This window comes from Eutrigla gurnardus, assembly GCF_963514095.1.
Source record: "Eutrigla gurnardus genome assembly, chromosome: 10".
NCBI classification, from domain to species: domain Eukaryota; kingdom Metazoa; phylum Chordata; class Actinopteri; order Perciformes; family Triglidae; genus Eutrigla; species Eutrigla gurnardus.
This window is the reverse complement of record NC_139924.1, coordinates 26770480-26842568: the sequence shown is the minus strand read 5'-3', so window position 1 is coordinate 26842568 and position 72089 is coordinate 26770480. Positions and strand designations below refer to the sequence as shown.

General features: G+C 41.6%; 3 protein-coding genes across 10 annotated transcripts; 2 read left to right on the top strand and 1 right to left on the bottom strand.

Annotated features, from left to right (window-relative positions):
• Nucleotides 1-1867: 1867 nt before the first annotated feature.
• hnf1ba (HNF1 homeobox Ba) lies at nt 1868-17151 on the top strand. Its single transcript, XM_084018682.1, has 10 exons — nt 1868-2532; nt 4157-4356; nt 4554-4824; nt 4909-5132; nt 10157-10311; nt 11786-11912; nt 12008-12178; nt 13127-13245; nt 13598-13639; nt 16283-17151. The coding sequence occupies exons 1-10, from the start codon at nt 2153-2155 to the stop codon at nt 16301-16303; spliced, it is 1710 nt and encodes a 569-aa protein (XP_083874808.1). The 5' UTR covers nt 1868-2152; the 3' UTR covers nt 16304-17151.
• A 9187-nt stretch (nt 17152-26338) lies between these two features.
• synrg (synergin, gamma) lies at nt 26339-59089 on the top strand. 8 transcript variants are annotated; one of them, XM_084019397.1, is made up of 24 exons: nt 26339-26391; nt 30660-30700; nt 31575-31708; nt 32230-32357; nt 32815-32920; nt 33027-33138; nt 33887-34267; nt 34944-35222; nt 36449-36526; nt 36666-36862; nt 38989-39252; nt 39336-39469; nt 41411-41535; nt 41932-41994; nt 43346-44311; nt 48750-49301; nt 50371-50534; nt 50658-50711; nt 50921-51017; nt 51306-51454; nt 52084-52194; nt 52312-52350; nt 56237-56269; nt 58140-59089. In XM_084019397.1, the coding sequence occupies exons 1-24, from the start codon at nt 26357-26359 to the stop codon at nt 58269-58271; spliced, it is 4374 nt and encodes a 1457-aa protein (XP_083875523.1). In that variant the 5' UTR covers nt 26339-26356; the 3' UTR covers nt 58272-59089. The 8 variants fall into 8 exon arrangements, with proteins under 8 accessions (XP_083875523.1, XP_083875522.1, XP_083875528.1 ...); XM_084019396.1 differs by having other exon boundaries at nt 36446-36526; XM_084019402.1 differs by lacking the exon at nt 34944-35222.
• A 6852-nt stretch (nt 59090-65941) lies between these two features.
• dusp14 (dual specificity phosphatase 14) lies at nt 65942-71704 on the bottom strand. Its single transcript, XM_084019898.1, has 2 exons — nt 71502-71704; nt 65942-67644 (listed from the first exon to the last, which is right to left on the bottom strand). Exon 2 carries the CDS (start codon nt 67556-67558, stop codon nt 66926-66928), a length of 633 nt encoding a protein of 210 aa, XP_083876024.1. The 5' UTR covers nt 67559-67644; nt 71502-71704; the 3' UTR covers nt 65942-66925.
• Nucleotides 71705-72089: the final 385 nt, after the last annotated feature.

The following is a 72089-nucleotide window of genomic DNA, read 5'->3' as shown; positions in this document are numbered from 1 at the left end:
TTTCACACATTCTGACTTTCAATCGACACTTTAGTGGCATTTCAACTTTTTAAGATATTGAAATTTTCCTTGAAGCTCGGTGAAAACATTTTTACATTGGTGTGTGTTGGACGGAATGTTCGGAGCTAAGAGTCGAGAGAGTTTAAAATCGTATTCAAACATTTTTGTTTAACCTGCTCTCATTCCTTCACTTTTCACTCCTCATACACGTTTTCAGGTCGAAATGTGGAGAAAGTCGTGCTCTTTCATACGACGTCACCGTGGAAACAAACGCACCGACACATTTGGCGACAGGAGCCTGAAAGTAAGTACTTTGCGTCACGATTGAAGGTAATGGCGAAGCTAAGCTAAGTTTGATTTATGACGGATCGGGTTTCTGTTTGCCCCAAATCTGACGTCATGGTTACAATATTATCGGTGCTATTGGTCCATGTCTTTAGATAGTTTGTTAGATACACCGTAATTTTATGATTTATAGTTAATTTTATCGTTGACCCTCTGGCAGAGCGCCACAGAGAGGTCCCTAGACTCCACTTTGACAACTATAGAAATAAAGTTTTTTTTTTTTTTGCAGTGTAGATATTTCAAAGGTAAATGCAATTAATTTAACAATACACAAAAGTAATAAAGGTCTTTATATTCCATCCACAAGCATGAAATGGAGCTTGACAGTGTTTTATATGAGGTGATTGGATGGTAACGCCTTGTTTAATGCCATTTAATGTTGTTTATTTCATCTTTTACATCAGGCTGTAGAGTCCACACTGATTGAAATGTGCAACATATCCTGATTTTGTTTTCATTATTTCTACAGTGTCTTAAAATATAAAAAAAACAAGATCATTTCAAACTTTTTTTGTGGTTTTTATATTGAAATAGCTTCTTTGAAACAGCAGCAGGTTTGCAGATTCAATAAATAACTTTACAACAGCTTCAGATATACTTTAAATCACCAAGAACAACAAAAAATCACCATTTGAATTCACTTTGGTGTGCTTTCTAAATATTCCCATATTCAAACTACACGTAGCAAAACATCCCATTTAATGTTTGCAACTAAATGTGTTGAATAAAATCCAACGTGTGAGTTTGTTTCAGATGCAGCTTTGGACTAAAAGGAGTATAAAAAAACACCTTTATTATTGTGTTTAATGGCAGAACAATCCCACAATGCAGGTGAAAAGGTGAAAAGGTCCCCAATAACCTCACTGTTGCTCTCATTGGTGGATAAGGTTTTGTTTAACTTAACTTTGTTAAGTGAATTGAAGGTTTATGGGTCTTTTTTTCTAAATTTACAAAGTGAGATAAAACTGAGGTTTCATTTAGTAATTTAAGAAAACCCACATAGTTAAAACATGCAGATAAGAGACAATCGAGGTAATTTACAACTTTTAAAGGGAACATTTCCTCCCACGTTTCCACAGCAAACTCTACAAAGTTAAAACGCAATAGTATTATTATAATTCTGAACAGTGTGATTGAGAGATACTAATATGAGGCTGCTTCTTCTCGCTGTATTAAAATGTAAATTCACCAACATTTCCCAGTGATGTGACGCTATTAGGCCTCATTACAGGAAGCTGAATTAATGACAAAAGCTCATTAACACCTATGCGATTATCCCATTAATGAGAATACTTAAATAATAAGGAAAACAATAGAGTTATATGCGCGGAGAGGCCTTATAATAAAAGTAGAATTAATAATAAAAAGGGATCCAGCGGTGAGAAATATGTGCTCGCCTTTCTTTTTAAAAGTCTTTATGGCAATACAACAGGGGTCCAAAGTCCATGAAAGTTTTGCTGATAAGGGGAGCCAATAAAAGCCGCAGTGCAGCAGTGTAAACACATGTGTGCGCAGAGCGCAGAGCAGGCCTTATTCAGTTGATTTACATAAGGCTCCCCATCAGACCGGCCCACTCATTACCACGTTTTATATCCCCCCGCGCTCCAGAGAGCATCATGACAAAGTAGCTCCATCCTCTCCCTGAAACGGGGAAGTGAAGCCGCGGCGGAGCAGGTGTCACCACAACTTACCGAACAAGCGCCGGAGCCGAGGAGCAAGATTTATCGTTCCTTTTTTTTTTTTCTTTTTTTTTTTTTTACTTTCTTTTTTGTTTTTAACACACAACACCTTAAATGCTGCGTCTTTAATGTTCTCTAAAATGGTATCCAAGCTGACATCCCTGCAGCAGGAGCTCCTCAGCGCCCTGCTGGACTCGGGAGTCACCAAAGACGTGCTGATCCAGGCCCTGGATGATATGGACCCGGGCCCGCCGGGCTTTGGAGTAAAACTGGAGAGTCTGCCGCTGTCGCCCAACCCTCCGCAGGGCGGCAAGATGAGCGCCGCGGACGCAGACTCCAAGCCCGTCTTCCACACGCTCACCAACGGACACAGCAAGGGCAAGCTGTCCGGGGACGAGGGCTCCGAGGACGGGGACGATTACGACACGCCGCCGATCCTGAAGGAGCTCCAGTCGCTGAACACGGAGGAGGCCGCGGAGCAGCGGGCGGAGGTGGACCGCATGTTGGCGTGAGTTTTATATAACTTTTTAAACATATAATTACATGTATTTAAGTGTAACATTTATTTAAAATTAAAGTTAGGTCACAGTATGAGAGGAAGTGTTAATATTATTCTGCTTATTGCGCTTATTTTTGTGAAACAAATACATTTATTTACATTTTTATGTAACAAGGCGTTTTTCTTCTTTTGTTTACAATTTTAAAATAACCCGCCGCGCTTCTGTTTTCACCTTCTAGTTACTAATTATCCACGAGGGTTATTATTTCTTTACCTTTGCAGAAAATATCAGCTAAACTTAGATCTATTTATTATTAACTATAAGCCAATACTCCGCCTCTCACCGATAAAAACACACAACACACACAGAAGCGACGTGTAGAGAAAGTAAATTACTTCAGCCTGATAATTTAGCTTTAAATAAATAAGTATGATTAATAATAAGTTTCATGCCAATACGATAATGCATTCTTAATAATATTAAATGTAAATATGTATACGAGACCTATTTTGTCCCCTATATAATCATGTGTCAGTAAACACATCATGCGATTTTTTTTTTAATTATTAAACATCCTAATTGGACCTCCAATCTCTTAATTCCACTCGATTCACTGCAAAACTAATATTTGAGGCCCTGCGAAGTGGGACCGGAAGAATATCAAAACTAAAGCACGTGTAGTTAAGTTATTATTAATTTTATTCTATAAATCATCAACTGAAAGATACACAGTGGCGTGTGATTAGAGTGAATGGAGATCTGGTTATTCATTGTCAAAAGTTATAAACTAACATCTCCCACTTAACCCGCAGACTTAGACGCAGGCCTCCACATTCTCCAAAACAAACAGACGTGTGTGGATTTGCTATAATTACCGATGTCAGTGTGTCTGGCTAATCTCGGATCCCTTTTCCCTCCCGAGAATTTTTTTTTTCTCCTTTATTTCACTTTAATACCGCTGCAGAAATATGAATAGCGTCAATACAGTAAATCCAATTTTTAATTTAATGCTAAATAATAGGGAATCAACGTTGACGTGGATACACTAAATGTCATTTCTTGTAAACAGACTATATAATTATATAATCCTGTCCACAAATTATTAATTTATATTTGAATTGTTAATTTATATATTACTGATATTTTCCAACTGCTATTTTAAAGTCTGACAAATACCTGAAGATTATTACTGAATATTTAAACTTTTTATTTGTTTAGATTTATATTATTCATGCTTAATTTTAAATAAATGTGCTTCCAGGCTGAAATCATGCGTTTAGGCAACAAATACTAAGTCCAAGTTTCCCAACCGGCCTGAATCCACTTGGAGTAACCTTTGAAAATATTTACAGCCTATTGAGCGGGTCGACTGTGTAGGGGACTTACCCTTTAAACTTGAGGCCCTGCAAAGCTAAAAGGAACAAGTTCATGTGTGTTTGATTAACATATTTCCATATGTTGCATATATGAATAAACCCATTTTAATATCAACCCATCTAACCAAATCTTCACCCACTTGCATGAAGCATTTCATCAGGTATTTGCATTCATTTCATGGCATGAAAGGTGTTTTTTTGTGCTCTTCTGAAAGCTGTACGTACGTTGAATGGAGTGTTTTTTCTGAAACCCTAGAGAGGATCCGTGGCGTGCTGCCCGCATGATCAAAGGTTACATGCAGCAGCACAACATCCCCCAACGGGAGGTGGTGGATGTCACGGGGCTGAACCAGTCTCACCTCTCCCAGCACCTCAACAAGGGCACGCCCATGAAAACGCAGAAGAGAGCGGCCCTCTACACCTGGTACGTCCGGAAACAGCGGGAAATTCTGCGACGTAAGTTAATATTTGAGTTTCTCACAGCCTGTAATGTGTAGTTGGCAGCAGTGGCACGATGCTTTATTTGGGTTTCTAACCTGTGGTGGGGATATAAGGTAGAGTGAAACAGTTGGCATCTAAAGGAAATAAATAGTATATATAGATAGAAATCACCACTGTCTTGTTTAAAAATGCATTTTCTTCTTGTTTCGCAGAGTTCAACCAGGCGGTGCTCTGCTCCGGAAGCAACATGTCGGACAAGGGCAATCAGGATCCGGTGTTTTTCTTCCCAGAGTTCAACCCGTCCGGTCAGGGCATGGGTCAGCCCGGCGAAGACGTCGCCGGCAGCGAGCCGTCCTGCAAGAAAATGAGACGTAACCGCTTCAAATGGGGGCCGGCGTCCCAGCAGATCCTGTACCAGGCCTACGAGCGGCAGAAGAACCCCAGCAAGGAGGAGCGGGAAGCTTTGGTGGAAGAGTGCAACAGGTGAGATCAACACGACACCTTTTTCCTTCTATATAGAGAATCTATATATGACTCAAACGGGTTTTCAACCGCTTTTCCCTGCAGAGCCGAGTGTCTGCAGAGAGGCGTGTCCCCCTCCAAAGCTCAGGGCCTCGGATCCAACCTGGTCACCGAGGTGCGGGTCTACAACTGGTTCGCCAACCGCCGTAAAGAGGAAGCCTTCAGGCAGAAGCTGGCGATGGACGCCATCACCGTACCGCCGCACAGCATGAACCCGCTGCTGTCGCACAGCTCGCCACATCATCCCCAGACCAGCGTTTCACCTCCAAGTAAGACGCCAGCATTTGAGAAAACTTTGATGCCTACATTACCCACAATGCACTTCCCAAGACTTGAATGTGTGCGATTGATCGCCGTGTTGAAAAAATATATGGTTCCCCTGAATTTGGAGATAATAGCGTTAATAATAGCGCATGATTTCGTTTTCTTTTGGTGTAAAAAAAAAAATACGAGGCTCAGTTTGATGTGATCAGAGAGGCAGAGAGAGGGAGGGGGGGGGCAAGTGATCAATGAGCGTGAGTGAGTGAGCTGAGCAAATGCCATTGTTATTCTGATCTTTGAAAACACACTGAGAACAATCCGCATTGTACCTGCAATCTCCACTCCAAAGTCAGCATGGAGAAGCATGACACAAAGGGCAGCAATCCTGTGACAGGCCAGGGTCGGGCCAGGGTCAGGGAGGGGGGCGGGGTTAAAGGGGGTGGGGTGAGGGGGGGGCATCCAGGTTACCTCCACGTAACGCCCGTCATTTCCACATTTCCTCCTCCCCATGCAGGTTGCTAATGACTCTGCATCGGAGAAACGAGGAAACGCCATGCGCTGTTCTCCCACCATTTCACCCTGACCTGATGTTTGCATTCGCAGTAATTAGTATTGACCGAGTCTACCTGGCGTGTATACGACGTAAAAAAAAAACAAAGCAGCAAGAGCATTATCCTCTGTGCCATCACTCACCCGCCATAAAAACCTGTGATTTAAGAGAGCCCCCCGCTCGGAGCTCCATTGTTGTCCTCTCGTGTTCGAACACGAGGGCCGAGCTTTGAAGGGGGAAACAAAATGTTTGCCTGCTCTTTTACCTTTGGTGATTGTCTGTTTGCTTGAGGTTTTTTTTCGTTTCGTTGTCGCTTAGAACACCTGACCAGGCATTGACCTCGGGTTGCCAAGCCAGAGGGGTCAGCGATAAGGCTGCAGCGGGGAAAAGGGGGTCAAAAACACTTAAAAAAAAGCCTTCAGCTGGCTGCTTACAAGGTGTCCTGCTGGTGTCCTGCCAACAGCATCAGCTGTTTTTCAGTGTCACCCCCTGGCCCGGACAATAATATCCCAGCGGGGCGTCTCATTGCGTTGCCAGGGCACGGCCTGTATTATGCATGCTTAATGAACAATTAAAATCCTCTGCTACTACATCTCCCAGGCCTTTGATAAGGGGCTCCTCCGACTTCTCCTCTCTATACTCTCCCTCAGCAGGAGGTGCCATTGTCTGTGGTGTATTAGAAGACTGCAGTGACTGTAGCCTAGGTTCATTTATCTCTGCTGGGCCTTGAGGAGGACTGGTTTTAAAGCCCCCCCTTCATCTTTATGGGCGCTGGTATAGTGGCTGTGGCCGGGTGCAGACTTGGAGCAGCAGGAGCTGTCCACCGGGGTTTAGGCTCTTTTCTGGCCAGACAGGACTGATGACCCCTTCTTCGCCTACAGAGAAAGCTAGTCCCCCCCCCCCCCTCCTGTCGCCAACTTCAGTCATACGAGAGAGAGAGAGGTCACTGCCGGGTCAGATCAAAGATACTCCTTCTTGCTTTGGGAATTTTTATTGATTCTGTTTCAGTTCGTTGATCAGTCGGTCACAACTGGATAGACAGTCAAACAGTGTGACGTGCAGTTTACTTTCAGAAATGAAACCGATAACAGGAGGCGTTTGTGTGTGTGCACGCACCTGTGTTTTCATGTATTTACCTTCTGGTAACGTTGACTGAGCCCAAAGGGACACGCCGGGTTTTTAAAGCGTTTTTTTTTTTACTTCTTTGATGCTTTAATCAACGCTGACAAGTTAGTTGATGTCGTTAATATGCCGACGATATGGTGATTTACAACTGTGTGATTACTTGCAAAAGTAATGGAAAGAAAACGTTGTTTGCAGTAGTGAAAAGTAACAAGTACAGTAGTAGTAGTAGTACAGTTACACAAGTACTCGAGTATTTCCATTGTCGGTTATTTTTCCTCCTGTTTTGAAAAAAGTTTAAAGAAATCTTAAGTTTAAAGATGCATGCTTTACATTTTGTATTACCTTGTCATCTGCAAATAGATACTAAAAGAGCATAAAAGCGTATGTATATACTGTGTATATATATACTTGATAATGAGGTATTACAAAATGTAAACCATACTTTTGTTTAATTTTTATGTCTTTATACATATTTTTGGCAATGAGGAAAATCTCAGGCAGATAATAATAATACAAAAAAAGTGTTTACATAAAAAAAATACAATGCATTCTTAAGGATGAAACCATTGTTTCCCAAACGTTTTGCTTTACAAAAGTTACTGTCTAGCTTTAAAACAACAGGAAGATACTTTAATACTTAGTACACTTTTGTACTTTTCTTGCATAGTAACCTTTACTTGTGTCGGACTACTTTTATATCAGTACTTCTTCTGCCGTCGGTAATTTGGCAGTCGAAGTCACCATAAAATCGTTCTTCTAGCAGACTCAGCAGTTCCTGATCAGACACAGTAGTGGGGGGGTGGGGGGGTTGTCGGGTAGTCCGTAGGTTGTGTTGCCTTCCGCCTCCTCAGGCTAGCTTCAAACAAGACCCACACAGAAAAGACGACGGCCCTTGCTCTGCACTTTCCACTGCGCTGTGAATCCCATGAGGCCACAAAGAGGAGAGGCTGGCTGCGTCCTGCAGAGACCCAGGAGGTCTGTCATATGCAGGGGCACTACAATGAGCACTGCCTGGGGTTGGGGAGGCCGTGCTTTGATATGACATGGGTCACACAGGGAGCTAGAGCCTTTTAAACCTGCTGAAGACCCTTGCTACCACTCCCCTTCTGAGGTTCTCGCCCTCCCCCCTCCTGCTCTCGAAAAAAAAGGACGCCAATGTTGCTGGCAGAGCAAATCTTTAGATTGACAGGAAGCTGAATGTCTTGAACTTTTTTTGAGTCTGCAGAATCATAAGCATGCCTCTAAAAAACCCAGATTCTCCTCGTCTAGATCGCACAAGTCCTACTTTACTGCAAACCCGAAGAAACCTGAATAGCATCCCCCCTCCTCCGTCTGACACTTTAAGAGGTCGCCCAGCGCCCGAGATAACTGCCTTTTTATGAGTCCTCCTCTATTGTGTGGCAATGGGGGTCATGAGTCCAATGGAGTGCTTTATTGTTCGGCGGCGGTGTTTACAAGGCACGCCGGAGTGTTGTGGGGCTGCTAGTATGTTGCCGAAGACAATATGAAGTCTGTGGGCTGAACAAAATGGAGGACAGGTACTTTGGAGAGGATGAAATACGGCTTTGGAACGTCTAAATGGAATGGTGCCGGGATGGCTCAGCGGTAGAGTTGGCGAGTCCTCACCGCAGAGACCGCGGGTTTGAATCCGACTGGTGGCCGTTTTCTGCAATGTCGTCCCCATCTCTCCCCGCCTTTCACTCTCACACTCTCTAAAAGGCAAAAATGGCCCAAAAAGTACTTAAAAAAAGGTATGGTGCAACATTAAGAGTTTCCAAACAAGTCAGAAACATGATTTCAGGATCATTTAAAAAGTATCCGAAGCATATCTTACATATCTGTACACACATCCTGTAGAAACAGGAAATCAATACGCCTATCCCTCGCTTTTTATCTCCAAATGGCCGTATATCAATGCTTCCTGTCATGTCTGACTGACTTGGTCGGGGCTGTCACACCCGGGTCAGGGACGCAGGGCCGGAGCAAAAAATGGGAGATCTGAGTGCAAACAGAGTCTGTCTCTACACTGTCACTGAGGGGGGACGCCCTCTCTCTCTCTCTCTCTCTCTGTCTGCGAGGCTGTGAGACCACAGAGGATAAGAATGTGTTTGACATCGCTTGTAATTGTGTAATGTTTACTCGGTTGGTATCAGAGGGGGGCCTGCATCAGCAAACAGGCGTTTGATTGTCGGTTGTGGTGAAAACATTCCTCTGGGCCTCCGGCCGCGGAGACAACGACGAGTCTAGACGCCGGATTAAGTGATGGCACGAAAACGAGAGGATTTCATTTTCATTCAAATGGCCAAGATGTAAAAAAAAACACACTTAAGGAGAATTTTATACTCCATCAGCCTTATTTTCTAGAATATTTTCCAATATTTACAAAATACACTTCTCTGATAATTTTATTTAGGCTGACAAAAGTACATTTATCATATATTTCACACACAAAACATCACAAATGTACTTATAACTTATGTTGTGATGCCTATAGGTTGACAATCGCTGGATTAAACTACCGAACTGTATATAAAGTCGTTAAAATTACCTCCAGTTCATGCAGCTACTACTGAGTATTACTGATGTGACAATATAACATATAATAATATAAACACTAATTCTTCTGCAGAATGGGTGCTTTTAAATCTACTTTAACCCATAAGACTGATTTCTCCTTAAAGGGAAACAATTTGTATTAATAATTGAATTAATTATGTTCAACAAGATATATATATATATCTTGTTGATATATATTCAATACAATTAATTTAATCAGCTAAATTATTTGAGCAGCTCATTATTGTGTTTCATATTGTTATAAAAGACAATATTCTCATACTTATAACTTATTTTATATAAATTTGTCATGTTATATGACATGTTATTTAAGCGTTAGAATTGTTAAATCAGTTGAAACTCACCCTTAGTGACAGAAAACAAGCCTTTTGAAACGAACTGTTAAATGTGCATGAGTGAAAGTCGAGGATGAGGCTGGAGAAGGACGTTTCCAGGACACTTAAATACATTTACTCGTTAAAGGCTTTGCTAATTAACAGGAAAAGATCTGAGTTGCTCGTTGTGACAACATTTACGCTGATGTAACTGAGAGCAGCAGCGTTTGTGTGCTGATCTCAGATCTGTTGTGAGTGGACGCGGTGAATGGCCTTGGCTGAGCGACGCAGATAGCAGCGGACGGGGTCACCGTGTTTGTTTGCTCTGTCCTCCGCCGTCTGAGGCAAAGAGCAGGTTGATGGCGGCGACAGCGGCGTTTTCTCAGCTCGCCATGAGGCCTCCGCCGCTATCTCTCTGCCCTACATAACGGGGAGATACTAACCCCTCTCTCTCTCAAACTCTCAGTGCGTTACAGCCAAGGCCCCGGTGAGGTCACCTCCTCCACGACCATCAGTCACCACGGCAGCAACGCCATGGTGACCAGCCAGTCGGTGCTCCAGCAGGTGTCTCCGGGGGGATTGGACCACAGCCACAGTCTGCTGTCACCTGACGCCAAGATGGTGAGTGAACACACCTGGGCCCTCAGATTAGATAAGAGCCCCCCCTCCTATGCGTTTTAGCATAAACGTACAAAAGCAGGGTTTCCTGGACCTCCACAGGTGAGAATCCAACAATTATCACATTGTTTGGGGGGGTTCGCAGGCCACGCAGCCTTCACCGGAGCGCCGCGTACCAGGCGTGTTCGCCGCTCAGCCAATAAACCTGACAAAGAAGCATTCTGCTCTTATTGATTAAATGCCTCGCAAAGAGGAGCCACAGGTGGAGCACTGCTTGTTCTGCCAGAGAAATGACGCCAACATTTGATTATACACCCGCTGTGTGTGTGTGTTTTTTTTTTGTATGTGTCTACTTCAGAGTTTCTCCCTTCTGCCCTAGTCCAATATTTGATCAGTGACAAGGAAACCTGCTCGTTATTCTATTTATTTATTTTTTTGGCCCCCATGGTGTTTGAGAGCTCGTGGTGGAACAATACTTCATCACAGAGATCTTCAACAAGGACCCCCAGAGTTATAACAGGGGGGATCCCAAATACATGATTTACACAACCTACATTAAGCTAATATAAATCCGCCTGTTTGTTTAATGAGAAATCTTGATGTAGAAATTCCAAAATAGACTGAAAATCTCTCGACAGGTATTATTTTAATGGCTTATACATACATCATTACAAAGTACTGCTATACATAAAACTATAGGCTGCACTACACATTATTATTGTCCGGTTTAATAAGCAAATTAATTAATCCTTGGCCTGAAAAACGTAGAAGACCTCTGCTTTATCATATTTCTACGGACCAAAATTTAGATTGCTGTACGAGCCTAAACTCTATTTTTAAACTACACGTGTTTGTTTGAGAATTCGTGAGAAGTTCGCCAACTTCCCCTGTGGTACGAAAACACTTCTGCCTTTTCGGCGCTGCTTTACGTGAAACGACCAGCGCGGGCGTGATGATGAGCAGCAGCAGGTCCGAGCTGACAGTTTCTTATCTGCAGATGTGTGTTTGGCTGGTTTGTCCTCTGTGAGGCAGCTGGCAGAAGTCAAATAGTCGCAGCCTCCCTCCCGACTGGAAGTGGGAGGATCCAGGCGGCCATTACTGTAAATGCATGTTGTTGTTTTTTTTCTTTCCTCGTCCAAATATGCACGTAATCATTCATACAAACACCGTCACAGTGCTACGCAAACTCACATACAGTCTCCTGCTGACAGTTTTTATTTTTTTCTTCCCCCCTTCTTCACCTTTTGTCTCTTATCAGTATTTGCTTGCGTGCCGCGTATATAAGTGGAGTTACACAAGTGCAGCGTCGTACAAAAGAATCTGCACTGAGTCAACATTTATGCCTGTGTGTGTTTAGCAGCCAAACATCTGTTTTCACTTTGAAAAGTGCATTTATATCAGTTTACACACGTAACTTTGCGTGTTGCATTCTGTCATAACATCTAAATGTATTGCTTTTTTTTCCCACCACCACCAGATTTCCGGTTCAGGTGGAGGTCTTCCTCCGGTCAGCACGCTCACCAACATCCACAGTTCCCATCACAGCCATCAGCAGACGCAGAACCTCATCATGCCTCTAACTGGAGTCATGGCTATAGCACAGAGTGAGTCCTCTTATATATACACTATTTAAAAGTGCTATTTTTTTTTACGTTGTTTTGGTTTTTGACGTGCCTTTTTTCGTTGTTGTCCAAAATAGGTTTAAACACTTCACAATCTCAGTCGGTGCCGGTGATCAACAGCCTGGCGGCGCTGCAGCCGGTGCAGTTCTCCCAGCAGCTCCACAGCCCCCACCAGCAGAGCCTGATGCAGCAGTCGCCCAGCCACATGAGCCAGCAGCCCTTCATGGCTTCAGTCACGCACTCGCACAGTCAGTAACACTCATTTCTACTCGCAGCTTCCAGCAAAACGTGTGCAAGACATTTATATTGGGGGGGGCTCTTGAAGTTCTCACTCATCTGCATGTCAGATTTACTCTTTCGCAGCCAGTTTGAGTCATTCTCTGATTGCACAGGTTAAAAATAAAGTATATATTTAGTGTATTTCAAATATATTTAGCTTTATTGCAGCTATTCAAAGAAAAACAAAGAAATATACTATCCGGTAATATATTGAAAACATACTAACATCATCATTTTAATTATTACGTATTTATTTTATTCATTTATTTTATTATTGTATTTCATAATACTTTTAACACACTTTAAAATAATTCTACTTTACTACAATTTCTATTGTACTTATGTCAACTTTGTTGTCAAATATATTTTTGGTATATTTCTTTTATATACTGTATATATATATATATATATATATATATATATATATATATATATATATATATATATATGTAAAAATGCACTTGTAAAAATGCACTTGAAGCATATTTTAAAAAGTCATTAATTAATTGGAAAAAGCTAGAAAAGCTAGAGCATTACTTAAACATGGTATGTTACTTATATATTACTTAAAGTTGTTCCGTTGTAGCACATAAACATAGACAACACACATACTGCATAGTGGAGTAGACGTTGTCATGGTGACGTCACCCATTGGTTTTTATGGACTCTGGCTTGGTTTGGCAAGTGACCATATTTAGCAACTTTACTGGATCTGGATCCAATTGATTGATTGGATTCTGGTGTGAAGATGCTAACAAAGTTAGCGTCATAAGTCAAGGTCAACATAAAGCCGTCTGAGTAGCTAAGTGCGTTGGTAGCGTAGCATATCATTTAAATACTTTTAAAAACTAAATCCATGCCATTAAGTTTGTTGAAATCTCACCGTCTGTCTGACTTTCCTCTCTCTCCCCCTGCAGTGTATCCTCACAAGCAAGAGCCCCCGCAATATTCCCACCCATCGCGCTTCTCCTCGGCGATGGTTGTCACGGACGCCAACAGCATCAGCACCCTCAGCTCCATGTCCTCCGGCAAGAACGTGAGTCCTCAGTCATGTCCTCAGTCAGTCACATCGCATCGACGTCACACACAGTTAGAAGCATGTTCTCACCTGCCTCCAGTCCAAGTTTGTAATCAGCATGCTGTCGTCTGCATAAAATGATGTTATTTCAGTTTTTCTGGTAATTCTTACATTTACAACAATTATATATTGCAATATTGCAACTCTTTGATTTAGTCACCCATCACGTACTGATACACAGAGATCACCTTCACCTTCTTCTGATTGGGATAATCATAAAACCACACACACAGCGGGAACGACACAATGACAGGAAGTAGTGTGTTATGATTGTGTGTTGACATTGTGTGTTTGATTCCTGTCACATTAGGACGCTTCTGTAAACAAGATGGTGCAGATGGGTCTCTCTTGGGTAAATACAATTGTATTAGTCAAATATAATGAATTGCACGCTGCTTGTTTTACTTGCTTCAGAGTTTTTGTGTTTTCGGGCGCCTGTTGCTGAAATGCTTTGGTTTGCACACAAGATATATGGATAGTTCACTCCTCAGTTATCCTATTTCCTCTGAAACTAATCAATCACCTGCTCCCTCAACCCAAACGCCTCATGATTAATGCTGCCTCCTCTCCCCGGTGAGAGTTACTCTCTGCGATCAGGAAATGAGCCCCGACGTTAATCAAAGCCCAACGGTTGATGCTACTTTCCCTCCATGCTACAGTGAGGCTGGAGATGAGATGAGGGTTTTTTGGGGGGGGGTGGGGTAATTACACCTCTTCCTCTTTCCTACTTCTCCCTGCTCTCGGTGATCGCTCTAGCCTGAAATGTCGTCCACGGTGCTTTCACACGCTCAATTTCCCACGCTGAGGCACTCGTAGCGCCGCTACTGACAGACAGATGGGCTGATGGGAAGAGAGCCCGCCGTGAAATATAGGAACGTTTTAGGTCAGAGAGCTGCTTTCTCTGGGGACAAACGGCTGTTTATGTTGCACCCAGTGGATCCTTTACTTGACTTGAATATTCACATATCCTGATTTCTAAGTTTTGAATCACATCATAGGTTTGATATTTTAGTTATTTATAGGTATGCACAAAATAATACCAAGAATATTAATTATATTAATGCATCCGCCTCGACTATAGTACTACGTTAAATCACTGGACCTCACATAGTGTCGGAGGGGTTTCAGATATTTATTGGAGCATAGACGAAACAATTCTGATTCATTTAAATTAAAGATTGATGTGACAAGGGGCAAAAAAGTTATCAACCACTGGTTTAATCTCTAAAAATGCTTTGTAGGGCTGCAGCCCATGTTATTGATTAAGAACAAGCCAACAATCCAAAACGCCAGAAACATTTGATATTATTTTCTTAACTTATTTTATGCCAATCAACTAATCGATTAATCCACTAATCGCTGCAGATCGAATTAACTTTATTTTATATGCAGAACTCCACTTTCCCTTTTTGTAATATGCAGAGTAACTGAATGGATGGATAAAATATATTTTTTTAAATATATGTATTCTTTATTGTTGCAGGGAGACATTTTAAGATGAATTCATTGTTCACTAAAAAAGGATTTTCACAAAAAAAGTTTGTTTTAGTGCCATTTTAAGACATTTTGATGATTATTGGAATAATTATTTTGGGCGGGATAATCGTGATTGGAAATGTTCATAAAGTCCCATTGTCTAATAATAATAATAATAATAATAATAATAATTACTTGAATGTATAAAGCCCCTTTCATGAAACCCAAGGACGTCTAGTGTGCACATTTGCTGCTGTTTTTATTTTGAATTTAATAGAAAGTTAGGTATTGTGAAAAACATTTAAAAACAATGTTTGTTTCTATTTTAATTGTATTTAAAGCGAATTTGACTACCATGAATATAAATAGAATATATTATTATTATTATTGTTATTATTAAAAACTAGAATATTTCCCTATGAAATGTAACGGAGTAAAAAGTACTAAAAGTGAGGCACGAGTACCTCGAAGTTCACCCTGAAGTACAGTCCGTGAGTGTAGTGGCGGTTACTTTCCACCGTTGGCATCGTCACCCTGTGGCATTTCACAAGCTCATTTATTTAGAGAGCGATTAGCCAGCAGGCTCTCCCAGGTATTTTCTTATCAGGACTTTATTTGGACGGGGCAGCCTTCTTCTCATGAAACCACCAGCGTGCTCAGGCTTTATAACACTCATTGTTTACCGAGAACCCTCTATTATACCCCGGGTCTGTTTCAACCTCACCTCCGCTCAGAAAACCCCGCCGTCTAATGACTCAAGTCTTCGCTGCGGGTCACCTTTATCAGGTGAAGCTGTTTGCTGGCCGCGGGGTCGCTCCGGGGTCACCTGGAGGAAAATAAATTCCACAAACAATCTAAAAAAAAAAGAGAGCATTTCAATGGAAAACAGGGGCTTTTGAGAGTCAGGAGAAGAGGGATGAGGAATGTATTTGGTCAGGTGTGGCCCGTGAAGGTGCAGGGCTGATGTGTGTTTGCCAGTGGTGGAAGAAGTATTTCAAGCCGTTTACTATAAAAATACTCCACTACAAGTAAAAAGTCAAAGTAATATTATTGAATCGTGTAAACTTGTAGTTGCTCAAGGTGGAGCCCATTCTACTTCCTGCATACTGTAATAATGTGTCATATTTTATACATTTGTGATTGTTTTATACATTTAGATTTTGAAAAGCAACAAGCTTTTGCATGCAGTGGTGTAAAAGTATAAAGCGTAGTTTTACAGCTTCAGGAAGCCTTTTAGCCTATAAAGGTCTAATATTTTGTTTTCAGACACAATCCTCTGTTTATTCTTATTATTAAATGCATCATCACTTTTGACCAGGTGCAGTTATTACATACATGATGTGTCCCAAATACTATACATATACTTAATTTATAACATTTGTTTGGTGCTATAAAAGACATTTGAAAAATTATTCTAACTTTATGGGCGACCCTTTACATACTACCTGTGTTACTGGGCAGATTGGGATTTATTGTTTTATGTAACACGTACTTATTTCTCTCTCTCTCTCTCTTTCAGTGTCCTCTTCAAGCTTGGTGAGAGCGTCCACCTGACTTCCTCAGTGCCCGGCAACAGGAGCACATTTTTCCACCCCTCTCACCGCTGTAACCATGACAACTCTTAATAACCGGCAACGGCGCGCCGGACGATGAGTCAGTCAACAAAACGAGAGGAGTGGCGGCAAAACGGTGGGGGTGGGGGGGGGCAGAGACTGACTGGATTCCCCCCCTCCATCGCAACACAAATGATCAACAAAGATGATTTTAACACAATCTTTGAAAACAGTATTCAGTTTTTTTTTCCCTTATCATCGTCTTTTTCTGACATTACAAAAGAACAAAAAACCAAGCACCCAAAAAAAACAACCTGAAGTGGTATACGGACTTGAAGGAAAAGGCTCCGGGACACCTTATATCACATGAAGGTGGGAACACATGAAGAAACCACGAAAACTAACGGAGACGGCCTCTGTGAAGGCTGAAAGACTCAACAAACAAGTTTTTCCCCGGACGCCGAAAAAACACAAATTGTGACAATCAGCGTTGTGGATCTGTCTTACTGGGGCTTTACAGGAGTCTTCCATGTTATATATATTCTTTCAGTTTTTACTGCGCTAAGCATTAATGCGAGGGGGATTTATCACTTTTCGAGTCGTTTTTTTAATGTGTATGCTGTGATTGAAAAAAAAAGACTTTGACAATCGTGAAAAGGGGGACTATGCAAGGCGTCAATAGGTGTATGCAATGCTTTGTATGGCTGGGATTCTGCACAGAACTCCACACACTTGAGACTGGAAATATGCACTATTAGAGAAGTCACTAACAATTTGCCTATACATGACAGTATAGAGTATATATATACACACAAAAGCAGATGGATGAATGTGTGACGAATATGCCAAAGAATTAAGAGTCCGAATGCAACGGAGTGGAGAGCTGACTCACACACTCTTTAGCGGCGAGCCCTTCCCCTCCATGTTGTTTGCACACAGGTTCAGGTGAATTTCAGGAATGAGACTCCATCGCCTCCTCCCACTTTCCTGCCTCAATGTGAAAAAAGAGACCAAACATTGTTAATAACTCCTCATCACAAACCACGACCCCCCCTGAAGGGTTAGAATGACAAGTATTCAAAAACAAAACATATCATATTAGTGTGGTATTGTGTGAAGGAGAGCGAGACGTGAAAGAGGGCCCGGTGTTGTGACAGCAGCTGCTCTAATCACACAGGAATCCACCGACTGAGAAATGTCGGGCAGAGCAGCAGCTGCTGTTGTGGGTTCAGACGCCCACGCTAACTGTACCAAGGTACGATCGGGCACTAGTGGACTTCTTTCACCGTGGACTTCTTTCACCGTGGACTTGTGCTTCTTTGTGCCCTGCAGCCAAACAGCCAAAGCTAACAGACGGTAGCAAGCTACGTCTGTTAGCAACCGAAGCTAAAATTTAGACGCAGATGTAGCTATCTAACGTCAAATACTATATGGAGACGTAGCTAGCTGACGCCTAAGGCCGCGTTCACACTACACACGTACGTTGGCGGGACGTTGCCGGACGAGGGAAGGCGTGTCTGTTGCATGGGGGAGATTGTCGGGTATCTGATCCGCGATGCAACGGAGTGGACCCACAATTCATTTCGGCATAATGTGACGCAAGCCCATGCAAAGTCAATGAGATTCGTCAACTGAAAGGTGTAGTGTGTACGCGACCTAATATTTGACGTAGACATAGCTAGCTAATGTCTAATATTAGACACAGCTAAGCATCTAATATTAGACGTTTTGTAGTTAGCTTACATCTAATATTAGGCGTAGCTAGCTAACCTCGAAAGTTAGGTTAACACGTAGCTAACTACATCTAATATTAGATAAAGTTTTAGCGAGCTTAATATTGCTAACTAGCTATTTAGCTTTAAGCTAGTAAGCATTTGATGCTTGTCTGCTTGTGTTTGTGATCAGTTTATAACTTCGGCCTGAACTCACCAGAAACTCCTCCGTCATTTTCCCTCCAGTTTGAACATTTATGAGGCAGATTTACAAACACTTTATTTTGTACATGAATTTCTGTCTGAAACACACAGTTTCAGTTTATCTGAGCTAATGCTAACTTTTCTGGTCAATTATGAGAATGGTTGTGATGGGGAGAAAATTTAGCATCAAGAATCACCACCCATGTTTTCACCAGACAAAACGACCATTTTGGAGTATCGAACCCCCGGCGTATCATAAGTGTGTCAGATCCAGTCTCCTGTTCAATATTAGGTCATTACATTTGTTATTATTATGCTGGATGGTTGGTTTGTGACTGTTATTATAGGCACATCTACTGCCATCTGATCAGAGGGCACTCACTTGTTTGACAGGACATGATTTTTTTTCTCTCTCCTCCTAATGTATTATTTTTGTATAAAAATTGAAATCAATCATAAATCACTATTTATACTTTCTGAGAAAATGTTGATATTTGAAGTAAAAGTTTTTTTTTTTCAAAAAGCATACACGGTTTTGGTTATTTTGTGTACAAGTTTCCAAAATGTATTATTATTATTATTATTATTATTATTATTATTATTATTATTATTATTATTATTATTATTATTATTATTATTATTATTATTTTGTAGTATATTTAGATGGAGCTCAGTTGAATTGTTTGAGGACTACTGTTTTACAATACATTAATCAGAATATATCATATTAAATATATTTAGGATTTTTTATCATATAATACATTTCTAACTCATGAACAGTCAAAACAACACTGGAACAAGTACAATATTTCCCCCTGAAATGTAGTGGAGTAGAAGTATTTAAGTAACCTAAAATACCTCAAAAGTGCAGTATACTTCTGAGTTACTTTCCACCTCTACCGTTTACAGCCTCTACAAAGATGTTGTGTTTCTGTGCGATAAGACGAACAGCCTCTTTGAAGTTCATAGATCTAAAGTGCATCTTACGTTTCCAGCGACGAGGTTCATTGAACCTGACATGTCGATAGCATAATTCATTCTGGCCTTTATCTGGTACTGACACTGTAAAACAAATATAGCTGTCATTCTTGTCAGGACACGAAACACAACCTATTGTACCTGCGGTGTCAAAAAATGTTTTATAACATTAAATATTTAAATCCATATATGAGGATTCCTTCAAAACTATAGGAACGTTTAAAAGCACAACATTGAGACATTCTTGGAATAAGAATTATTCACTGCATGTGAAGTTATAACCCAGACTATTTGGCCTTACATAAAAAAGAACATTTATGGTATAAAAAGAGATTTCTAAACTCTAAAACATAGTGATTTATGCCGACGCATTAACTTTCGTGTCCCTGTGTGTTGACCTGCAGCCTCCGCCGCGGAGCCCCGCTGTTCCAAGCCTTGTAATCCACTGATGTTGCTCTGTTTGGTTTTCAATGAGGCCTTTGATTTTCAGACCCAGGAGGCCCCCAAAGATCTGACCACGTCTCTTTTGACTCTTTTCTCCAAAAGAAACTGAAATACTGGCGGCCTCATTAGCATCTGTTAGAGGCTGAAATACAACACTGAAGTCTCTAAACATGCCATTTAACTCAGCTGCGAATTAGGAGTTTGAATACAGGCTTGATTTCATTGGCAGCCTCTCGGACAACTATTAGAAATGTGCTAAAGGCTTTTCTGGCTGACCACTTAGTGATTAATTCATCTCCCAAGTGCTTCATTGTAAGTCTTGTTATTTAATCAGGAAACAATGTAGGTTTCAATGGTTTTACATTCTACTCTTAACTAACAGCTAACTTTGTATGAAAAGCAATCAACATTTTATTTGATCATCTCAGCTGATGTCCTGATTATACCTGATGAACTCTCAAATATATATATTTTATATATTTGAGAGTTGATCGCTGAATGTTAAATGAACTAGAGCCACAGCCTAAAGTTATAACTTCTGTATTAACCAATTAATTAATGTAATGTTTTCAGTGATACATTAATTAATACATTAACAACAATAATGCTGACTAATAAGAGGACATGAATTCAAGCATGCTATCGTTAATACTGTAGTTTAAGATGGTTATTTATTTATTTCATTTTAGTTTGGAATTTGATTTGGGTCGACTCAATTTGCAGGATTTCTTCTATAGTAGTCCTGTAGTTCTCCTTCGAGCCACATGAGGGAGCCTGAATGTTCGTACTGTTCTGATAAATGTAGCCTTCGTGCAACATTCAGTTGAAATACAAAAGGCTAGCTATATTACTACATTCTGTGAGTTTTTACGGATGACAGGAAATGAAACAAATGAGTTAATTGTGATCTCAGATAAAGTGTGTAACTCTTGTGATCTCTTTGAAATTGCGACATTGATACAAGATAATATGAAGTGATGCGGAAACAAGTAAAAGACAAATGGTCCAGATTAACCTATTTGATCAACATGCCCAAAAATGAGCCAACAGACAGATGAAACTCTCAGGAATCAGACTGATGTGTCCACATGCAGGACAGCCATCGTCCTTCAGGAAGCTCCCGCAAGATAATCGTCGCCTCCTCCGTAGCTGTCCGGTTCAGTGCTGCGTCCGTCTGATCAAAGCAGGAAACTTCCAGAGAGCAGCGGCTCATTGACTCTCGCTTCACCTCCCACGAACAGACTGGCGTGACTCCCAGGCAGCGGAGCGGGAAATGGCGAAGGTCACGACTGACCTCAACTTCGGCCAGGCGAAGTTCATCCGGGCAAAAACACGACATCTTTGAGAAAAGTTCATCTTGTTTAACTCCTTTTATTTTATTATCAATGTAATGTTGAGTTATTAACTCTGAACCTGCTCTGCACACATTTGCACTCAGGCCAAGTTCAAATTTGAGTCACAAACTCACTGCAATGAAGCCATAAATCCAGCTAATACTATCACTGATAGCAAGTATTACTGCCACTATTATTGGTTCTATTGCTGCTATAATGCAATATTTATTTATTTTGTATGGTGAGACGGAAAGCAGCTCAGGTTACACAATGGTGACCTTAAAAACTATAAGATAGTTTTTATCATCAGAGAATCTATATCTATAAGATATGATAATATCACAGGCTTGCTGTGTTCCTGATAGCATTGATAAAATATAGAATATATGATATCCATGCAATGTGAGTGTTGACCTAACGAATCTCAGTCCAACTGTAGAATGAGGCAAATAGAGTTGAAATATTTCAACTTGACCGAGAAATTTGTGAGAGATTCTCCACTGAATCAGAAAAGGAGATAAAAGATATCGTAGCAGTCTGTGGTCTCCTAGAGGTCTACGATAGACCCTAACATTAGTCCAGAGACCAGACCAGACTATGTGGAGGAACCAGAGCTGGTCTGTGGTCCAAACAACAAGGTCGCTGCTGTATTTATGTCTAATTGACCTTATTTGGGGGGTTGATGGAGCAGCTACAGTGTAAGCGTAGTGTACCTCCGATCGATCCGAACTCCATTCAGAAAACAAGCATTTTAAAAGTTGTTTGCTTGCCGTCTTGCAGACAGACCTAACAAACCATGACTTCTGACTTTTTACAAGTCGTCATCATTACGTAGTTATTTCGGCATCAATCTGTTGCTATTAAATCACAGCTGAATAGTTTATTTTGGGTCTGTACCACTCAGACAGGACAGCACTTGATGTTAACATCGTAAAGGACAAATAACACTAATAGCTAATAGCACCACTTTTTCATGCTTTCTCTCTTTTTTACGACAACACCTTTTGAAGTAGATACAAAGTAAATTAATGGGATTCAATAAATCAACTTTAGTGAAAGTGATCATTGAAGAAGACACCAATGTCCATGCAGCGTAGGAGATGCTCTGCTAGAGAGAGTAGCGGCGTTGCTGCTGCTGCGGCGGTGCGGCGGCGGTGGACCGAACGGATTGGCTGTCGTGGAGAGGTCAACGCGAGGAGCGAGCTGACAACAGAGGAGAGACAGAAAGTGGAAGCTGCAGGGTGAATGTGGCCGTGTGTTTAGCAGAGCCAAAAGAAAGGCCACTACATCAACTCCAGCTGGGGTCCAAGGGGTTAATGGGTAAGACTACCCAGCAGGGGTCAAGGGTCAGGAGGCCACTCTCCGCCAGGGCTAATTGGTCACTGCGACCAGAGTTAACGCCAGCCTTTTTCTATGGAGAAATACATGCACATGTATGGAGCTGCTGTGACAGAGGTCTTCCATCAAAAGGCCTCATCAAGGAGGCCTCTGTTGTGCTCCCGCATGGAGATCAGTCAGGCCTTCGCCGTACGTCGCCACCAGCACCACCTACAGTGACAGCCGGGCCGGGCGCCTGAAAAGATGGGTGGCTTTCGATTCAGTTTGTTCATTAAGTTCAATTCAGCTCATTAGCATTGACTTTTTTTTTTTAAGCATTAACATGTAAGTGAGAAACCTTTTTAAGCCTTAATCTGCTCTAATTATATTGATCATGTTCTTTCATTTAGTGTCTATCAAATATAAGAGTGTTTTTTGAGTGTATTGCAGTTTGTTTTAAATTAATTTATTTTATTTATCTTTTACAGAATATATAACACAATACAAGCCGCTTTACAGACATTTAAACTTTAAAAGTGTTTGAAAGCAAAAGGTAAATTTTGAATGAAATTGTGATGTTGAAATAATAATAAAGACATACAAGTATTACAAGCCTCTAAGAGGAATTTTATTTTTCATTATTGAATGTAAAAGCCTTATTAACAAGCAACCAGGGGACAACACACATCACACATTGAATTTGTGTCAAATTAGTTTACAAAACACTATAAATTCATATCAGCCATGTTCAGAGTGAAGAAAATCACCATAAAAACATCCAAAAGCAAAGAAAAATTTGAATAATTCCCACAAACAAAAAGGCAACGTGCAGGATAATCCAAAGAAGTCAGATTTTGATTGTTGATATTTGATCGTCTTCACACTCGAATAATTCAGGTTTCTTTTAAATCAATATGTGATGTGAGATGTAACCTGATTCAGGTCAATGCTTCTCTTCAAGGTGCATATATGATCATTTTGTCCTGTATTTATTATATTATTTCAATGCATATTCTCCACGTTTTTACAAAAAAGCTATTTATAAAAATGAATTTCCTCATAGGGAAGATCATATTTCATCCACAGCTGTCAGAAGCTTGAGCGTAAACTGTGATAAGTCTTCCACCTTAAGGGGCCTAATAGCCATGGGCTTTATATCAGACATATTTACCCTTTAATGACCTCGTTTAATATTTAAATGAGGAGAAGTGAGGCTTGTTTATGGTTTTCTGTGTGGGATTTTACCTGAAAGAAAACCAGCATTTAACTTGCTGGACCACATGAGGTGTTTCAGATGAGACTCTGCAGGACAAAAGTGCAAGTTTTCACCAGAATGAGTCTAAATTCACTCACATTTGCATGCGAGGCTGAAAAAACCTGCAGTTTGGAGGAATCCTGACGGATTGATGTTGTCATGCTGATGCTGTCACTGGCTTCGATGCTGGACAGGTTAATGATTTATGGGGAGTAGTGGGATGCCCAGAATGGGACCCGGGTTAATGTTCACCTTTCCCGCCTGGACCTCCTCTATGGGGGGGCTGCCCACGGCCAGTCCACATCCAACAGTCGAGGGGGACGGGACTGACTGAGTCGGCCGGCCTCCAGCTAAACCCGGCACACACAGCAGGGAGGGGGACCTCCATCTTCTTCCCAGAGGACAGGAGGGGATGGGGGACACTGGTCCAACCGTCTTTTTAATGAGTGTCCGTGGAAGCAATAAAGAGTAGCAGAAAATAATCCACGACTATCAACTATTTTAATCAGGCATAATCAGATTTCTTTTAAATGCAATTCAATATTTTTAATTTTATTTAATTATAATAATTATCATAATAATTATTGTTAATTATATATTAATTTATTTTGTCACAGATAAAATGCTTTATTTTAATCATCCTTTTTTGTCAAATAATCTTAAAAAAGATAAATAATCTCTCCCTGCATAAATAAAGGATAAATACATTTTAAAAACTTAATTTTTTCTTTTTATTTTATTTATTTTCTCACAAATGAACTTTTCACAATTTATATTGATGTATTGATACAAAGCAAAACATGCTGGAATCATTTTACCCGCACTTTTTGTTTTGTCAAGAAGCACATTTTTATTGCATCTCAAATATAACTTTTTTATTATAAATGTCTCTCTTTTTTTAGTGAAGATCATAAAAGACCATGCAATTGATTTGATGGTTTATTGCCTGATTGCCTTCTCTAGCTCTGATTCATTGATGGATGGATGTCCTGATATTATTGATTGACAATGGTTGGTACTAGCTGATGTAAGCACGAGTCATATTTTGTTTTCCTGGAAGAAAAAAGTATATTCATATAAAAATATGAAGACATTTCTTGTAAGCACATTGTTAAATTGGTGCACAAAATGATCTGGGTTGTGATCTAAAAGGGATAAAAAAAAAAATGTTAAAAAACGTCAGGTGTCATTTGTTTGTGATGAAAGTGAAAGAGGAAATAATAAATTAAATCCTCCATTTATGCTCATCCTCTTCATCACACATGTAAAGCAGCACAAAGACAAGATTTATGCCCTCCTTCATCTTCATATGTAAAACTGCCGTTATTCTTTTAGCTGTGATTCCCTCTGCAGCCTAAATGCGTCCCTCTGTCATGTATATGGACTCTGAATCTTTGCTGTAGATCAGAGCGGACGTATAGGAAAGGTTTGGGGCTGACCAGGTGATGGATAACAGCGGGGCTTGTCATCCGCTGCCTTACACTCCTCTCATTAAGCTGTAAATCTTTCCCAACAACAGCCGCTACGAGACAATGCCAGAGAGGCTTTTTCCTTGTTGCTCCACCTTGTCATCGGTGCAACAATGGAATTGCCAAGTGAATCACTTTGTCGGGACGCACAATAGCCTCAATACTTCAAACAGCCACTAAAAATGTTGGACAAGACATCAGGGGATAGACACAAGTGGCTCAAAATACAGCGAGCAATAAAAATTAAATTTACATAATATATTTCAAGTTAAATTGGCTTAGAATATACATTTGCAATGCAACAGGTGAAATTTTCTGCTTGTTTTAGAAGTGAAAACAGATTAAATGTTGGTTAGCACATGAATATAATGTAATTAAAATGCACAATGGTTGTTTAAGAGCACGTTTAAGAACGCCACTGTTGTTTCCTTTGACATACATCATCAATTAATTTAAAAACAGATAGTACTACTATACCTACTGTTGTAAAATATGAAGCCAGACATCACTGCTTCAAAAAGTATTTAATATGTTGAGGTGAACTGTAGAAATAATCTGCATGAAAGAGTAAAATAAATTGTCATTTGGGGTTGTAATGCTTAATTCACATCAACAACATATTTATAATATAACAATCAGATACAGAATATAAAATATTTTAGGGGTGGTCAAAATATTTGAGTCACTTTGAAGCTACTTCTTGTGGTTTGAAGGGTCACATGTGCTGCAGTAAAATTGTCACAGACTTGTTATTATTTAGTGTTCTGGCTCCATCTGCTGGGACATGCAGGATGTCAAAAACTGATAATTTGACTGACTGCATTCAGGTTTTGTCACAAAGCATACATGAACAGCTGCAAACAGGCTAAACACTGACATCTGCTGAAAAACAGCTTTTATTGCAGACATGATGTATGTAGGAATCCTTGTGTTCTTCCTGGCTTTTATCAGTCCCACCTCCTTCTATTATAAGCCTATTCCAATATTGAAGCTGGGAGGCATGAGCAATGAGCATTATTGTTTTAATTTTCACTGCTTTATTAGTCCATAATAATACGCCATAATGCATTCGACTATATTTTTTAATTATTTATCTGAATCTGAAGTAAAGTTACAACATCATATTATATTTGATCTTTTTTTTTTAGTTTTCTTTACATAAATAAAATAATTTCGCACAGAAAGCATGGAAATAAGCTGTGCCTGCGAGACTCCGCTCCGGTGCCTGACAGACAGAACTCAGGGCTTAATGTTCCCTCACCTTCAACCGGGTTCAACCTCCATGGCTGCTGACGTCATCATCCTACCAGAGACTGCTGTTATCAAGATGGCGCTCCGGCCAGGATCTGGGGGAGGCGGCAGGTATTTAAGCATTTTTAAAAACCCGTCGCTGTCGCTATAATGTTAAAAACAGTTTGTGAAACGTTCGCCTCCGAGTGTCGCGTGTTAATTCACACAACAAGGGGGCCTCAAAGACAGCGACTAAAGGCCCGGTTTGTTGTCGGGGCTAGGTGATGAGATGGCCGGTTGGTTGTCAGGTGTCAGCTAGCTAACGTTCGGTTACCGGGAAGGTGCAGGGGGGGCGAAGCTAACGTCAGCTAGCTGCCCCTGCTGCCTCCATTGCTCAAAAGTGGACCCAAAACAACGTCACAATGTTATCGCATTTCACGTGACATGTCTCGCGTAACAGTTATCGTACCCGCAACGCACGTTAGCCACTATTGATCGAAACACAAATCCCTTATCACTGTCTTGTAACGTTAGCATTGTCAGTTAAACAGCTAGCATCTGCACAGACAGGCCTATTGACAGCTGCTTGTGTTAATATCTGGCTTTAGTAGCTTCCTGATTATAACATTACATACAATGGGAGTAGGCTATTTAGTGTCATGTTTTGTATTTAATTACTTAGCAGATTCTAAGTTGGTTAGGATGGTCTCTTCGTCTCTGTCCAGTAAGTATTTGTGGTCTAAATGTTGGAGATGGATTAGGTGTCTATAGATAGTCTGCAGGAATGATGATGAAAAGACCCTCGGCCCTCATGATTCTTTCATGAGCTGAGCTCGAGCAGCTTGAATAATAAATACGCTCCAAGCTCCCGAGCATCTCGACTAGCCAGGTGAATGAGGTGATACTGATCCGACAGGTGAAACCGGAGCCCTCAAGACTGGGGAGGGAGGAGTGTGGACAGTCGGGACAAGCAGGTGTAATGTGAATTGTCAATGATATATATATGTGTGTGTGCAGTCAACTGCACTGCAACATCTTGTGGCAATATTAGATTTTTTAAGGGTTTTATTATGTTATGTTTATGAGGGAATTTAATATTCTCTATACCTGATTCTCTCAGTGTAAGATTAATACGTCATCTTATGAATAGGTTCACATTTAGCGTGTTCCTCAGGGCCGAACACAAAGGTCAAGGCAGCTTCCTCAAGATAACTTAGGCTTTTATGCTCTCCCAAGAGGGACAGTAGACAGAATTGACACATCGGGCATCAATAAGTATTTCTGCATAAGACATCTACCATCTCCGGAGGTCTCCTTGCTTTGAATCATACAAATTTCCATCACAATGTTATTATGTGATGAAGGACCTGGACCTGTATGGTATTCGATTTGCTGGATTAGTAAAAAAAACAAAAAAACAATGTCCATAAACCATTTTTTCCCAGAAAACTCACCTTATGATACATGAATTCACATTCACATACGTATACTGATATACCTCAATTGAGGCTCATTTCATCCATGTTGGTCACTCCTAACCAGCACCTCTTTTTTCACTTCTGCTAATGAGGCCTTCGCTTCTTTAAAAATTTTTTTACTGATGACACTGTCACGTCCATTAAGTCCACACAACCTACTTTAAGCCTGGTGCATCAGCTGGTGTTAGTTTTTTGATGGTGTGAGTGGCATGATGATAAGAGTGGAAAGCCAGGAGGTGGAGCAGTAGTGTAGCTTTAGAAACCTGCTTGACAGCTCAGCTGAAGTAACCTTTGTGAGTGTTTATAGTAGATTTATCAATGAATGTGTGTAATGTTGCTCAGCTGTTTAGTCAAAGATGCATAGTTGTATTTCCCCTGTGGTGACGGTGACAGAAATGATTTATATCAGCCTCTTTTGTGTCAGATGACGATGGAACTGTGCAGATAGCTTCAACAGGCCATGTGATTGTCAGACATCTGACCTCGTGAATATCAAATGATGCTCTATTGTGCTGGTCGAGAGTATCATGGGAGAGTGCAACTGTTGGCGTAAATATCTATTCCTATCATCAGTTTTGGAGAACTGTGTGTATGACTATTATATTTAATATAATCAATAGCAGCCTGAGTTGGTGTGTAGTAGGAACCACGTGAAAAAGACAAAGACGGATATACGCCTTAGAAGAAGAAGCCTTGTATTAATAAATCAGTTTTCAACGATTTGATTCAGTTCTAATAACGGGTTCAGCGACTGTCAGTCAGTTTTTCATCCCACGTCTCAGTCTTACCTTTGAAGGATTGCTCGTCATACCTACTGAATATTCCCACTATAAGAGCATATTCAGAATGAAGTGAAATTATGTTTTAGCTTCCTCAGTGATGATAACGTTGACTGAAACTCCTGATCCTTCTTTATGTCTCCCAGCTTTTAAAACAGTTTGATGGCTGTCGGGTGATTAAGAGCCTTTTACAAGGCGCTGCCGTCCGCAGCTGCTATCGCTGCTTATCTCCTATGTTAATCTGCCTAGCCATGACCTGTTATTTGCTGCAGGATGGTGAGCAGCAGAGCTGTAGTGCTCCTATAAAAGCTTTTTGAGCTGAAAATCTTACAGGGAGCAGATGTGAGTCTGAAGCCTCTCAAGTCAAGCATCATCATTGCAGCTAACGCCCTGTTACATCAGTTCTCTGTGAAGGGCAACCTCTTCTCTTTAGTAGATGTTTTAAAAGTATGTCTTGGTAAAACAAATCTAATACATATTTCCTTTATATACGCACACACACACAATATCATGTTTCAATTCAATTCAATAAATGTATTCCCATGTCAACAAGTTGATAGGAATTTGTCTTGGTACGACTCACAAACAAAAGTAACATGAAGGACAGACATCATAAGTACAGAGAACAGACAATGTACAACAAACAACAGACAATAAACAATACCAAGCAGACAGTAGAACAATAGACCATACAATATCATGTCATTAAATATATAGGGTAGGAAGCTGTCATCTTATATCGGTAATCTCTAATTCATTTACCACCAACATGGCACTAGGTTGTTTTTTATCAGTGGACTCCAGGCATGTTGACATAGGCTGAAATGACAATATTCAAACCACAAATAACAGTTTTTTTGGCCACTTGAGGGCAGCAGAAACATGCTCTAACAACATCAATTGCCATATATTATCACTTCATAAAGTTGCCTTCTTAGCATGCAGTTATATACAGCAGACATGTGTCATGAAGTTTGAATGTTGTTTGTATCCTCCAGATGAATGCAAGTTAAAAATACTTTTCTTTTATCTTTGTTTTGACCTTCACCAACTCCTTAGGAAAACACCAGGTTCTTCAGCTGCCAAATGCTCCACTACAACTACATTACAAGAGAAGACATTACATAGCCAAACGTAACATTTTTATTTTATGAGAGTTTATGGACTAAACAATCAAGGGGTAATTGATGATGAATATAATTGGTACTTGCATCCCGGTGTACAATTTTCAACACTTTCACAGCTTCCAAAAGTACATTTTTCATGTAGAAGTCAAACTCAGGTCTAAATGTTTTGTTATTTGCCACGGGGAGTTGGTAATTGCTTTGGCAAATGCTTGAACTGCCTGACAACGAGTTCCCCGGCTCCCTTTTGTTATCACAGTTGTGTCGGTCCTCAAGTTATCAGTATGATAATGCCACTCACTCATTGGATTAGTGCTGCTCAAATTCAGCTTAGAGTCAGTCAGGCTGGCTCTTTCTTCTGTTTGTCTCTGCATCAACAGTTCCCGCCTGAAGAACTGGCTTGTAATAACTTATTTGACAAATAGCTGAAGGCCTGTGTGGGTTGGCTGTTGGTGAGGAGAGACTTGGCCGACTTGTAGAAACTTCCTGTGATTATTTCCTGAAGGCCTGTTTCTCAGCACAGACCCAGTGAGTTGCCTGTGGAAATGAAATGGCACCAATTCCGCTGCCTTTTTGGACATTAATGTTAAAATTTCCAAGAGTCAGTGTCTGAAAATTCACCCTGAATCTGGTTTGTAGAACAAAGGATCATTGCTGCTATATAGGATGTTTTGTGTACTGAAAGCAGCTTTTATTCACATGATGTTTGAAATAAGATACACTGCATTAATATGTGGTCTCGCTCTTATATAATATCACAGTTATGAAAAGAAAAACAAGACTTCTATGTATTGTTTAGTTGTGTTAATTCATCTTCAATGGTTACAGCACAGACCCTAAGCGATCACCGTGTTAATCAAACACACTTTCAAATAGCATTCACTAAAGTCCTGTAAATATGACATTGTTCAAGACTGCAGGGAACATGATGCATGTTATGAGCTGACCTTTAAGTATTATCTGTGTTTCTTTAATTCTCTTAGTTTAAATCTCATAATCTGTTTATTTTCTTCCCTCAGTTTCATGTATCCTGTTGGAGGAGGCATGGGGCCGCCACAAGGTGAGTCATTCTATTCTCACTATACAGCACAACTATTCTATTTGGAAATATATTTGCACTTTTCTTCATAAATTAATTTTAATTTGATCGATGGCATTTGATTTTGCATTTTAAACTAAATAAACAATCCTTGCAGAAAAGGTTGCTACACATTAGTTTGTATTGTGATTTTCAATTAAATGTTAAATTTCAATGTAAATGAAACAAGATGTTGGGAAAGTGATTCTTAACTCGCACTCATACCTTGGAGCTCATAGCTTTGTTACCCATAACCACAGTTGTGCATTGTGGCCATTCAGTCGTCATTCAGCTGTCATTCAGCTGCATACTTAATGCCTTTTGCATTAACATTCTTTATAACCCATCCACATACACACCACTGCGGAACAAGCATCTCTCAGGGGTCATTATGTGCTTCCATTAGCAATGTCATTTTACACTAAGTAGATAGTGTGCAGTCACCTAAACAAGCCAGTTATTCAGCCCGGTTGAGCCATAACATAGTGAATCATCTGGAGGCTGCAGGAGGAGCTGGATGCTGGGCTGTCAGCTCACACAGCATCTGTGAAAACAAACAAACCCCCTTTTAATTTTTTCTATTTCCTCTTGTTTTGCTCCAAGCTGTCACAGCAGTCATCAGAAAAACACATTTGGTTGTTGCTGAGCCCGTCTATTTTCCCCAGCTGTCCAGGAAATTGATTTGCAATTCTAAATCATGTCCAGACTCTTTCCCCAATCTGCAGTTCACAACTGCATGACGTTTTACGTTGTACTTGTACTGTAAAATTGGGCTTTCTTATGTTTCAAATATTAATGGAAGACACCAGTCTTAACCATGTCTACAGACTGTTATAACGGTGCTTGTTTCCTGCAGGCATGGTACCCATGCAGCAACAGCAGCAGCAACAGCAGGGCTTCCCTATGGTCCCGGTCATGCAGCCCAACATGCAGGGCATGATGGGAATGAACTTTGGGGGACAGATGCCCCCAGGAGCTATGCCTATGCAGGTGAGCTTCTGTGTTTATATTGGAGTAAGATCTGCTTCTATTCTTTTGTCTATGCGTTTATTTTCGAATAGAGGAAGACCGATTTATTTATAAGCCCATTTTTAATATCAGTATCGACCCATATATGACTGATGCGTGAAGATATAAAATACATATATTTTAAAAATGTAATGTGGAAAGTGGTGTCATTACATAGATTCCCCAGCAGAGTGCACTGCTGCATACAAATGTAACATAGAACCTGGCATAATGACAAAACTGTAAAATGATTCAGCCTCCATTAAGTGTTTGAATAAAATATATATTTCATTCACATGGAGGTCTGGATTTAGAGCTCCTTTTTAACCCCAATTGCTTGTTTTAAACACCAGCACTTTAACAGGAATTTATTGCGGCTGTGTAATGTAATATTTTTTAACAAGACTGAAGTCCATTGCTGTGATTCTGACATTTAATATCAAGTGAAAGGAGTATGACCGTAGGAATCAGACTGTCTGTATTTTATTTTGTGTGTCTAACAGGGTGGGATGGCGATTGGAATGCAGACCGCTGGGATGCAGTTCATGGGTCAGCCACAGTATATGGGAATGAGACCTGCCGGACCCCAGTACACTGCAGACATGCAGAAACAAATGGCTGAGGAGCACCAGTAAGACTCTTTACACTACTCATCTTTCTTCTTTGTGTAAGCAGAAGTGCTCACAGCTGCATGTGTGCAATAAAGCCAGCTGGGTAACACTAGACGTTTAAATGCATGGAGTATTCTGCTGCTTTTGGGTTTGATAATCCCATGGTCCCTCTTTTATGACGTTTTTTTCCTTCCAAAATTATAATTGCAATTTGTCATGCAATACAAAAAGGCCGACTTCCACACTAAGGACTAGGGCTGCAACGATTCCTCGATTAATCGATCGATAAAGTGCTAAATTAATCGATTACAAAAAGAATCGATAGCTGCAGCCCTACTAAGGACCCTTCGCCACTCTTTTCAGCTACTCCCGCTTCAAAGCACCTCTGTTTGTTGGAATCCTGAGTCTTTGCCCAACCTCTACAAGGATATTATTTACTTGGCTCTCCATATAATTTCTACACTTCATGCCCTTTAGAAAACGTCTGGAGCAGCAGCAGAAGATGCTGGAGGAGGACAGGAAAAGAAGACAATTTGAGGAGCAGAAACAGAAGTTGAGGCTGCTCAGCAGTGTCAAACCCAAGGTGAGTGTCTCTCCACATCGGTTTGTTTTGCTATTCTTATGGCATATCTGCTGCTCATGTTTTGTAACCTTCTGGTGCTCTTGATCCTCTATGGTTGTGCACACAGACAGGAGAGAAGAGTCGCGACGATGCCTTGGAGGCAATCAAAGGCAACCTGGATGGCTTCAGCAGAGATGCAAAGATGCACCCGACTCCGTCGTCACAGAGCAAGAAGACAGGTACCTTCATCTCGATGCTTTTCATCGTCACCCCTGATGTTTTGTTCATCAGCAGATCTGCTCGCTGTTGAAATGCCTCCGTCTGAGAGTAATACAAGGATTGGCGACAGTCAGCATGATGACTGCCCTGCTTGCAGCCAGGCGAGCCAGAATTGAGTGTATAATATTCAGCACAGTTTCTTAATCACATTTCTTTTTATCACATTATTTTCCAGTCCGTCTATTGTCATTATCATTTTTTAATAGTGTGTCCCACTACGTGTTTCGAATCTCAGTGTTCCCTCAATTAACTCATTCCTGTGCATTTCAGGTAATTGTAGTTAACAAACGCAGCCTGAAGTCGTCACAGCAGATGTTGCCAACCTCTTTGGCTTAAAGCAAAGATTACAGAATCCCGGAATGTTTTTCTTCTTCCTTATCTCATTATTCATCTCAAGAGCCTTCAGATTTATCCTGTGATCCAATGGAGGAATCCAAATCCACAGTTTGAGTGCATTAGTGTCATTATTCTGCTGTTCACGTTTATACAAATTGATAATCAGTAGTTCAGTAAAATAGTATTTTATTGAATCTTAATAATAATTTAATGCTGTATGTCAACATTTTGGTTAAATTTGCAGCTTTTACAATTTCTGGTTTTGCAGAATATGGTCTTGATTTTGCTTTTTGCAATTTGCCGTCCATAATTCACTCTCCATTGTAGTGTTTCATGTGTTGTGCCATCATCATTATTTCTTCATTTTTGCAGACTCATCGCCACCACACCCATCCGTCACCACTCACTCCCTCCCCCCAGCTTTGTCCGAGGACAATGACGAGTTTAGTGACTTTCATGGGCCTGTAGACGCCCCCGCCTCCTTCCCTCCACCCTCCTCCACTTCCTCCACCTTCGGCCCCTCTTCTCAGGCCCTCGTCCAGCCTCCGTCCTCTGCCCCAGAGACAGGTTTTTCTGCGGACGATGACGACTTTACTGACTTTGTTCAGGGTCCTCTAAACGCTTTCCCTCCCTCAGACTTCCACCTCTCCTCTCAGGCCCAAACCCAACCCTCCTCTTCCTCCTCCCTCCCTCAGTCCATTACCACTGTTACCCACTCTGCTGTCAACACCAGCGCCCAATCTACACTTCAAGGTAACTGTCTTTTTGCTTTGTTGACACCTCCCCTCCCATCCTCATTCATTTGAATGAATCTGGAGTTTTGGGGGGTTTTTTTTAACTTGTAGCGCTGCTTTGATTACTGATGCTGAATATTTTCACCGGCACGTCTGAGTTATTATTGGTCTTGTGTTAGTGTGAGAGCATGCAGCTAACTTAGCAGATGACCTGGCCTCATTAACTAAACCTTTAGAGCTATCAGACACTACATGAGTCAAACAAGGATACATAATAATAATGATGAACAACATACAGTCGCTGAATCCATCACTGAGACTGAATCTGTTGGTTGTTTGATAGAAGACTTGCCACACTCATGTGTCATCTGCCGTCTTTTCTCTCGGATGAGCAGCTGCTCTGTGACAGCTCGCAGACAGATCACCTTCTGTCCAGAGAAATGAAACAGCTAGCCCTCCATCGAGTGTCATCCCCAATCCTCCGAGACATTCCTGACCTAGTTGTTTAGCATTTTGAATAAACAGATTAGATGGCCTCAGGGTCGCTCAGCTTGACTCTAACAGAAGAGAAGACCTTTTCTTTTTAATTGGCTGTGGAATAATGTTCGTAGTAGAAAGACAGGATAATAGGCTGCATTGATTAATTAGTTGATTGCAACTTCACTGAGAAACCTGTTCCTCATTCACCCCTCTAGGCCCGTCCTTGGAAGAGAAGCTATTCTCCTCATGCGATTTTACTGCTGATAAGACGGCACAGTTTAGCTTTAAATCCAAGCAGAGGTTGACTGCAATGGGTCCTAGAAATAAAGTCTCAACCCAGTTTCACGCCAGCACTAAATCGAGGAACTGGGCTGCGGCCCCTGAGGACTTGAGTTCTGCCTTCGTCGCAGAAAAGCTACCCGAGGTCCCGGTGTCAGCACCCAGCGTCCCCCCATCAGCTCCTGACTCGTCTCCTCAAACCAGTAGTGACAGTGGTGAGAGATGTGCCTGTTTATTAGACTTCATAGCTTCTTCTTCTTCTTCTTCTTCTCCCTTGCTTTGCTGCACACAATCAAGGCAGTAGCTTTTGTTTTCTTTCCAGGGAAATCTTTTCACTCTTTCTAACCCTGACACAATAAATCAGTACCTTTTCCAGCAGCTTAATCTATTCTCTTTGGGTCATAATTGGTTTATACCAGATTCTGGACTGGTCATTAAACCAGTAGCCTGTGTACTCTGAAATAAAATCTTGCTGACAATTTTCTCCCCCTCCTAAGATTCTTATGGAGTGGCGGTGTCTTTGAGGTTTCCTCCCTGGTGTCTTCACATCCTCCCTTAAGCCAAGTCTCTGCTCGTATTTCTGCCCGCTTTACACCTCTATAACTTCAGGCCAAATCTTGTTAGAGGGGCCTTCTCATATTGGTGCTCTCTGCACACATGGTGGAAATGGACGGTGTCGAGGTCCTGAGGTGATAACTGACTCAATAAGCTGCTGTTTGTTCCCTTGCTACGTAACACCTTCTCAGAGGACGACCTCTGGCGCATGCTGACTGCTTTGGTTTAACAGGGATACGCATGGATTGGCAGGTGCTAGCGGGCCTGAACATAACCCAAGGCTGATTGTGCATGCCACTTGGCTACTCTTTTGTGCTGTCATTTGTTTTGTCTGTGTTCGTGTTTTCCGTATCATCAAGGGAAATATAGAGGCTCATTTTGGATGCCGGGGAGATTTGTATTAAGATTCGTTTAACTTCCCAGGACTGATGGGAGTATTATGTGCAAAGTGGCTGCCTGAGTAAACAGATGCCATGCAGATTCAAAAATATACCTTGTTAAGGACTGAAAAAAATGACTTTTTTTGTTTTTGTTTCACGTTTGCTAATCTATTTGCAGAAAGAGTTTACTTAGTTCAATGTCAGCAGTTACATTAGATTTTAGTTATTGTTTCTTACAAGGCAGTGTCCTCTATCCCTCTCCCTGAAGCTAGAAATGGCTCACAGACTGGTTCATAGATGACGTGGCAGGATGCTTGTGATTCAGTGCAGGAGAGCATTGCATCTGCACTGAGTCTTCCAGATATCAGGTGTATGAGTTTTGTTGATACAAGCGGGGCTCAGCTGAGGAGAGGCCTGGCAAATTGTATGCCTGGGCAAGACTAACTGTGTGTGTGTGTGTGTGTGTGTGTGTGTGTGTGTGTGTGTGTGTGTGTGTGTGACAGCAGGTGTTGGCGTGTACCCACAACAGGAGCACATCCAGCCCATGCTTCCAGCCTGGATTTACAATGATAGCCTCGTCCCAGGTAAACATTTATACATGAATACCTCCAGTATAATGTGCCAGATATTCATATGAGACGCTTTGTTTTGTTAAAAAAAAAGAAATGTAATACCCATTTCCAGCATGCATGAGAATCTTTCTTTCTTTTTGTCTTTCTTTAGAAATGTTCAAGAAGGTTCTTGAATTCACCATGACGCCAGCAGGGATAGACACAGCCAATCTCTACCCGATACTAATGTCATCAGGTCTTCCCAGGGAAGCACTGGGGCAAATCTGGGCTTCAGCCAACCGCACAACACCTGGCATGCTGACCAAGGAGGAGCTCTACACTGTACTCGCACTAATTGGTGTGGCGCAGGTAAACACTGGAGTTAAGACAAATTATCCCCTAAGAACAACTTGACTAATCATTTTCCATGTTTCCCAAAGAGCCTCGCCATTTTTCTCCACGCTGAAATTAGACAGGCTTAGCTAGAAATGAGGAGAACGGGGCAGATCTGTGAATCAACCTAGGGCTTTTGAAGCATTGTAAGCCAAATATGTGGCTGAGTCCCCATCAGCCGTGTTTGGCAGGAGGCTTCTTATCATCCTTAGCCCGGGCCTGTCACCACCACTCCTGGGAGGATGCAAATCTGCAGGCAGCTCACGAAAACACTGCATGCCACCGCTTCCATGGAATAATAACACACCTTTGGTGATGTAAATCTTCAACCGCTTTAAAACAGCACAACAAGGTGCATTACGTTGTGTGGGGGGAAAGGTCTGAGTCTGCCGGTGACATATGTTCAAAAGTGCTGATTATTTATGGTCTTTTTCTGTTTCAGTGAATACATGATGGCATCACGTGAAATAGTTTCACAGTGCCTCCAAACCTACGATTGAATTGGTTATCCTATTATTCATTTGACAGTTTGTGTGTATGTCTGAGCAGATGTGAGTTTACGAGGTTTTTGCTTTTTCTTTACCGTTAAGCAGTTGGAAGATGTATGCTGCCATCTGTGTAGGAAATTCATTTATATAAGTGGAAGTTGTAGAGCATTTCATGATCCGTCATGATCTTTAGTTGGAATGGATTATTCATTATATTGATTTATTTTTTGAATACCTCTCTGACGCTGCACCTCATCTCATTTAAACACCTGGATCAGGTCTTTAGTTTGAAACCGTTTAAAGCATTGCTGCTTTTTTGTAATACTGTACTTAAATTGAGGCACGGTAACTTACAGTCCCCTTAAACTTTGCATTACAATGCCTGTCGAGTCTCCATCTTTCGGAGCCCAGCTGCCTGTTATGCTATAGTGACGAGTGTGTTGTCATATGGTCAAACACGATCCGATTGCAATTCAGCCGCCCACAACGCATTAAATGTAAAGGGGGCAGAATAAAAACGTTTATAGATCTTGAAGGTAAATTCAGATATCATCTGCATATGAATTAACTTTGTTCCTTTTTATAGCATTTTTAGATGGCACAGGAAAAGGGGTTAAATGAAAATGGTGAAATGTGACTCTTTGTGATGTAATCCTGTTAGTATTTACCATGGCTCTATTATAGTGCATTATAGTGTCTTAACTATCCAAAGCCAAGTTGTTGTAGAATATTGAAAAGAAAGATCTAGTTCACTTTTCAGTATGCTTATCTATGAAACTATTGTTTTTGGAAGATTTTTCAATTGAAGAGTCTTTGGGAATTGTTAGTGGAGTGTCGTCCCTTGATGATCACTGTGGTTGGAAGTATTGTTTCAAACGGGGTTTCCTTGAAGAGGATTTTTCTGTCAGTATTGACCAATGATATGGGGCTGAGACTCGAGGGAAGAGTCTGGTCTTTGTCCGTTTTTTAATAAAACTTTTATTGCAGCAGTGTTCCTCTAGGGGGAATCAACCTTTCGTCCTTTATTCCTGAGACCATTCTCAGGAAAAGCAGATTCATTGTTCAGTGTCCTCCAGAAGTATTTAAGGAATCCAATAGAGAATCCATCCGGTCCATGTGCTTTGTTGTTTGGCATTTGGAGTTCAGAGAGTGATAATGTCATTATTGTTGGTTGTTTATTGAGGCATTTATTAATGATATAACTTCCCTGTAGGTCCCACGTTCAGCTATTAGAGTAAATGTCTGTGTTTTTAAATCAGAATGGACATAACTCTTTATTGTTTTATAGTATTAAGCTGGAAGGTCTAGGTTGATATGGGGATCATTTAGGATATGTTCTTCAGTTATTTAGGTGAGTTTCTTGTGAAAGGCATAAATCTGCAGTTGAGCTATGGCCTATTCTTTTTGAACAAGTTATCTTATGTAAAGCATTTCTATGGTTTTGTATGCTTTCCTACCCTTGTTATGCTGTCCTCCTCATCGATGTGTTTTTGATAGTCTTTGGTCAGAAGTTGAGCTCTTAAGCACAGAGGAATAACATCATTATTTTTTTTGGTTTTGGTCTTTTCTTTGAATTTGTTGACGATAATAAAAATGTGTTTCCTTTTGTTTCAGAGTGGCCTCCCAGCAATGAATGTGGAAATCCTCAGTCAGTTCGCTTCTCCACCAGTGCCCAACCTGCCGGCCCTGGCTATGGCCATGGCTCCCGTCATGCCCCAGCATCAGCACCAGCACCAGCACCAGCAGCCCATGATGACCAAGCCCCCGGTTTCCATGGCAATGCCCACACCAGCACCACCAGTCATGGCCATGCCTCCCGCAACGCAGACTCAAGCGCCATCGAACACAAACTTCATCACCAGTTTCCCTCCGGCACAGGTAACGAGGCCACGCCTTTAGTTGTTGTTATGCAGTCATTTATGTTAATTCATGTTTTACTCACTAACATGTCGTCGATTCAGGGGAACAAAGTCGACGACGATGACTTCCAGGATTTCCAGGAGGCTCCAAAGGCAGGAGACCAGGCTTTCTCTGAGTTCCACGGGGAGTCGGGGGGAAGTTTCCCTACCACCATCGCACCTCAGCACCAAAATAGGTAATGGGTGTGATTGCTGTTTAGGTATATTGAGAAATGCAATTTTGATTCTAGTTTACTTCATAAATAATGTAATTTGCAAAGTTGTAGTTGGTGGTTTTCACCTTCTGATATGAACCTTATAATAAGTTTTCATGACAAGAAGTGTGCCTTGTTATTTCCATCTCTTTTTGCCTCCTCACTCGTTGGGATTTTTCTGAAGAAAAGATGTAAATGTGTGTAGTGATGATGGTCTATTATTCAGGCCTCATTGGGTTTTTATAGCTGAGCTATTCTGCATAATATTTGTGTCTTCAATCGTCTGTCTTGGAAACCAATACAGTCAGTCACAATGTCTCACAATCTTTTACTAACCTCCCAGGGATAGCAGTACGTTTGGGTCATCTCATAATTCTCTCATTTCAGTGGATAGTAGATAAGCTTTTAATATTACTTTCCAAGCCCTCATGGAGAGATCTTCCTTTTTTTATGGAGAGGAAGCTGAAAGGCAATTATTCGTTAAAAGACAAAGAGAAAGCATAACTAAAGTATCTCACAGTTTGATAATGCCGTCTCTTTCTCCTGTGAATACATACACTTCTGACTGTCAGCAGTGAAAGAAGAATAACCCACAGTCTGAGATCGTTGTCTAATTAATGAGAAGCTGAAAAAAAAGCTCATTTGTTTGCCAGTCTGAACTGGCAGGCATAACTAACTGTAGATGTGTTGGTATTACTATGGCAATTTTCATCTGCAGTCCCTGGCATGTAGGCATTAAAAAACAGAAATAGAGACATAACATGAATACAAATATACAGAAACAACACTTAAAGGAATAGTTTGACATTTTTGGGAAATACACTTTATGTGTTTAGTTAGGTGAGAATGAACAATTTCCAAAAGTCAACAGTTCTTTAATTTCAATATGGTTTGAAGGTAGATACAGGTAGTAGATAAGATAACGTATTAATTAAACATAAAAAGGACTTTGAATTTGGAAAAGCCAGAATCACGATTGCAAACACCGCCACAGAGCTGGTTTTCATTTGACTGAATGAATAAGTTCAGAGAGGCCCATTTGGATGAGCATCGGGCCTCAGGCAAGAACCACTGGAAACAAATGGATTTTGTTCTTAAGTGGTTCGTTCCAGTGAAAAACTTGCCGATTTCAACCAATTTTGAATATTCTCAAAACACAATATTTGAGTGGTCCAGATTGTCGTAGGATTCATGCGTAATTAGTCTGCTGTTATCCAAGAAGTTTTCACCAACGGATTGTATATTTTAATGACTTTGAAGCAATTTGGAGTTTGAAAACATTTGTTTGTAAAGTTTGTAAAACATTACACTTCATTATTATGGTGACTTTATCCTGTTTCGCCCTCTGAATGTATTCATAGAGCATAACAATATCACCAATCATTTAAATCATTTATTGTTGCACTTTTCCTATCAAACTATTTCTTCTTTATTTCAGTGACAGTACGACCTTCTATTGACCTTCCCCTTAGCAGGTCCCTTATTTACACAGGATACTAGGGAGGGGACGGTAACAATTAGATCATGGTTTTCATTATCGGGATAATCGGAAATATTTTCACGAGTGACTTAAAAAGCTGTCTAGCTCGTTATCATGATATCATTGATGGACTTTTAGGATAATTGGACAAGATGTCAATTAACAGCAGACCCTCACAATACATGATGGTAGGCTAATTCTGATGTTACACAACTTTGTGGCACTCCTTTTAAATGTGATTTAGTCCTTTTCTCCAGTATTATATCCAGTAGTATTCCACCAGCATCGTCACCAGCATAATGGTTAGCACTACGCACAATGAGAAAGCTTTTTAACAGCACACTTTTTGAGCCCAGGGCAAAATGTTCAGCTTATGGGGATTAAACTCCACAATTGAAGCTCCCTCTTCCTGATGTCTGACTATAGCTGTTGTGTCCCTGCAGTGCGCCCGGCATGCTGACTCCAGTCTCCGGGTCCTCGTCCGCCTCCGTCACGTCCTCTGATAAGTACGCTGTTTTCAAGCAGCTGTCTGTGGATCAGCCTGCAGAGCCGACCAACCCTCCCTCAGGTACCTGCTATACCTCACATATGCTGCATGGTCATGTCAGGAACAAAGCCAGGTGAACCCTGGGAAGAAAAGATACAGTAGGGAGGGAAAGATGTTTAAATCAACACCGTTTATTTCTCATTTCTCATGAATGAAATGACAGCTGAGGAATAGGGCAACTACTGTTTCAGATTCTAATATATCCACCTCCAATTAGCATTTTTATTACTTCCAAAATGATATTGATTCCTGAACATTACCTAATGCATCTTTAAGTTTTGAGAATGATTTCTAAAGCAGCTTAAATGAGGGCACCTGGAAATGTTTTTAACTTCTTATAAGCTCATAGCAAACCACATTAAGACAACACCCGTCTGTTCATTCTTTAACTATTCTTTTTCGTTTGTTCTGATACAGATATTGGAGACAAATACAGTGTGTTCAGACAGCTTGAGCAACCTGCTGACAAGAAACTAGTCGGTAAGAAACTCAGCTGCCCTTTCTTACACAAGTCTCTAAAACAAATCTCTCTTTTTTTCTTTTTCTTTTTTCAAATACATTTCTGGGTATAATGGAGATAAAGGCATTTGGTCTCTTTTTTTCTACTTATTGGGCTCTGAGATGGTCCCCAGTGTGAGATTCCCTCTAATTAAACATTGTATTTATAACTCGGATAATGTTGCCAGGTAACTACAATGCCGTATTTAAATGCCTTTTCTTTTTTTTTTACACTGTATCTTGTTATGAAAGCCTGCAGTGTTGATACCAGTGTGTTTCCCGTCCCTGTTTCATTAGAACAGTTTCCGATGGGGACAGCTCTTACAACTCCAGTAAGTCATGCTTTGCGGTGACCTTTCATTAGCATTGTCAGGCTCCATCTCCTTAATGAGCCCATTACTTATCTCTTTTCTACCGTACACCAGCAGTGTGAACAGATTCTCTGTTTCAGTCCATGCATACATTATATTACACCGCAGTGGATTACCCACCGCTGAAACTCAAGACTTTTATCTTTGTGGTTTATACCAGCGGATTGTTTCTAAAGATTCTGTTCAGAAAATGTCTTCTGCTGCTCTTTTTTAGTGCATATATGTAGATTGTCATTGCAAAAAAATCACCCATCTTAACTGGTATTTTCAGTATCTGCAAAATAATAAAACTGTAAATAATATAAGTTAATATAGTTCCAACTACTTTAATTTGTTTTGTTTTTTTACGTATTTGATCAAAATCACATTTTCTTATTCAACCTGAGCAAACTAGAACATCTCAAAAAACCGATACTGACTCAAAAGGCTTGATGAAGATTTCTATCTATTTATTTGTTACATTTTGTTTGATAAAGTTAGAAAACATTGGTGTCGGATCGTTGCTTTGTGTCGGCCGATAACCAAAGCCCAGGTCACAATATCTGTACGCCGTCGTATAAAAGTCCCAAAATAAAATGTTCACTTGCTCAAAAAGAGTTGACGCCTGTCATTACACTGGAAACTAATTTTACGTGTAACTTTGAGGGATTTTCAGAAATAAATCACTTGTTAAGATGGACATTTTTTTGCAGAATTGCTTTATTATGTTGCATGGTAGCGCATATACGCGTCCCGAGATGACGTAGTATGTTTTTTTTGTGCAGTGATGCGTGCTGTTGATTAGACGCTCTGCAGACTGGAAGTCTACCATGAACGCTCACAAAGCGTTCACTAATAATAACTCTTCCTTTCTAGGAGGACTTCAAAATGACAGAATCATGGCTGGTGCAGCTGTCGGTCTCCCATTATGCCATGATAAATATTTTTTAATGATCTTGAATTTTTTTGTCTTTGATTCGCAGGGGAAGGATTTGCAGATTTCAAGTCTGTCAGCACTGATGATGGCTTCACAGACTTTAAAACCGCGGACAGCGTCTCTCCATTAGACCCTTCAGACCAGGCCAAGATCTTTCAACCTGCCTTCCCTTCTGCCTTCCCAACCTCTCAGTCTCTCCAGCAACTACCCCAGCAGCAGCAACAGCCACCAGCGTCTCTTTCTCACCCCAAAAACCCTCTCAACATGGCCGACCTGGACCTTTTCTCTTCTATAGCTCCCTCCGTTCCTGCCCCCGTTGAGACAAAACCCAGCACGTTCCCTTCAGTGTCTGTGCCCCCCTCTCTAGCGCTCCTACCAGGTGGGGCCAAACCTCCAGGGGGAGGTGCAGACGATTTTGGCGATTTTGCCCTCTTTGGCACGTCCTCCGATGCTGCTCAGGCTTCAGCCGCGGGAGGAGCTGTGGCGGCGCCTCAGGACGACTTTGCGGACTTCATGGCGTTTGGCAGTTCTTGCGGGGAGCCTAAAGGCGAGAGCAGCAGCTTGGGGGTCCAAGGGGAGACCTCCACTCAACAGCGGCCTCAGCAGAGCTCAGACAAGTACGACGTATTCAAACAGCTGTCTCTGGAGGGAGGTCTGGCCTACGACGACGCTAAAGAGAGCGGCGGCGGCTCCTTCTCTTCTCTCAAGAGTGACACGGACGACTTTGCCGACTTTCAGTCCTCGAAGTTCTGCACGGCGCTCGGGGCGGCGGAAAAGACTCTGGTGGACAAGGTGGCCGCTTTCAAACAGGCCAAAGAGGACTCCGCCTCCGTCAAATCCCTGGACCTCCCGTCCATCGGGGGCAGCAGCGTAGGAAAGGACGATTCGGAAGACGCACTCTCAGTGCAGCTGGACATGAAGCTCTCGGACATGGGCGGGGACCTGAAACACGTGATGTCGGACAGCTCTCTGGATTTGCCGGGTCTCTCGGCCCACCAGCCCCCCGCTACAGGTGAGGAACTAGTGCGATTGCTCTGGTGAGGCGCCGACCAGTCACACACAGTATTAATTCCAAGGCCAGCAGTGGCCTCTGCCCCGGGTCACATGGCACGTAATGAGGTCCTAATTGAATTCAATATGCTCAAATACTGAAGACAGACGTAACACTACATGAATAACATATCAGATTAGATGCATATCTTTCATTCTACATTCCATCATCCATCTAATTTATTTGTTTATTTATTTATGTATTTGAATCCTTATTTCCATACCCCCCCTCCCTCCCTCCCTCCAGAACAGTCCTGGCCCATATCTTATTTATTTACAAATGACAAACGCCTGGTTTTGATGTGTTGGCAGTCATAGTTCATAGACGAGGTCCCCGGCTGCTGTCTGTGTGACTCGGATAAGCTCCCCGTTTGCTTTGCGGCAGACATCGCGTTTCCCTTCAGTGTACCTTTTTGTCTCCACAGGCCGAACTCTGTGTGTGCTGTTGACTTACAGAGTGGTTGACTTGAATACAGATGAGTGCGGGAGGTTGTTACGGTGACGATGCTCTTGTTTACGCTCATCACAGGTTTCACACAATAGGCAGTTTACCGAAGGCGTTATCCATAAGCCGACTTTTACCTTTTTTTAACGGTTCGGCGTGTGTGGAGGGCGTAATATCATTTTGATTCGCTGAAAAGGAATTGTTTCCTTTAATAGGAAACAGGCTTTTATGAAATGGAGTAACAGTGAATTGTGTGAGCTGGGCTGTTAGGTGCATCATAGCTGGGATATAATTTCCAGGAGTGTTTGAGTGTGAGTGTGTGCTTTCTGCATCTAAACGTATGTCAGCTTTTGTATTATCCTGCAGTATTTACAGACTTACCATGCAGTATTATTTGGATCAAATGGCGCGTCGTCTTTTTCCTCCCTTGCCTCACGTCGATGAAAGTGGAAAGTTAAAGTTTCCATGAAACGTGCTGTTGTTGAGTTAAATATCATTTACTAGTGCGGTGTCCATTTGGACCGTGCATCGATTGTTTGGCACCCAGAAATACCGGTGCCGGTGTTCTCCAGAACGTCTGATCGACTTCCCACTCAACACACGGCACTCCCTGGGGGTCCTCGGCAATACGTCCAAGTGTTAAGTTGATTGGATTAACGGTTCTCTCTCGATGCACACATACAGACAAAGTCCTTGAGGCTGCAGAGGCTTTAAGCCCCGCCCCTGCAGCTGCACAGAGAGATATCGCTTTGATTAAAAAGAAATCAACCCGTTTCAGTAGTAATCAGGTAATGTTCATGTCAGCCCTCTCCTCCTCTCTCCAGTGCTCATCGTTTATTCACCGAGCTCATCACCTTCCATGTCATGTTTCCCAGAAACATTCAAAGTCGGTTTCTTAATGTAAATTCAGACGGCATTTAAACCGTTGTCTGGTGAAAGCTTTGCAGCTCAAGACATGTTTTTACTTGAATTTTGTCTGAGGATAGAGAAAGTCGACAAAGTCTTCACCTGACAACAGTTTTTACTCACTTTCTGCATAGTTGTTTCTAAGCTTTATCAGTTAATTATCATGTAAACATGCATATATCATCTCATGTCATTCAAGGAATTGATGATTCTTCCTAATCAGAAGAAATCATAAACATCCCCATTGCCTTATTTCAGTTTCTGTAGAGTGGTTAAACCGAAGCTGTACTGACAGAGTCATGAATAGTGCTTTGTTTGTTGGGAGCTGCAGTGAATCAGTTAATCCACTGCAGATAACAGTGCCCAGTTTGACATTGATACATTCCTAAGAAGCTTTTACCGTACTGTAATGGCTGCTCCAGCTCTCCCAGCCTTTCAGCGTTCATCATCTATCCGATCTTCTCTGGGACTAACCTGTTAACGCGTAGCAGGCCGAGCGGTTTTGAGCACCTCACCATGCTTTGCACTGTGTTTCTAGACATGTGCGTAATGTTAAAGAGACAGTATTTCTTTCGCAGGGTTCCTTTTGAGGAATCAGATTTGATTCATTTTTTTTTTTGTTAACCGTCATCTGTGATATTGCAGCATGAACTATCATGTGTGGCTCTACGGTCTGACTCTCTGAGAACATAATGACGTTAGTATTACCCTTCCTGCCTTGCTTTTGCTGCAGTGTGCCTGCCTTTTCAATTTGTGAAATTGACAAGAACGTAATACAAGATACCATTTTATGCATAAAACAGTATTGCAAGTTGTTTTTATCAAAGGAAACAAATGTATACAGATTTAATAGTGTATTTTTATTACAGGAATACGAGCTCTTACGATGAAAGTCTCCTTGATCTTGGTGTGATTTGCATAAATTAAATGTAGCCTACAGTATTTAGTAAGATGAAAATATTTTAGGTCAATATTTCAAACTAAAGCATTGTTGTCTCGAGTAAAAACGATGTGCTATTATTTAGGGAATCATAAGAGTTTGTGCACATTAGCCTGCTTTAACAAACATTCGCCGTAGCAAGAGAAAAAGGATACTGTCTCTTTAAACCTGTTTCTGCGTCTGTGATTGGCTGTAATTCAAGGCCCTTTCTGGGATGTCAGGTGTAAGGATGGCCCTCTTTGTTTTCTGTAACCCTTTGAGTGCTTGAACAAGATCACTTAACATTTTTACATGCAGATTAATAATGCTATGAGAATAAACACCAGGACTATTACTAATTGTAAACGCATCAAGATGGCAGCCTCTTAAATTGTGGCTTTTAAGTCCTCACTCCTCCTCAAATGCAGTTTGTACGCAGCCTTTCCAAACGAGCATTGATTCTTGGGATGCTGTACTGATTTGCCCCCCCTCAGGTCCTCAAAGGGTTAATGCTTCCTGCCTTGAGCTTGTTCTTTGAATTATCTTTTTCAACCCTGGCTTTTTTCAAGTGTTCTGTACTGATATCTCTTTCCAAAAACACCTGTTGCTTTACATCCTAATAGTAAAAACCGAGTTTGTCATCTCCCCAGAATTCCTGATTTCTAGTCTGTGACTGTGCCTTCTCATTCTGGTTCCTGCTTCTATATTCGGGTTATCTTTGTTTTACCTTCTGTTTCTTTTTTCTGCTGACTCTGCATGCCCTTGTATTCTAAATGACTGAAATCTAAATATTTTACAAGTGTTAGTTTGACAAACCTCTTGTAACGATAGACCTATTTCACAGTACTTTGTGACCTTTCTCTCTTTCTCTCTACTCATGTTGTCGTAATAAATATTACTGTTGGTATTGCTGAAATGCGTACCGTCTTATTTTCTCCTTTCCTTTCCCTTTGCCGCAAACTGACCTAATGACACGAGGCTTACAGCACCAGGTCCTTGTCAATTTCACAAATTGCTTTTTGTATCTGAGGGCTTCTGTCATGCAAAGTAGGAAGGGTTGATGTGTGTGTGTGTGTGTGTGTGTGTGTGTGTGTGTGTGTGTGTGTGTGTGTGTGTGTGTGTGTGTGTGTGTGTGTGTGTGTGTGTGTGTGTGTGTGTGTGTGTGTGTGTGTGTGTGTGTGTGTGTGCGCGTGTGTGTGTGCGTCACAAAACTGGGACAGAGCAGACTTAGTGACAGGAAAGATCTTTTATTGACGTTTAAAGTTTTAGAATAGAAAGAGATGTTAGGAAAGTAAGCCAGTGTAGAGGGAATTACATACAATACATAAAAGCAGTGTTTCAGTGAAGTGACAGCAGTCATTTTCTTCTCATAAACACGATTCCTCTCAGATGAAACAAACAAAACAACTTGTTAACCGTTAGTGAGATGATTTATTGAAACAGAACTCTCAAAAATGTGGGGGAAAGGATGTATTACTGTTACAACAACAATAATTAGTCAGGTTCTAGTGGTACAATGAAGAAATCTGCTTAATTAATGTGCTTTACAGTGTATGTGAATTTCTTTTTTACGTCTTTTAAGTGCAAAATATGGGGGAGGGCTGATTATTCAATACATCTCATTCTCGACACTATTGACTTAAATGACACAGGTGATGTCATTTAAGTTAGAGGGTCAGTTTTCCCAAATAGCAAAGCAACCTGTAGTGGTGATTTGGTAGTTTATCTGTGAGACTTGGGCCTCCCAGTATAATAGATTAATAGATTAATTGAATAATTAATGACATTTCAAAGATTCAGCAGAAATATCTATTTTCAAAAACAATGTTCAGGTTATTAATCCACGTGTGAATGATCCAACCTGGGACATGTTTCTGTTGACTTTTATACTGATTGTATTTGGTTAGAGGTTAGAAATGTCCGACTGATATTAATACCTGACTAAATTAAACCAAACAAAAAATGTCTGCAGGTTTGACACCACTTAGAGGTAAGCGAGGAGGGAACGGGGATATCACTTGACCTGTAGATAAGTGACACAGTGATAATCCAAGTCTCAGACTCATTGATCTACCTCCTATCATGACAGCATCTGTGCTATTCCTAGGAATGTCTGTGTTGTCATTGCAGAAGGAGACGACATGAAATTTGACCCCTTTGGGACGTCGGGCCTCAGCACCCTGACCAGCTATGACTGGTCAGACCGGGAGGAATGTCTGCCCGGTGAGGTCAGGAAGCCGCAGGGCTTCGAAGGAGCTTCCCTTCCGCCTTTAGCGCCAGCACAGAGGAAGGAGCTGGCCTTCGGCAGCACCGAAAACATCACCAGCAGCTCCGCAGCAAAGATCACGACCACCTTCGCCACGGAGGACGCCTCGTCCACAGACGACAAATTCGAAGCCTTTGCCGATTTCGGCGCGGGCGACCAGGGAGGCGGCGACGGCGAGGACGACTTCGGGGACTTTGCGAGTACCGTTTCTGAAAAGTCCGACTCGCCCGCCGCCACGGCTGAGGGCGGCTCTGAGGGAAACCAAAGCGAGGCCTCCGACGAGTTCGGAGCCTTTCAAGGGGACAAGCCTAAGTTTGGCAAGTCTGACTTCCTCAAGGCCAGCGCTCAGACCAACCTCAAGTCCAGCGAGGAGATGATCAAGAACGAACTGGCGACCTTTGACCTGTCCGTTCAAGGTGAGTCACAATCATCACGTTTATGTTGAACCTGCTGCGTTTGCTCATGATCTAAATACAGAAAAGAAAGTAATTTGATAGTGAAAACAGTCATTAATTGCAGCCCTTAATCAGTTGTTTCATAAATGGTATATATCATTATTGAAATATGATGTCCCATATGACAGTTTATTAAAACTCAAGCTGATTGGTTTCAGTTTACAATTATATTAAATAGCGAAAATCAACAAATCCTCACATTTGAGAAGCTGAGCTAAGAGAACTGGTGCATGTTCTCAAATATCTTATTGCATGTTTTAATTAAGACTGTTCCTCCATCTCCTCCCGCCACCACACCCCCGCATGTCCGGCCCCTCAGATCTGTAATAAATCTGTCAGGCATTAGATGGCAGTCTTGAGATGACGGCTCTGTTCTCGTGGCAGCGACTGGGCGAGATGGATTAGCAACCAGGCCAACAAATCCATGAGCACAAATTAACTGTATCCACTGAAAGGCTGTTCGTTTTTTTAAACTGCTGTTCGCGGGTGTCGTGTTCCACGAATAATTTATCAGCGTTTCCTGTGATAAATACCCCGATTGCCCCCATAGATTTATCTCCCTGCGCTGGATTTAATTTGTGTGAGAAAGGAGAGCTTTGCTTTCTCGTCTTCGCCCAGTGGAGCAGTAATCTGATCATGACGGATCTTCTGGGTTGTGGGGAGGATGACGCATGTCTCTGTGGGGGGCGGAGGAGTCGGGTGGGGGGTAGATTACCTGTGTCTGGACAACACACATGCACTTACTGCCAGCCCCGCTGGAATAGCTTGTTTGTTGTGGTAGCCTGCCAGGTTTTCTGTCTGTGAGCCCATATGAATTATTCATACCTGCACATTCGTGCCTCTGTTTTGTACGTAATTATTGTTCGTCACAAATTAAGTATTTACTCACGCCGGCCTTGTCCTTGAGGAATTAGCCGCAACAGAATGGATAATGATTGCAAACAAATGGGTGCATAATCTCAAAGTGAGTCATCAGCATGGGCGGGTGAACTGATAAAAGTTTATGTATGTATGCGGCGTCGCTTTTCAGGTTCCCACAAACGCAGTCACAGCTTGGGCGACAAGGAGATTGGGCGGTCGCCCCCGTCTCCGGCTCCAGAGCAGCCCTTCAGAGACCGATCCAGCACCCTGAGTGAGAAGCCCGCCCTCCCTGTCATCAGGGACAAGTACAAGGACCTGACTGGGGAGGTGGAGGTGAGCATGACCCCTCACCTCATGTTAGCGCCGTTATCAACCACCACATTTCAGCACAATACTCTGCAGAATGCAGAAATGTTCCTCTGTTCATTTGAGATAATGTGCTCTTTATCGTTGCAGGAGAGCGAGCGTTACGCATACGAGTGGCAAAGGTGTCTGGAAAGTGCTCTGGAGGTTTGTATTTGTATTTTGTTTTAAGTTGTGGGACAAATATTTTTCTCTAACGGTGCAGTTGTTTGTGGTGACAAAACACCACTTATCGTGATGGTGTCTCTCCAAAAACTGTTATTTTTTCAGCAGGCCATCTAAAAAATGTTGCTGGCATATAATTCTTGGATAGAATTGTGACATAAATGTATACATGTATGTTAATGCGTTCGCAGGTCATCAACAAAGCCAACAACATCCTGAACGGCATCAGCAGCTCCTCCGTCTGCACCGAGGTCATCCAGTCGGCTCAGGGCATGGAGTACCTTCTGGGTGAGGAATCACACACTCATGCACACACCTCCACAAACAAGCCAGGACCAGCAAATAGTGTGTGAACAGGAAGGCTGTGAACCCCGGTGTGGCCTCGCACCCTCTGAAGGACGGGAGAGGACGAGATTAAAGCCAGCTCTGGTGTGATGGCTCATATCTGCCTGGTCTGACAAGGTCCTGCTCCTCTGCTTTTAATGAGCCGAACACGTCACACAGTGAGGGGCTGAACACAGTGTGCTTCCCTGAAAAAAAAGAGTCATTTGTTTGCTTGTGCATTTGCTCCGACAGGCGTGGTGGAAGTGTATCGCGTGACGAGGCGCGTGGAGCTTGGCATCAAGGCGACGGCCGTGTGCTCCGAGAAGCTGCAGCAGCTCCTGAAGGACATCAGCCGCGTGTGGAATAACCTCATGGGCTTCATGTCGCTGGCCAAACTCGCTGTAAGACGTACAACAACACAAAAAACCATCTAAATATCACAGGACAGTAAAACATCCAAACATAGACACAGGTGCAGAAACGGCGTTTACTGGCTTCTGTTATAAACTGCAGGTACACAAATACACGTGATAATAGAGCGAGTCAATTCTCAACACGAAGGCTGCCCAATAACCTAATTAAATGTTAGTGAATCCAATATTGTCGGTCCATTAGCTGAAAATCAATGATTCATCGATCCGGCTTGCAATTGCAGCCTGAATCCTTTGAGGCAGGTCGGTGTTTGATCAAAAGGGATGACAAGGACTTGTATAGATTTATTTACCCTGCTGTCTGCTGCCATCTGTAAATCAGAAACATAGAGGAGGAGGAGGAGGAGGAGGAGGAGGAGGAGGAGGACATGTCCTCATGGGCACAGCTAAGATGAAGCACATCTCAAGGAAACTTAATATTTAATCAAAGCATGTGGGTAGCTCTTTTTTTTTCTTAAAAGAAGAAAGATGTTGATGCTGGTTGTTATTTTAATGTTTACTGTGAGCAGATTGCTGTTATTATAAGAATAGAAACATGGAGTACATTTTGCCCGATGGCAGGAAGTAAAATGAGTTTGTGTGTGTGTTTTTTTTTGTAGCCTGATGAAAACTCCCTGGATTTCTCCTCCTGTATTTTGAGGCACGGCATCAAGAACGCCAAGGAGCTGGCTTGTGGGGTGTGTCTGCTCAACGTCGAGGCTCGCAGCAAGGTTTGTGTGCTGCACAAACACACACACACACAGAATAAGTGTTTTTACATACATGTTGTTGTGCTCATCCACACCGGATGACAACTGACATTTCTTTGACTTTGAAACGTTTTGCAGAACAAAGAAAACGGCGCTATTGGACGTCTGTTTAAACGAGTATGAGACATTCAACTGTCAACTAAATCTTATTCCACTCTTTCCCACTGGGGGGGGGGGGGTATTCTCCTCTAACCGACGAGCCCAGCGGGGGAGCCAGAGTGACAGGATTCACTTCTCTCCACTGATCCTCTCCCGTAGGCAGTCGTCTGCAGGGACACAAACTTTGAAACAGCCAGAGAGAATCAGCCAAAATCACTCTAGGAGACTTAAATCAATTGGCCGGTCGTTAAGCCCCCGTCCCTCTTAGTTACTGTCACTACGCTGTCACGCTTTCTGTTTCTCTCCGGCCACACGTGTGCACTGTGTAATTACTTTTTTTTTTGTCTAGACAAAAGCAGCTTCTCACTTCAAGCCAGCGGTCGTCAATTTTGTTTTTTTGTGGACAAAGACGACAGCTGTAGCCGGCAGATTAGCCGGAGCTAGCTGGCTACGTTGTGTTTTTCCAACTCAGTGGTTTCGTGGCTACGAGCGTCTCTTCCTAACTGGATGCGTTTGAACGAGTGAACATCAGATTGTTTCCGTTTATCCCAATTATGTCCAAACCTATTATTTAGTACATTTGGAGAGTGTTTAGGAAGAGGTTTAAGGCAGAAATTAAACCTGAATGTCTCGGGCATCAGCAGCTCATTCATGATTTTTATTGCAGTGCAAAGATTTGGTTCTAGAGAGTTAGTTCTAGTAAAAGAAGTATAATTAGGACAAATGTGTGTAAGATTAGATAAGATTGTTTTAACATAATTGTTTGACTCCTTAGCTTGTTGTCTGTTTGTACTTTTTGTAAAGTTTCTACTTATTGTGAGTTGCTTTGGACAAAAGCGTCTGCTAAATGTCCTTAATGTAAATGTACTTTTAACCTTCTATGTTACAAAAAAGAAAATGCTTTTATTATGAATACTAATCTAGTACTAGTAATACTACTATAACCAGTGTGCAATGCTATCTCAGAGGTCCGCGGCCGGCTTGCGTGTTTCTCCTCGTGCCACGAACAAATTGGCAAGAAAACACCTTGATAATCTATAAACTATATAAATGATGAATTCCCCTGATTCACCTCACTATACACTCGAGTCGCTGCTGTTTGTGATTGTGTTTTTGTCGCATACCGAACCAATCAACCTGTCCCGACAATGTATAGTACAAATACGTGTACCGGTACACACGTACTAGTTCTAGTAAAGGACAATCACAGTTGGTAAGAGGGGTTAAATGGGCGGTCTCAGCTGTCAACCTGAACGATGACACCAAAGAAGTGTCTCAGGATAATAATGTGCACTCTTGAAATAAGTGAGAGAGGAGAATTGTCACTTTGGCACCTCAGGGTGGGCTCTTGCACTTTGGGATTGGTTCTTCAAGGTCAAGGGAAGGGTTTCATTTTCTGTCCTCTCGCCTCTGTCTGGAGGGAACTTCTCAACCTCGTCACCTGCTGCTAACAACCACTGGTGTTTCTGATAAGTGTTGGCTTATTAACTCCATATGGGGGCGCCGTGTGCAGAATGGCTGTATGTCTCCCTCCTGGCCTACGGTGGCGGTGCTTTTCATCGACGAGCGCCATTAATGTTCCCGGACCCTGCGGTTTTGGAGGGCAGGATGGTGATTGTTTTCTCGCCTTTCCCCTGTGTGGCTCAGCCAGAAAACAGATGGATGGTCCAGGCGAGGATGTGGCTGACTGAGAGGCATCTAGGATGGGAGCAGATGTGGCTTCCACATCAGTCATAAGCAGGGTGTTCAGTTGACAATTAGGCCTTTGCACACACCAACTCTCACCTCGTGTGTGCAAAGAAGCAGGCTGAAATTAATGCGGTTTTATTTAGTCTCTGTGCCACTAGCATGACATTAATAACCCATCTTTTAATTGTGTTTTTTGGCAGAGCCACACTGGTAAGAATGAATGAAAGCCAAGTGAAGAATAGCATCCCCCTCAGAGTATAATGAAGTGAAAGAACGGCTGCAGCAGACGTAGCTGATATGTTGAATTGTCCTTTCGTGAAGAGGTTTGTTTTTTAACCAACGGTACTGAAGGGAGGAGATGAGCTTTATGGCTCCTGCTTTATATGTGCTGTGCATTTAAATTTTTCAAGATTAACAAAAAACCCACCAATAGAGTCAAAAAGACTGCATTTATCTTCCTCAGGAGCAGGCAGAAAATGGTCCTACTTCTCTCTGCTGGCCACCAGGGGGCGACTCCTCTCTGGTTGTATAGAAGTCTATGAGAAAATGGTCCTACTTCTCTCTGCTGGCCACCAGGGGGCGACTCCTCTCTGGTTGTATAGAAGTCTATGAGAAAATGGTCCTACTTCTCTCTGCTGGCCACCAGGGGGCGACTCCTCTCTAGTTGTATAGAAGTCTATGAGAAAATGGTCCTACTTCTCTCTGCTGGCCACCAGGGGGCGACTCCTCTCTGGTTGTATAGAAGTCTATGAGAAAATGGTCCTACTTCTCTCTGCTGGCCACCAGGGGGCGACTCCTCTCTGGTTGTATAGAAGTCTATGAGAAAATGGTCCTACTTCTCTCTGCTGGCCACCAGGGGGCGACTCCTCTCTGGTTGTATAGAAGTCTATGAGAAAATGGTCCTACTTCTCTCTGCTGGCCACCAGGGGGCGACTCCTCTCTGGTTGTATAGAAGTCTATGAGAAAATGGTCCTCTTCTTCAATCCAGCATGATGTTCATTTAGCGATGCTGAACTCGAGGCTTCAAAACTGTAGTACTCAAACCAGTTAGTGACGTCATGATGACTCCGTCCACTTCTTATATGCAGTCTGTGGTCAGGAGGCAGGGATGAGCCACCATCAGCAGCTTTGAAGCGTCTGCTAAATGATAAATGCTGATTGGAACAATTCCAGGGTGACTCACTGAAGTTGAATAATTTAGCATTTCTGGCGATTTATATGAATTGAGGTTTTCTCAGCCGTGCCTCCAGGATTTGGATTAATTGTATGTGTTGTTTTTTACTTGAGAAAGTATGACAGCAGCGCTAACAGAAGTTTGGATCTCAGCTTTTTTTTTTCCCCCCGCAAATGTTCCCATCTCCTGAAAATGTTAGTTTGAAAATCTGTTCTCTGGTAGCCCATCTCGCTCACAGCTTGCTGTGTTGTGCCTCAGGTCAGCAGGATTACTACACAGTTAAATAAATTGCTCTGGTAATACCAGGCCTGGTATTCGGTCTGAAATTGGTTGTGACGCAGGTTTTGGGGGGGAGAAAAAAATAGCATTAAAGCACCACTTCTGTCCGACCTCCACTCTGGATGTGACAATGTATAGTTAAATTAGCTCATTAGCACCTAGGTGGCTTATGGTTTAAATTGCCAAACAACATGATTTCTTCTATTGTAATCTGAAGAAATGCACAATTTAATAAAACGATTTTTATTGGAGTTTGTCAGGAAATGTAGAAACTAGATGTAAAATATGTAAATGTAAGAGAGAGATGCGGCGTGGTGACGAAACACAAGGATTGAATGGAAATTTGTGGAAAGTTCAATTGATTTCATAGATAAGGAGCTCAGTTTGATAACAGCAGCGAGTAAAAATGCTTTGTTTTAATGGCATTAATTTTATGAGCAAAGTAAAACATAATTGATTAACATAAAACCACATTTATTTGATTGTTTATTTTATTATACCATACAAATATGCTACTCTAGCATTAATTTATCAATATTTGACATCAATTAAGGCCAAATCTCTTACATTTTTTGAGATGGAGAATATGCAGGCGCCCTGAGGGATAATAACTTGGATTCTTTCATGTTCTCACTCTCCAATAAAACCGGGGAAAAGGAGCTCTGTTCTGGCGAAACAGCTGTTCTGCATGCTTTCTTGCTGCTCTTTCTGTCTTTCTGAGCTTTGCATGGACATGTTTGTTGACTGCTCTTGTGCTTACAGGCATTGGCTAAAGACAATGACAGGAGGTCAAGGGTAATTATACTTCATTTATTTCTAATTATTATAGAGTAGAAGTGTAGAAATAATACAGATAAGAAAAATCAGGGTAGTTTTTTTAATATTCTCTAACCTGTTAGTGGCTCAGTCTGAATCCCTAACCTTTTACATGCACGACAAAGGTCAGCTGAATTAGTTCCGAAGCAGGAATACTACATGTGTGCTTCATAGCCGAGTGGCTGCCTGTCTGAAAGGCTTAATAATACACAGTTAAAGCAGACCACAGTGAAATACGGGGGAAGTCTAAGAAGGACTCGGAGTGTGTGAGGGGGACCGCCCTTTCATTCAGCATCCCACATCTTCCAGCTCTGAAAGGGAAATCGCTCTGCTTGTGAAATGTGTGCCAGAAGAGAACAAGTGTAAATGTGTCATTGGGTTTGCGTGAGAAAGCAATCCATCCAGCCGGGAGCGTCTGCAGACTGCACTCAGGCAGGTGGAGATGCTGTTGACTCGGTGTAGTGTATTTTGCATGTAGTTTTGGCTTTCTGCATGCAACTCCCCTCTCCGTCTGAGTGGGAGGCTATGATTCACCACACATGACTCATTCCTCGGCTTCCAGGGTTTCACCAGGGATGCAAACTCTTAAACCGCGCATGGCCAACACATTAGGATCTCCTGATTGCACACGCGAGTGGGGATCAGACCGCCACATTTCATTTTCTTGGAACAGCTACAGTCTGTTTAAAACAATAAGGCTCAGCTTCTCAGACACAGAAGCAAATCAAGCAACAGGTCCAGGCTGAGTGTTTTTTCCCACTATAGAGATTATCGGCCTTTTGCTAAATGAATGAATTAAGTCATATCTGCTGGTGCAAACGGCGTCATGTCCTGCAAGCCCGTAATGAAACAATGGCACATCATCAGCATGTGGTTTAAAATCACTCAAATCGTCAGTTTTAAAATAGAAGTTGACTGTATATTGAATATCTGCTCTGCTATTTGACTGGAGTCCAAATAGCCGTCATCTCTGCCTCCAGCTTTTCTGCTGAAAAGCCAGATCAGGTTATTAAATGTCGTCACTAACAGACAATCATCTAATCTACAGCATCCAGCATTTTTGAGTGGTTTTTATGTTGTCGCGCTACCAGATCTCTGGCCAATTCAGATACTGGGCTTTTTGGGAGGGAGGGGTGAGAAGAGCTTGCGTGCATTTCAGCATTAGGACCAATGGGTTGCTGTTAAACGCTGTTAATCACTCTCACTCAAGGTCACTTCTGCAAGCGGACATGAGGAAACCGGGAATCGAACCGTCGGCCTTGTGATTAAAGGCCAACCCGCTCCACCCCCCGAGCCACAAGCTGCCCCCAAAATACCAAAGAGATCGTCTTATTTCCACAAGTGAGAGCTTAAATGTGTCACAGCATGCTGCAGCCGCTTGGTCATGACGATACTCTTCAGAAAACACATGTTTATTAGATTTATCAAGTCTCTTTGTGTTGTACCTGTTTCAGGTCATGTGTTATTCATTAGTAGCACACAGTTTTATGTATAAACAAATGAAATCCTTGTCTTTCCTCGCTGGTATTGCATGTTAGTAAACCCAGAGGCAGATTTTCTCATGCGCTCATGCACTTGGCTGAATTGTACAGCAGGGTCACGGACACGGGAGCTGAAATGTGAGTCATGCAGTGAATAAACATCGGTGGCCTTTTTTAAAAATTCAAGACGGGGAAGAGTCGTCGTGTCACTAGTGGTTCTTTCAGTTTAGGGATCGGTAGGTAAGAACCTGTCTCACTGCTCGTCCTGTCTCCACCGCTTCGCTCCGTCTCCCTCCTGTGTGCACAGACGGGTTCATTGTCTCTCTGATTCAGGTGTGTAACATCGCCCTCCTTTCACTTCCTGACAGGCATTCAACTCGGAGACGGACAACTTCAAGCTGCTGTACGGAGGCCACCAGTACCACGCCAGCTGTGCCAATTTCTGGATTAACTGTGTGGAGCCCAAACCCCCCGGCCTCATACTGCCCGACCTGCTCTGAGCTCTGGACTGCAGCTGCCATGGCAACGGGGCACAGGCTAATCAACATCAGATAGGTGGAGCAACGACTCCCCACGAACTGAGAGAAGGACGTTTAAAGTCACTGGATTCCTACCTATTTATTTCTTTAATTTTTAATCTGTTTTTGTCGAAGCTGGTGGTTTGTCAAATATTCCCTGTCGTTGTTATTGTTGCCCTTTTGTTCCTCCACATGTATGACCTCATCATAGGTCAGCTGTACAGGTTGTATTTAAATCAACTACTAGTCATGCGTTAAATATACACACATGTCCGTGACTCGCATATTAGGTGGGCAATTTCATTAAAACTGGAAGACTTTTTAATGTCACTTCTGTTTGAGAGGATTTTATTCGGGACTTCCTCGGTTCCCACTGAACAAGCGCTGTTGGATCATGAGTTATTGTACTTGAATTGTGGGTCAGGTCTGGTTGGTGAAACTGTGGCTCTTTTGCTTTTACTATGAAATCTTAAACATTCAAAACCGAGGCAGGTGTTTTAACATTTTCCTGAGTTGTGTTGAATTCACTGTTGCTGTTTGTTTTATTTTTATTTTTTTGTTGCATGATTGATGAGATTTCTCTGCATATTTAAATTGTGTATTTTATAGGCTGAAAACCTGAAGGGAACCACGATAACGGTTTTGTTGTTTTGCATCTTGGTGTTGAACGTCTGGAAGAAGTCGATTTCTGAACTAAAATTGCAGCAGCACTTTTCATATATTACAGTGTGGCGCTGTAGCATTGTAATTATGACTAACTGTAATGTGAATGTGATGTAAATAAATACTCGTATAGTTTATTTAAAGTGTCAGATTGTTTATTATATTCATCAGAATTGTTTAAAGAATACTCAAATCCATTAAATGTTATTGATCACTGTTAATGACAATCATAGTTCAGTTAGCATCAAAACAGTGTGCATGGGGCTGGAATAAGAGCTTTCTCTGAATATTTAAGGCCCCTTTAAGAAGAGAAAAAAGTCTTAAAGGTTTTCGAAAAAATAGTCAGTATGGTATGTCGGATAAAGCTATTGTGTAGTATGTTGAAAAAAGTAATAGTATAGTATGTGAAAAATAGTCATATTTGTACGTAAAAAATAATGAAGAAAGTAATAGTATAGTATGTGGAAAAATAGTCATATTTAATAGTATAGTATGTCATTGTACTGCAGGGGTGTCGAACTCAAATTCGATTTGAAAGCCAGAAGTAGGTTTGCGAACAGTTCCAGAATGGTTCTAGACCAGCCAGGAGTTGGTGCCGCTCTGGAACCAGTTTTCCTGGCCGAGAGCCGGTTCTTAGTCTTAGAATAGTATGTCAAAAAAAAGTCTTAGTATATAGAGAAAGTAATTACTTTTTTCATCGTACTATTCTGACAACTTTTTTCAACATACTATACTTTTTTCACCACTTTTTGAGAGAGCGATAAGACACGCGGGAAACTGTTTGCCGGGCCGGGAGTCGAACCGAGGATCACCGCGTCGTGGACGTTGAGCGCCTGTACATGGGACGGCTGCCCTAACCACTGCGCCACCGGCTGCCCCAACATGCTATGACTTTTTTCGACATGCTATACTACAACTTTTTTAAAACTTTTTTCGACATGCTGTAGTACGACTTTTTTCATGACTTTTTTCGACATGCTTTACTACCACTTTTTTTCATTACTTTTTTTCGACATGCTATACTACCACTTTTTTTCATTACTTTTTCCGACATGCTATACTAACACTTTTTTTCATTACTTTTTTCGACATGCTATACTACAACTTTTTTTCATTACTTTTTTCGACGTGCTGTAGTACGACTTTTTTTCATTACTTTTTTTGACATGCTGTTGTACAACTTTTCGTTACTTTTTTCGACATGCTATACTACCACTTTTTTCATGACTTTTTTCGACATGCTATACTACCACTTTTTTTGTAACTTTTTTCGACATGCTATACTACGACTTTTTTTCATTACTTTTTTCGACATGCTATACTACCACTTTTTTTGTAACTTTTTTCGACATGCTATACTACGACTTTTTTTCATTACTTTTTTCGACATGCTGTAGTACGACTTTTTTCGTTACTTTTTTCGACATAAGTAATGACTTTTTTTCATTACTTTTTTTCGACATGCTGTAGTACGACTTTTTTCGTTACTTTTTTCGACATAAGTAATGACTTTTTTTCATTACTTTTTTTCGACATGCTGTAGTATGACTTTTTTCGTTACTTTTTTCGACATGCTATACTACCACTTTTTTCATGACTTTTTTCGACATGCTGTGGTACGACTTTTTTTCGTTACTTTTTTCGACATGCTATACTACGACTTTTTTTCATTACTTTTTTTCGACATGCTATACTACCACTTTTTTCATGACTTTTTTCGACATGCTATACTACAACTTTTTTTGTAACTTTTTTCGACATGCTATACTACGACTTTTTTACATTACTTTTTTCGACATGCTGTAGTATGACTTTTTCCGTTACTTTTTTCGACATGCTATACTATGATTTTTTTTGTAATTTTTTTCGACATGCTATACTACGACTTTTTTACATTACTTTTTTCGACATGCTGTAGTACGACTTTTTTCGTTACTTTTTTCGACATGCTATACTACGACTTTTTTTCATTACTTTTTTCGACATGCTGTAGTACGACTTTTTTCGTTACTTTTTTCGACATGCTATACTACGACTTTTTTTCATTACTTTTTTTCGACATGCTATACTACCACTTTTTTCATGACTTTTTTCGACATGCTATACTACGACTTTTTTTCATTACTTTTTTCGACATGCTGTAGTATGACTTTTTTCGTTACTTTTTTCAACATTCTATACTACGACTTTTTTTTCATTACTTTTTTCGACATGCTATGCTAACACTTTTTTTCATTACTTTTTTCGACATGCTTTACTACAGCTTTTTTTTTTACTTTTTTCGACATGCTGTAGTATGACTTTTTTTCATTACTTTTTTCGACATGCTGTAGTACGACTTTTTTTCATGACTAACGACATGCTGTAGTACGACTTTTTTTGGTATAGTATGTTGAAAAAGTCATAGTATAGTTTGTCGAAAAAAGTCACTTATTTATTGCATTTTTATAAAACTATATTTATGTTAAATGCGTGAACTATACTATACTCAGCAGTGTTTTACTCAGGTTATAAAAACTGTGAGTGTTGGTTTTCTGGATTTGTTTATCCTGATTTTCTGTCTAAGTATGAGCACATGACATTTAATTTAATCATTTAATTCCCATGGCTCTTGATGTTATTCTACCAGCTTTACTGGGAAGCTTGTATGAGTGTCGCTACATATTTTCCCATTTTAATGTACTTTCTCTACGGCCACAGAGAGAGCTCATCTCCCATCAATTTGTGAAAAAAAGTAAATGGAATAAATTCCTCGACAACCCTGCTCGGCCATCGCTGGCGGTTAGGCTCAGCCAATCAGACGAGATGTCTGGGGGCTCTGTGAAACCAGTCTCATTATTGTTCTCACACTCGTGTTGAGGTGCGCTCACCAACATCCATTTTATCTCTCGTAGTTCTCCTAATTCATTTCCTGGAGAAAATGAATTCCTCTCCTCTCACTGTGAACACCGGGATTACAGAAAATTACAAACGCGGGAATCAATTACTGAATAAGGCCGTATAATTAGAAATGCACCCCACCTGTGCCCGTCGTCGTCGTTGTGCCTGAAGTCTGCTTCGCTGAAATTATCACTGTGGGGAGAAAAGCGAGGTTGAAGAAGATAGTGTGCTGTGGTGGACTGCTGCTCTTATTAATTCTTATTGATTAAAAACAGCTGCTTCTGCACGATTGCCTTCGTCCTTGTGGATATAGTTGCTTCCTTCAACATAATTCATCCACAGCTCAAAAAAAATAAATCAAAATGTTATGAGTCTTCTGTACATAATGAGTAATAAATGCCGGAGGTCAATCATGATATTCCAGAGTTAGAAAAATGTGATCTATTGGCTTTGTATATAAAATATATTCAATGTTTCCAGCCTCTCAAATGTGAGTATTTTCTCTGTTTTTATATAATAGTAAACTATTTACTTATAATATATCTATAATATATCTACACTTTGGACCGTTGGTTGGCTAAATCAAGACACTGAAGACCTTATAGGGATTTTTCACTATTTTACATTTTCAAAATACATTTAACAGATTAAATTATTGATTATTTTAAAAATGTGTTATATTAAATGATAAAAATAATAAAATAATTGTAACTGAACGTTTGAAACATAAAGCTTAAAAAATCGGGTCACATATGTAGTTTCAGTGTATAAAAAATAAAAAAGGTAGATGTAAAGGTTTTTAATTACTCAAACAGTACGTAGTGCAGTTGTGGTACTCGAGGGTAGGTACACATCACCATGTTCAACACTGGTAAGAAGGTCTATCACATAAAGTAATAACGTACATTGTAGAATACGCAACTTTGGGATCAACACATTGCTAGTTTTGATCCTTAGTTGGGATCTGCTGAAAATAAGAAAACCACCTGTTAACACAAGTTCTCTCTTACCTCCACCATCAGTAGTAAGAAAGCATGGAAAGGCAACGTAAGATTCGATTTATGACGCCTAGAATTTCACCACTAAATCCGGACACACAAATATGTGTCATGTTTCACTGTTGAGACGTTCAGCAACACATTGAAAAGAGCTCTGTGGGCTCGCGGTCTTCTGCCTCGGCGCCTTCGCCATCAATCAGTCCAGCTGGTCCGAGGTTTTTAAAAGGCGACAAACAGACAGTCAGTGTTCCACCGCAGAGACAACACCTATTCAGCTGCAGAGGAAGAATGACTTGTTTCACTAATGGACCGAACTGGATCAGCAAACGTCTCCTGCTGACGTTTGTTAGTTCCATAATGAAGGTTTTATATTACACTTCCTATTGTACTTTTCCAACATAACATTTTTAAGAAATACTTTGAATTACATCCAACACTGTGTGGTTAAATCAGGTTGTCATATTAAAAACTAGAACGAAGGCGGCGAGCCTGAAATTGAAGCAGCATGTTTTAATAACTGGCCTTGTACGTGTGGACTTGTTAAAATGGAAAATGCAGATTTACACCTATTGATAACGGGGAGTAGTCCTGTAGCTCATGCCGATTATTGTGAATTATTAAAGGCTGTATAATTGGAAGCTGTGATTCACAAATTCATTGCAGCTCCAGCAGATGTTCACATTTGCCTGAAATATAAGCTGCACAGACTGATAATGAAAAACCTGGACTAGTGCTGAAAAAAACAACTTATTTTCCTCCTTCATTATATTTATTAATGTAATTACTGAGCCATATGTCTTGGACATTTTATCTGCATTAATGCGGTTTCCCAGCCCTCTCCACACGAGTAAGAATATAAATATGGGAGGGAGAAATATTATATCCCTTACTTATCATATTTTGTGTCTAAAAACAATCAAATGTGGAGACAAGGAGGGCATTCCAGTGATACCCTGATAATTCAAGCAGTTCTCTGGTCCCCCTTTTTAGAAATAGGAACCTCCACCCTGGTCTGCCACTCCTCAGGCAGTGTCCCTGAACCCCCCACGCAATCAAGAGGTGTGTCAACAATGTCCAGAGCCTCTCAGGGCAAATCTCTGCCGGGAAGCAGCTTTTTGACTCCCATACCCTGGTTTTTGCTTCAGTAACTGGTGCAGCTGCAGACCACAAAGTCGATCGTCGATCTTTGGCCTAGGTGTTCTGGTACCAAATACACCTGTAAACATGATCTAAAATGTGTTTGTGATGGACAATCCCTCACTAGGACAGAAGTCCAGCAACAAAGCACCACTCGGGTTCAGATCAGGAAGGCCCTTCCTCCCAATGGATCTCCCCTCCAGGTTACTCCAAAAACCACAAATGGCAACCTCATGATAGCGCGAGAGGAGAACAAAAGTCTGAGGGATTCATCCTCTGGGAGTCATGAATGAATGTCCAACTTTCAACGTGCCAAATATTAAGTAGTTTCACTATCAAATGAGAGGACTTGATGGTTATTTTCTGTCCTATATCCTCATAAACTGGATATGTTTGGGGTTTGAATTGTTTTCAATACGTCTCCTGGGCTCTTTTCTGTTAATTTCTGAAACTTTACAAACGTATACACAATGAATATAATAGCCCCTCACAGCAGCTCACCTGCGTCTGATGCATCTTGAATGTCATCTAAAAAAAAACCCCGTTATCAGCACAGTTGGTTCTGCATGGCCTCCGCCGCCACCGGAGCCCGGCCTGTCTGCCTCCGACGCTCAGGATGATGCAAACGGTTCTGCTCGCTGCTTTAATGACAGATGATAATATCCTGCTGCTGGTGAAAGGATGCGTTTACTTCTAGCGCTTCACTATGCCGAGGAAACCTGGAGGGGGCGTTCATTGTGGAGACCACTCTGGAGGTCCCTTAGAAAGCGTGGGCACGAGACGAACAGCGCTCATCAATAATCTGCCTGCTGCTCCGTCACCACAAAAAAAATGAAAATGACTCACGGATCATTTCTTTGACATCCAGAGACGTCTCTTGGGGGGAAAATGGCCGCCCATAAATACAATCACGGAGGCGTTTGATGTTTTTTGTGTGAACAGATTTTTAGCGTTAACTCCTCCAGAGATTGGGTTGTAATTTGAGAAAAATAAATAAAATATTGTGTGTTAAAAGGTGTATTTTTCCGTATAAATTCAAACACATTTCACACAAACAAACCGTCATTTTTCGTATTATTTTAATATGACTATCTTGGGGCATGAAATAATTAGAAATCAGATTACAGAGCATCTTTTTCCTGCTAACAATTACTTCCCCTGAACTTTTTTATTATTATTATAATTGTAATATCACACTTAATCTACTATGGCATTGTTGAAGAAACATGGTTGCACTGATCTCTGTGGGTTGAAACGGTCAACGGTGATGTCACACTGTAGCAGCCAATCAGATGGTCAATCACAATACAAACCTAACATGGTACATTCACCGCCCACCACAGCGATGCTATCAGAGTCATCTTAAACATCCAGTGCTGAACAAATGAGTTGAAAGAAATCGATAGAACATAAAAAATAAATCGATTATCGTGAACAATTTTGATCGCCATGCATCTATGGTTCCGGCTTTTTTGAGAACACGCTGCTTTTTTCTCTTTTTACGTCATTTGGACGTCAGACAAAGTAAGCGATCTGAAGACGTCATCTGTAGACCAAACCAAACAGAAGGAGTTGCTTTACGGTAGTAAAACGAAATGCCAAATCTGGGAAGCAGATGTGATTAAATTGTCAGAGCTAAAAAGTGAGAAGTCATAGTTTGTTAGTTCCTTCCACAAGACGGCAACACAAAGAACTTTTAAAATGCTTGTTTTCTGAATGGAGTTTGGATGGATCACCGTAAACACAATAAATACGGCAGCAACCTTGTTGTTCGGACACAGTCTGGTCCGGTCTCTGGACTAATGTGAGGTTCTACCGTAGACCTCCCGGGGTGAATTTCTCACTCGAGTTTAAATATTTCAACTCCCAAGAATATGTGAATTTGCATCTTTGCACTGACTACGTATGCAATAGCGCCTCGCAAAAGATTCAACAGACTTCAAGGATGCACAATTTGTCGTTTTTTTGAGTGTAAAAAAAAATCGATGTTTATGAGAAAAAACTGAACATGGTGCCTTTAAGAGGAATATTTAACACTAAAACACTTTTATGTGATAATATTGGCGGCTGAGTCTCGATGATGGAGTGTATTTTGATTAAGTTCACTATTTTTTTTTGTTTTTTACGTTAAAAGTTTCAACCAGCAGGATCTTGATATTTCTTTCAAAGAGGAAAACATTTCTATGCTCTGATCTTTATGCAACATATGTCCACAAGGCAAAAAACTCAGATGGAAAATATTTTTCCAAGCATCTATCATAGTTAACTACCAGTTCCCTTGAGGCGGTAGATTTTGTATTTCTTTTTTCCAAAGCATCAAACAGCACTACAATAAGATAGTGTGGTCACGGGATGAAACGGTCGACCCTGTGGTACACAGGAGCTCTCCCTAAAACCTCCACCTGTAGCTCACATCATCTAGATTTTCTCCCTAAAAAAAGGTATAACAGTAGCTTTAAACCGTTAAAGCGTTCCACTGTTTCCTCACTATCAGCACATTCCAATAAAATAATATTTCTGTTAAGATTTTTTTGTTTTTCTGTACACTTATCTTAAATGCTACCATAAACTGAGGGCATGTCGCCGCCCTTCACACTAACAATTACTGCAGAACTGGCACAATACCACCACATGACATCATCACGTCAGGACAAAAAGGACTTCAGTCACATCACTGTCAGAGTCTGGAGCTTCTCCGAGTCTGGAATGGCAGACCAGGAGATAGACGGCACCGACTTCCACGCTCGGATCGAGTTTTGGTCGATTCCAAGATCGATCCTTTGCTCCGAAAAGGATCCCGGACTTGAAGTTGCCTTGCTCCCACACAAAAACTAAATGGAGGCAACTGGTTAGTCTTTGTCCAAAATGCACCAGAATTCATTAAATAAGCCTCACACACACATGTACACTCACTTCCACCGTCCTGAACACGCATGGCGCTGCGGTCCAGGGAGAATCTCACAGGCCCCAGTACGGTGCCAGGCTCCTGCGGTCCCTCTCGTAAACATCGGGTACGACCCCGTAGGGCGTCTGCACCATCTTAACAGAGTTCCTGCCGAACAACTTCCTCTCGTACTCAATGAGCTGGCGCCAGAAGCCGCCGTTGGGCCTGATGACGGGGCGGCGGGCTTTGACCCAGGCGTGGGCCTCGGCCAGAGACACGCGGTGGTACTTCATGAGGTAGGCCAGACACAGCGAGGCGGATCGGCTCACGCCCGCCGCGCAGTGCACCAACACGGCGCCTCGCTTCCGTCCCACGCTGTGGATCTTATCGGCCACGCTGTCGAAGTACAACGAGATGGGGGAGTGCGGCATGTCGGCGAGGGGCACCTTCACGTACTCCATGTGAGGCCAGTTGAAGTTGGGGAGCTCGATGGTGGCGTTCACCACACAGGTGATGCCTTTGGACAGCAGCAGGCTGCGGTTGGATGCGACGTTGCCTCTGCTGAGGAAGAGGTTGGGGGTGATTTGCGCGATACCCCCCAGAAGGCTGCCTTGCTCGGGCAGCAGCCTCGGCACCAAGGTGGGCACCATGGAGCCACGGTGGTGGTGCTGGTGGTGGTGGAAGAAGCCTTGGCTGCGGGAACCCATCGAGGAATCAAGCTGGAGCTTCAAGAGTTAAAAAAAAAAAGGCAAAAATCTTCAGGAGCTCAGAGTCATAGTAGTGCAGCCGGCTCCTGTAAACACACAAACAGATTTCACCTTCAGACCCAAGTAAATATGTTTTTGTTGGCCGAGCACTCGGGATGACAAACATACAAAACGCTTCACAAGGACGAGTAACATCAGTGATGTCTGACTCCAGAAACAGGTGTTTTCAGGAAATGTCATTCTGCAGCGTTTCAACGTCATAAAAAAACAGAAATTTAAAGATCAGACATTCAGTCCTCACATCCAAGGGTTTTGGTGAATCCACGCACAGATGAGAAGCGTTCTCTGCTGTATGAACGTTTTTCAGGGCATATCAGCATTTCTACATCACAATGAGACAACATAACATTTAACAAAAGCCCCTAGGGGTTGTGGACCCCCTGTTGAAGATCTCTCCTCTACATTCAAATGGAGAGTGATCATATAAAGATACGATACAATACAATGTGCAGTTTGTTGATCTAACTGCATTTTTCTTTTCCCCACAAAAGGATGATCTCCCCCTTTTGAACATGACACCGACCCCATTAAGAAAAAAAGGAGGTATTACGTGAACTGTAATGTGACATTTGCAGCTGCTCTGTGATGAAAAACAGCCTCCCGTGTTAATACTTGGGTTACCAGCAGATAGCTCGCCGCTCCGGGCGCCAACTTCACACGCCGCTGCACTCGCCGTGCGTCATCCGCAACGCGAGCACGAATCCGGCTGGCGGGGCTTTTCCCCTTTCATTTTCTGCTCCAGTCTGGTTAACAAGACACAAAGGTCAACTGCTTTAAACCAGTCGACCTGCAGAGAAACCTGCCGGATCACCTGCTGAGACTTCTTCTTAAAACACTACTGGAAGGAACTTAAATACAAGAGTATCAGAACTTGATGTTAATCCATTTGTGCTCCCTCATCCTTTAAAAGTCAACATCGGGTTGGGATGTAATATTTAACAAGATATAAATCAAAAATATTTACATTTCTGCTCCACAAAAATATGGATTTTTCCAGATATTGTTCACTTTTTTATGAATTACTAGATGATTTTGCCTCTGAAAATACATGTTTTTTGTTTTATGGTCACAAATGGATTCGTTTGTTCAAACAGATCACAAAATAAAAAAAAGTAGGGAACAAACTGCTTAAAAATTAGCAAAAGGCCAAAAATAAAAGGTAGTTATTATTCCCTACAAGATGTTTGCTATACATGACACATTACAAACATTGTTTAATGGTTGGAATCCCTGTTTTTAATGGTTTTAGTGGCTAAAATATAAAGTATGTGGGTAAAATATGGAATGTATCAGTCAAGTTAGTAGTTGAAATATCAGTAAATGGACTTATATAGTGAACTTTTTCTAATCCCGCTTACAAAACTCTGAAGCTTAGTTATAAAAACAAAAGAGAGATCAATGAGCTGAGTGATCAGTGATTCAGAGTCTGGGATCGCTCTACGATAACAGTAATCTTGAAACTTCAAATAGACTTTTTTTCTTTTCGTTCCAGCGGGATGAAACAGTCGATGCATTAATTCATGGAGAGAGAGATGATAACATGTATACAATCAGCAGACGTGATAAGTACAAACGCTGTTGCTATGGCAACCGACTGACCATCAAATAAGGCAGTCAACAGACAGATGAAGATGATAGGAGACTGCTGATGAAACGGCTCTGCTCAGATAAATCTATAGTGTAACGTTGGAGATGCTGCAGCTCACCGTCGTCGTGACGATACAGGATTTTATTGCTGATCGCGATAAAAACACTCACGATAAGTTATAGGATAATCAATAAAAAATATATATAAAAAAAAAGCTCTAGATATCATGGGGAAGTCTGAAAAATACAGGAAATACTTACATTTAACGTATTTATCCTTTATTTATGCAGGGAGACCTTAGGATTTATGATAAGATGTGTCTCATCTGTGGTGCAGATCAATTCATCATTCAGGTTCAAAAACGTCTGTATGGGGGGGTGGGGTTCCTCAGGGGTCCGGTTCCACCTCCACGAACACAAATTGGAAACATGACCTACCTAGAGCGGCAAAACCTGACGACAACCTCAATGTTTCAAAGAAAAAACATCAACGGCAACCGGATCAGAGACGAACTTGACATCAAATCCCTGACGACGCAGAATAGCTTGAATGAAAAGAGTGAAACAGCTGGAGAAAGGTGCACAAAGACAGACAGACAGACAGACAGGCAGACAGGCAGCGCTCATCAGTGACTCTCAATCAAAAGGCCCAATCCATTTATTCTGTCTGGGTGATCTCTGAAAGTGACTCTGCTCGCCAACAGTCCGGATAATTATCATCAGGAGAAAATGAGCGGCGATGACACCCACATACGACTGGGTGCAGCTTTACGAGCGGTAAACCACGCTGCTGCACAACAAAGTCAAAAGACAGCAGGGTCGACACAGACAGGGTCCGAGTTTTGGCAACTTCCTGCTAAAGAGCAACCACACAATGTTGCACCTCAGACACAAACACAAGAGACACAAGGCCACATGTCGTGGAGATAAAACAGATAAAACATAACGCTGACCATACAAGGTATATTTCACAAATAAGGCTACTGCACGTCAATAAGGTTTGGTCAGTATTATGGTACATCGGAGTATTTAGAAATCCTGACAGTATGATTTTCAATCCCGTCATGCACGTTCTATGATGCTGCGTGTGATGTGTTGTAGTGACCAGCAGACGCCACCAGAGGTCGCCTCTATAGTGTAACAGGCAGCCGAGCTCAGAGAGATGGTGACTCAGTGTTTCCATCTTTTGTTGCCTTAGAAAGCTGATAGTTTATAGTTTACTCCTGACGCATCGATTCTAAATGGAAATGCTTGAAATACGTGCGTGTCTGCTGTCAAGCCGGCTCTTTAATTCGACCTACGTGCTTCACGGTGGAACAAAGTGTGCAGATCGATCTGTTCACCTTCTCCATGACGGTTGGAACCAAAAAAAAAGAAGGATTCCACTCTTCTAACACCAATGTCCTTATGTTTCTTTGCCAAACAAAGCTCCTCTTCCTGTTGGCCCTCTCCTCAGTTGTGTTTTTTGATTCTCTCTCTCGAACGGTTGATGTCGAGACGCCCGCCACCTGAACTCTGAAGCGTTTACTGTATGAGGGCTCTAATCTGAGATGCCATTAGTGGCCTATTTCTAACCGCAATGAAGACGTTAGACGTTGACTATCTCGCTCTTCTGTTTCCTGGGAGCTTCTCCATCATAGCGTTTGAGGGTTTTCCACTTAAAAGATACATTAAAAGCCCTTGAAGTGCCATGTCTCAAAGCAGGCTGAGGATTGGCTTCAGTTTCTTGCCATTTATATGGATTCCACCGGCCTCGGCACAACATGACTGATGGTCTCAAACTAATGAAATCAACCAAAACGTCCTTTTGAAAAGGCACACCTGTTGATTAAAACCTCATGAAGCTGCTGCAGATTAAAAGGTGTGCCAAGCTGTCATGAATCAAATGAACATTGTTGTTGTTTTAAACATTTGAAAATATGTCAGTGTGTGGAAATGTCAAGCTTTGAATGACTCCACGAGTTTAATCATTTATTATTAGAGCTGTGAACAGGCCCAGCTCCTCTGCGCGCGCTCGCTGCTCGCCCTCTCTCGTGCACGCGGCTTCACAAGTTCAGGTATCGGAAATAATTATTTTAAGTGTAAAATATATAAATTAATGAAACGTGTCTTCTAAAGAGAAGTGCGGTTATTTATTTCTACCATCTTGCATCAGAAAACTAACACTGAATATAAAACATTTAAAATATGTTTTAAATGTAAGTTAAATAAAATAGTATTTTAGGTATAAAAAATAATAATAAATGACGCGGATAAACTGCGTTCATCATCTGTAAAAAAAAAAAACTCAAGTTACCAGTCGATGGAGGTTGTTAACGCGCCTTCTCCGCCTGCAGCGATCCGGCGAGCAGCTCTCACACTCCGGACGTTTCACCTTCGGTCAGTCCGCTCCGACGGTCGTCCAGCGGGATGGCGAGGGGCCGGCAGGCGGGAGACGAACCGCGACACTCAACAGCATAATGTGAAAGTCAACAGAAATACGAGCCATCAGAACATCCGCCTGCTTCTTACGCTGACAGCAGCGGCGTGCTCACGGACGGAGCAGCCTGGTATGTATGAGGAGAGATCAGTGCCACACAGCGGGAGGAGGAGGAGGAGGAGGAGCAAAAGGCTTCAAATGACCCGGCCCACATTTAAACCAAAAGCATGCATGTGGACCAGGCGGCAACCGCTGGTTCTTAAGAGTGAAGCCGAATCTGAAGTGCCTTAACCTGTCATTCTCTCTGCTGGCCACCAGGGGGCGACTCCTCTCTGGTTGTATAGAAGTCTATGAGAAAATGGTCCTACTTCTCTCTGCTGGCCACCAGGGGGCGACTCCTCTCTGGTTGTATAGAAGTCTATGAGAAAATGGTCCTACTTCTCTCTGCTGGCCACCAGGGGGCGA

Coding starts and splice junctions, on each gene's coding strand:
- hnf1ba (XM_084018682.1), top strand. CDS start 2,153: ATGTTCTCTAAAATGGTATCCAAGCTGACATCCCTGCAGCAGGAGCTC. Junction 11,913..12,007: donor AGTCATGGCTATAGCACAGA/GTGAGTCCTCTT, acceptor TGTCCAAAATAG/GTTTAAACACTTCACAATCT. Junction 13,246..13,597: donor CCATGTCCTCCGGCAAGAAC/GTGAGTCCTCAG, acceptor CTGTCACATTAG/GACGCTTCTGTAAACAAGAT.
- synrg (XM_084019396.1), top strand. CDS start 26,357: ATGGCGCTCCGGCCAGGATCTGGGGGAGGCGGCAG. Junction 31,709..32,229: donor CAGGAGCTATGCCTATGCAG/GTGAGCTTCTGT, acceptor TGTGTCTAACAG/GGTGGGATGGCGATTGGAAT. Junction 39,253..39,335: donor CCAGTTTCCCTCCGGCACAG/GTAACGAGGCCA, acceptor TCGTCGATTCAG/GGGAACAAAGTCGACGACGA.
- dusp14 (XM_084019898.1), bottom strand. CDS start 67,558: ATGGGTTCCCGCAGCCAAGGCTTCTTCCACCACCACCAGCACCACCAC.